Below are 72,089 nucleotides of genomic sequence, written 5' to 3' on the forward strand. Positions count from 1 at the left end.
ATCAGCCTTTATATCACGGGGTCTCAATGTGGGGTCCTGGGACCCTCAGGGGGTCCTACAGACTCAATGATTGATAGTTATCAACCAAATGACCCTATCTCTGAGAGTCTATTGACCCAAATGGACCGATACCGGTCTGTAACTCTGAGAGTGTACAAATGGAACCAATTGAGTGGAAGGGTCTGTAACTCTGAGAGTGTACAAATGGAACCAATTGAGTGGAAGGGTCTGTAACTCTGAGAGTGTACAAATGGAACCAATTGAGTGGAAGGGTCTGTAACTCTGAGAGTGTACAAATGGAACCAATTGAGTGGAAGGGTCTGTAACTCTGAGAGTGTACAAATGGAACAAAGTGGACCCTTAAAAGTCTGTAGCTCTGAGAGTGTACAAATGGAACCAAGTGGAAGGGTCTGTAACTCTGAGAGTGTACAAATGGACCCTTACGGGGTACTGTACTTAAGGACAATTTTGAAGTATTTAAACTGAATTTCATACTTTACTCTTCCTTCTGGCTGAGCTGAAGGAATTGGGCCCAGGAGGTGGGCTGTGTGGACCCTGTTGGCCAGACTGTTAAAGGCACCAGGGTAGAACATTCCTATTATAAAATGGTGGACAATCTCGAGGGCTTATTCTGTGTAAAGTGGGCATGAAGGGGAGTATTGTGTACAGTGGAGGATCAAATCCATAAGTTAGGCATGTAGTCGAGCTCATGTAATGGTCTGTACAACCCGGCAGTGCTCAATAAAGGACCCTTTAAAATCAAATCTCTCTCTCTCTCTCTCTCTCTCTTTCTCCCCCCGCCAGACGTATGCCGATCGTCCGAGCTGGCCTTCCTGCTGGAGCCCAGCGACGTCATCGCCGTGAGGGACCGGCCCCTGATGCTGGACTGTCGAGTGGAGGGCGGCGAGGGGCCCATCATGGTGACGTGGCGGCGCAACGGCGTCCCGGTGCCCACCAACCCCCGGGTGCGTGTGCTGGCCAACGGAACGCTGCACATCCAGAGCTTCCAGAAGCGGCGGGACGGCGGCGACCCCGACGCCGGCGAGTATGACTGTGCCGCGCAGAACCGCTACGGCATGCTGGTCAGCCGCAAGGCCAAGGTCCAGGTGGCATGTGAGTCTCACACACACGTCTGTATATTATGGGCCATATATATCAGGGATCCACGTACTGTATGGGCATAAAAGGGACGCAGGCATAGGCAAGAGCATTGCCGATCCAACCGATAGACCCATATTACTCTAGCCCATTCTGACCTGAGATCAGATTCATACGAGGTTTCCACTGGACACACACTGGTCTGATTAAACCCATTCTGACCTGAGATCAGATTAAAAAAATGTCAGTCGTTCTTAAAAAAAAATAGCAGACCTACAAGCTCGTATCGCGCCACTCGGTGGCGCGATATGAGCTTGTAGATCTGCTATTTTTCAATAGATAAAGCATAACATGATGCTGACACCAAAATGGGTGCCCGGTCAGAATGGGCTAGTAAAAGCATGGATATCACAATGTGTAAATGCAAGTAAAATGCCTGTATTTGAAACTTTACTTGTAAAAGTAGGCCTACAAAAGTGTATTGGAATCAAAAGTAAAAGTTTTCATTATGAAGAATATGTCCCATATCACAAGTTTTCACAAATTTTAGGTTGAGATACTAATTTGACGAAATCAGGTACTGAAACTGGAGCAAAAGTTGAAATTATCAATCCACCTGAAAATGTATTCTGTGTTTAAGAGCTGAAGAGACAGGGGGGCCCCTGTTACTGCACAAACAAGCTATATGGTAGCAATGATTACTATGACAATATAGAGCTCAAAGTTATTAACAATGATGTTTTTTTGCTTTAACCAAAATATCACTTACAGTTACAACTGCTTTAATTTAACTCAGAGAGTGTAACCAAATGTAACCGCCAGTGTCCAATAGCACTTCACCCATTTTCAACCGATATCTTTATATAATTGGTCCTCTAATGCTCATTATAGTATGGCACCATGTCTACTCACACTCTCATTGGTGGACAGTTCAGAAACATGCCTACTACATCATCGGTGGGGATTCCAAGCTAATAGAAACTACAGTCTTTCTCGTCCAGTTCCTGGAAAGTTATCATGCTGAAATAGAAGCTGTATTGTTCTTGCATTAAAGTAAAATCATAATAATGATAATACCGTTTGAAAAGGTGGCATCTTACAATGAGCATTAGGCAAGGAGTTGAGGTTGAAAATGGTCAAAGTGGTGCTGTATAAGTGTGAGATATACATTTTGCCAGCGATGGCCGGTTTACTGAAGAAGAGAAGAGAGAGCTGCAGTGAAAAGCCCTGAAGTAGCCATGAGCATTGTGATTGAGTGCACTTTGAAGCGGTATAGGGATTACACAATAAGGTGCAGTCATCAAACTGATTTAAACCAGGGATAACTCTCTCCCCTGTGTCACTCCAGGACAGATCGAGCTGTACGGCCATTCCCCCCCCAGGCCTATAGACTTTATTTATAGTGACCTATACCGGCTTCATCCGAACACAAAGTCATGAAAAAGAAAACGGCAAAGCGGGAGGCCTAGAGAACTGCTTTTTTTTGTTCTTCGTGTTGCTGTACAACCTTTTGGGTTGTAAAAACCCTTGTGGATGTTGTATCATTCATATTTTTATGCCTTTATCTTATTTTTCCCATTTGTAGCTCCGAGAGTGGACAACTTTAACCATCCCTTTCCATTTGCACACTCTCAGGGCTAAATTACAAGTTAAATTACAAGTGATGGTTTTTCCGGTTTAAACAAAACGCGTATAGTTAAATAAGTCGACTGTTTGTTCAGTAACAGAAAATACATTTTGGGTTACAAAACTTCCTCCAATCAGTGAGAGAGAATAATAATAATAATAAAATAATAATAAAAATAATTGTGGCATGAGTTCCATTGGTATCCCGACCTGACAATGTATTTGTTTGTTAAAGAGCTGGAGAGACGGGTTGGGGAGGTAGTCATAAAAACGGCAAGCTGGAGGCTGAGGAATGGCTTTGTTGTTGTGCCAGGTCCAAAGCCTCTCGGCAGGTTTAACCTCCCCTCCCTGTCAAAACAAGCCATATGGGGGTTATAAATGGCGCTTATTCACATGGCGAACACCTTCGTCCCATACCTGGCAACCCAAGACCCCCTCTGACATGCTCATCCTCTGAAGCGGGGGTCTTCAAGGACCCCCTCAGCTGATAGAGATAAAGCAGGGACCCCCCCCCCCCCCCCCGCCCCCTGCCCCACTACATATTGCATAGAATTGTGTTGCAGATTAAACGTTTTAATAGATTTCATAAATAGATTCATAGACTCGTTTGACAGCACTATATCGTCGAAATGATTAGTCTGTTCACATCATCTTTTCTATTATTATGTTGAATTAATTAAAAAAAAGTTAAAAAGTTCCTATCACACTCAGATTTGGAGACCACCTGTAGTAATTAAGCCTGAGGACCCCCTAGTGGGCCTGAACCCCTTATTGAACTGCACTTAAAGGGACACTTCACCCTTTTTGCTAAAAAATATATGTTAATGACATTTAGGAGCTTTAGAACACTTTCCTGGGGGTCTTTATGTGTGTAATATGTGGTTTTAGATATTTTAGATTGTATCAGTGAGCCCAGTGTCTCTGGTGTCATGGACACTGGGATCACTTACTTCCTGGACTACATGTGGTCTCAGTAAGACAGACCTCCCCTATCCACAAGGAGGAGCAGTGCACCAGTAGTATTATGGGAATTGTAGTCCAGGAAGGAAGTGAGACCAACTGCGCTGCTCCCGTGCTCTCGTTATGTTTTGGTTAGGGTAGAGATAGGTTGTCGATGTCGGACTAATGACTGTCTAACCAATGACTGGTCTAAACTAAGTAGCCTACTGCACCTGTGGGTTGCCTGTGGACAGAAATAAGATGCCAAACAAATGTTTTTTTTTTTTTGTAATGGAATGTGAAAGAAAACAGGCTTTTCCGTTATATAAAACAGCAGATCTACAAGCTCACATCATTTGATGTGTTGACCGTTTATTAGACAGAAATATAAAATACAGCAACAGCATATATAGTACCCGGTAAATTAAACAGATTCCTTCTAAATTCTGACCTAGGTTTTCTGAATAACTTAAAATATTTATAAAAAAGGATGTTGCTATAGATAAATAAATCCATGGAACGGTGCCCTGTAGGCCAGGTGTAGGGAATCAATATACTGAGGTGTCAAGCTGCTCATTATTGGTATATATACACCTCAGCTATGGCTGCAACTATGGATTCGTCTACTGTACAACTACAACAATACTACTGTAAAAGGGCGGATTGAGAATAATGTATACATACTGTTATCCCATTCTGAACGGGCACCCATTTTGGTGTTGGCATCATGTTATGCTTTAGCTATTTAAAAATAGCAGATCTACAAGCTCATATCGCGCCACCGAGTGGCGCGATACGAGCTTGTAGGTCTGCTATTTTTGAAAAATCGAAGAACGACTGACATTTTTAGAATCTGATCTCAGGTCAGAATGGGTTCGTCAGACCAGTGTGTGTCCAGTGGAAACCTCGTATGAATCTGATCTCAGGTCAGAATGGGTTATACTGTTCCAGGTCTAAATAAAACAGCACACACGCACGCACGCACGCGCGCGCGCACGCACACACACACACACACACACACACACACACACACACACACACACACACACACACACACACACACACACACACACACACACACACACACACACACAGCTCTATAAAAGCAGTGGTTTATGGTTAATCCAGTGAATATAAATAATGTGGGACCCTGGGTGGTGTTTGGGTCAGTGTAGAGTCAGTGTTACCATGGTGATGCGCAGTCATTTGCACATGCCAACCCTCTGTGTGTGTGTGTGTGTGTGGGGGGGGGGGGTTATTGATTATGGCAATGACCAGGTTATTAAGAATACACACACACACACACACACACACACACACACACACACACACACACACAGAGAGAGAGAGAGACAGATACAGACAGAGAGAGAGAGATAATGGACCACGGGACGGATATACGTATATTAACAAATGTGCGTTTGTGCATGTGTTACGGTGTGTGTGTGTGTGGGAATGTGCACATGTACACACACACACACACACACACACACACACACACACACACACACACAATATCGATGAGTTCTAGTTTGTAATGAATGTCTTGTGTGTGCACGCGTGTGCGCGCGCGCGCTTGTGTTTTCTTTCCCCTCAGCTCTGCCTAAGTTTCACCGCCACCCAGAGTCCATGTTGGTGGACGAGGGGGGAGTGGCTCGCTTCCAGTGTCTGGTCAACGGGGTCCCCGAGGCCCACATCACCTGGGAGAGAGACCATGTGCCTCTGAGCAACACTGATAACAGGTAGAGAGTTTTGTGTGGACTCTGTCTGGAGCCAGCCTCTCACTGCAACACAAGCACATTAGCTCCCTTATACACAGCAGCTGTCCTTCATTTAATTGACACAATGTGCTGCAGGTGTGCCTGTGAACTGGCAGAGACAGACCTCATTGATCACTCCCCCTGCCACACAGATTCAATTCAATTCAAATGGCTTTATTGGCATGAGAAAACATACGTTTACATTGGCAAAGCAAAAGGTGGAACAATACAATACATCAAAACAACATTTATGTACATTTTAAGGTCAGAATCTCCAATGAATCCATTTCTATGTACCAAGATCACTTATGCAGAATACAGTGCAGGAATACACACAAACACAATGATTAGTCTTTGTACTTTGCATCACGTTGTGGCACGTTTGATAGGGATGACATGGGGTTCAAGTGGTTAAATATCAAGTATGAAGATGTCTAATTTGTCTGTCGTAATGGAATGTGACTCTACATACTGTGTATCTTAGGGGCAAAGATTTAAGCAATAAGCCACGAGAGGTCTCAGGTTACCGGGTATTTTACACTGCCTGGGAGCGTAGGCAGACCCGACGCGGAGCGGAGGGTCTTCTACCTCCCAGCCAGTGTAAAATACCCGGTAAGCTGGGGCCTCGAGTGGCTTATTGCTTTTCTAAAACGGTTACAAACATATAGCAATATTAAAACTATTAAATTCACAAAAGTATCTACGCTTTGTGCCACCAGAGCGAGCGACCCAGAGCCAAAACACTTCCTTGTTTTGCTCCGCAAGTAGCCTATGTGACGGGAGAATAGCGCTTGATGTATTTACGGGGCTGCCTGGAGCCACACATTCACAGTCATATGAGCCGGGCGGTGCTTAGACGCCCGCACGGCATGTGTTTGTAAAGCAATCAAGCGCTCCCCTTCCCCAGTTCAGCTACAAGGCTGCAGTTTGATACAAAGTGATTGAAGGAGTGGGTTATCGGTGAAATTTACACCGGTCACGTGGCGGTAACCAGCCAATCAGAATGAAGTATTGGGACTACCCGTTTTAGAATTACATATTTGTGTGCCGTAATATGCCGTAAATGTTATTTACACAGGGGTGACCTGAGACAAAACAGGTTTGAGAAGACGCTCAGTAACGTGTCCATTATGTTGTCAGGTTCACTCTGCTGCCAATGGGGATCCTCCAGGTGACGGGCGTGAAGCCACTGGACGCCGGCGTTTACCGCTGCAGCGCCACCAACATGGCCAACACACGCTACAGCCACGAAGCTACGCTCAACGTCACGGGTAAAAACAACCTCCTCCAACTCCACCTGTGACACGGTTAGCGGAATAGCGGCTATGCGCATGCTTAACCCATTCTGACCTGAGATCAGATTCATACGAGGTTTTCCACTGGACACACAATGGTCTGATGAACCCATTCTGACCCGAGATCAGATTCTAAAAAATGTCAGTCGCTCTTCGGTTTTTCAAAAATAGCAGACCTACAAGCTCGTATCGCACCACTCGGTGGCGCGATATGAGCTTGTAGATCTGCTATTTTTAAATAGCTAAAGCATAACATGATGCTGACACCAAAATGGGTGCCCGGTCAGAATGGGTAAAGTGAGTGGCAAGTCGAGTGGCAAAGTGAGATATAACGTATGTTTAACGTCGGTTAATGCAATAGGACTTTTCTGTTTGGATGTATGGGCTGTCAAGGCCAGAAAGTAGGGTTTTTTGCCACTCAGTAGGTGTTCCCACATAACTTCCAGGTCTGATGATGATGATGATGATGCCCCTCTCATACTTTACCACTGGAACACCAAATAACTACAGTAGAGTGAAAAATAATATCCATTTTCACCAGAGGACGGTTTTTGGATCTTCTCTTTTTTACTTTTTCATCTCTACTCTGCAGGAATGTTTGCAAAAAACAGTAGATCTACAAGCTCACAAGCTACTGAATTTGCAGCTCGACAAAGGCTATATTTCATCCTAATGTATGACGGAGGACAATTTCACGATACAGTTTCATCTCTGAGATACAAATTATTGTGAACGTATTTTATCACAATAAACGTTAATAACAATTATCATCCCATCCCTAAACCCCCAGTCTAGGCAGGGTGCTGCGGAAATACTTTGGTAACATTTACAATTTATCAATATCACTTCAGTTTAACCAATGAGTAAAATGGACCCGAGTTGCACTGTACTTAGTAGTGCGTTCTTTTTCGATCTACACCAAATGTCTTATGCCAAAAAATAGCTGATCTGCAAGCTCACAGCGCATTGCGATGCCTTGACATTTTGGTAGAAACCCTGCCCTGTCAACTATCAATTTATTTTCAATCTGTCCCATATGGAAACGGACGTTCTCTTAGATGTTCCTCTGTGACATACTGTATCTTGGGGGGAAAGACTTACATATTTGCCTAGCGTACCATGACATAAATGTAGGTGTAATAAGATAACAATGCAGTTGTTCTCCATAAGGAGAAGAGATTCAGTAGAACTAAAAGATAAGTAATTTCATGCTTGGTTGCACTCGGGTGTTGCGCTCTGAAAATAGCAGATCTACAAGCTCATAAGGCGTCGTGCTGCTGTTGGGAGCTTGAGACCGGCTATTGTCAGCATACATACAACCACGTGTGAAATGATGCATTATGCCGCCATCAAGGGCCACCAAAATGTCGACTGAATCAACTGTAGATTTACTCGACTATACATGATATTTAGTTGACTAAAACTAGACTAAAAGGTAAAACATTTCAGATGACTAAAATATGACAAAAACTAAATCAAACTTTGCTGCCAAAATCAACACTGATTTACAGGGGTGCCTTGAGCTTTAGTTTAACCCATTCTGACCTGAGATCAGATTCATACGAGGTTTCCACCGGACACACACTGGTCTGATGAACCCATTCTGACCTGAGATCAGATTCTAGAAATGTCAGTCGCTTATCGATTTTTCAAAAATAGCAGACCTACAAGCTCGTATCGCGCCACTCAGTGGCGCGATATGAGCTTGTAGATCTGCTATTTTTAAATAGCTAAAGCATAACATGATGCTGACACCAAAATGGGTGCCCGGTCAGAATGGGTTAAAGATGGAGTTCTGTGATACCCCCCCCCCCCCCCCATTCTAAAACATGACCCTGACCAAGTGTACAGAAAATGTTAAAATAAGTTTTTATGTGGCCACACCCACCAGTTCATTAAGTTTACCTGGTTTTCACCTTAGCACCGCCCACCTGAACTTAAGCCCCGCCCACAGCTGTGTGCTGTATGATAATGGGGGAGGGGTTAGTGTTATGATGTCACTAAAAGTGGCCTTTTGACTCAAAGGCTTTCAGCTTTCAGGAAGAAACCAAAAATATCCAGGGAAGACATATTTGAATATTATATCCACACCTGGGGGTCTGTTAGAGTAATGTTAACTCCATAGACGCATACAAAATAAAATAAAAGAATTGCGGCACTCCATCTTAAACCCTAGCATTCCAGAGACTTAACAGGCTGTTCTTCTCCTTGCTGTGCCCATCCATCCATCCATCCATCCATCCATCCATCCATCCATCCAGGCGGAGTTCCCAAGACGTACAGGGAGCCGGTCATCCTGTCCGGACCCCAGAACATCACCATCACTGTCCACCAGACCGCCATCTTGGAGTGCATCGCCACAGGCAACCCCCGACCCATCGTCTCCTGGAGCAGGCTGGGTAGGATGTTTTTTTGTTGTTTGTTTGTTTGTTTGGTTACAAACTACATCTTATTAACCCATTAAGACCTGAGGCCGATTCTAAAATCAGTAGATCTCAAACTTTATCGTGCCAAGGACCCCCAAAATCATATGCATTTGTCGTCGTCGTCCCCTTCTCCCATTCTGAAAATGTTTGCTATTTTTGAGAGCCACTATTCTAAATAAGAGTTTTCTGAAATGTGTATGTTGCTATAACTGTAGCTAAAATCTAAAATGATTTTGAATGGGTTAAAAACATGGTAAGCAACACAGTCGCACCAATTAAAACACATTAATAATGAGTGTGTTAGATTTAATCCCAGTGTGTCCAGAGCCAAGGGCATGCCAAAGCGAAGCGTCCTATAGTATTGACACACATAAAATCCAACACATATTATTCATTTGATTAGCTACAGCTCTGTTGCTTACATGACTGTGTACCACAAGGTCAGTGTTAAAGGAGAATTCCATGCTAGAATGCTTTCTTATCTTTCTTACCTTTCTTTGTAGTTGTTACGTCCCCATCAAAGAGGTCCAGGTGTTTTTTTGTGCAAAAACTCCTTATTGGCTATTTTCCCTACCATAAGCCCTCAATGAACAATTGTTCAACACAACACATCTAAAACTACAACATGACACGATGCGGTGGTCACCGTTCAACACAACACATCTAAAACTACAACATGACACGATGCGGTGGTCACCGTTCAACACAACACATCTAAAACTACAACATGACACGATGCGGTGGTCACCGTTCACACAACACATCTAAAACTACAACATGACACGATGCGGTGGTCACCGTTCAACACAACACATCTAAAACTACAACATGACACGATGCGGTGGTCACCGTTCACACAACACATCTAAAACTACAACATGACACGATGCGGTGGTCACCGTTCAACACAACACATCTAAAACTACAACATGACACGATGCGGTGGTCACCGTTCAACACAACACATCTAAAACTACAACATGACACGATGCGGTGGTCACCGTTCACACAACACATCTAAAACTACAACATGACACGATGCGGTGGTCACCGTTCAACACAACACATCTAAAACTACAACATGACACGATGCGGTGGTCACCGTTCAACACAACACATCTAAAACTACAACATGACACCATGCGGTGTCACCGTTCAACACAACACATCTAAAACTACAACATGACACGATGCGGTGGTCACCGTTCACACAACACATCTAAAACTACAACATGACACGATGCGGTGGTCACCGTTCACACAGCACATCTAAAACTACAACATGACACGATGCGGTGGTCACCGTTCACACAACACATCTAAAACTACAACATGACACGATGCGGTGGTCACCGTTCACACAGCACATCTAAAACTACAACATGACACGATGCGGTGGTCACCGTTCACACAACACATCTAAAACTACAACATGACACGATGCGGTGGTCACCGTTCACACAACACATCTAAAACTACAACATGACACGATGCGGTGGTCACCGTTCACACAACACATCTAAAACTACAACATGACACGATGCGGTGGTCACCGTTCACACAACACATCTAAAACTACAACATGACACGATGCGGTGGTCACCGTTCAACACAACACATCTAAAACTACAACATGACACGATGCGGTGGTCACCGTTCAACACAACACATCTAAAACTACAACATGACACGATGCGGTGGTCACCGTTCAACACAACACATCTAAAACTACAACATGACACCATGCGGTGGTCACCGTTCACACAACACATCTAAAACTACAACATGACACGATGCGGTGGTCACCGTTCAACACAACACATCTAAAACTACAACATGACACGATGCGGTGGTCACCGTTCACACAACACATCTAAAACTACAACATGACACGATGCGGTGGTCACCGTTCAACACAACACATCTAAAACTACAACATGACACCATGCGGTGGTCACCGTTCACACAACACATCTAAAACTACAACATGACACGATGCGGTGGTCACCGTTCACACAACACATCTAAAACTACAACAGGACACCATGCGGTGGTCACCGTTCACCGTTCACACAACACAAATCTCTCCGTTTTTACTAACCACCGTTTCGGTGGTCACCTCTTCACCGAAAACTAGACTATATGAATAATAGGGCCTTTATGCAGCCATGAATGTTTTTACCAGCTGCTTTAGCAAGCTGGTTAGACAACGATCATGAATTGTAGACGACCATTTCGCAACTATTCACCACCTAGTTGATGCCATATGTTGCCTCACAATTCTTTAGGGTCACTCATTTGAGCATAACAGTGAAGCGCAGCTAAACAGTGGCCTACCGGGTCCGTCAGTAGCAGACCAGCTGATTTAATGGGTAACAGACAGTAACACATTTGACACTATTTTTAACCTTATCTTGTGTGTGTGTGTGTGTGTGTGTGTGTGTGTGTGTGTGTGTGTGTGTGTGTGTGTGTGTGTGTGTGTGTGTGTGTGTGTGTGTGTGTGTGTGTGTGTGTGTGTGTGTGTGTGTGTGTGTGTGTGTACAGACGGGCGCTCCATCGGCGTGGAGGGCATCCAGGTGTTGGGGACAGGGAACCTGATGATCTCCGACGTGAGCCTGCAGCACTCTGGCGTGTACGTGTGCGCCGCCAACCGTCCCGGCACCAGGATGAGACGCACAGCGCTGGGACGCCTGGTGGTTCAATGTGAGTCCCACACGCACACACACACACATGCACGCACGCACGCATGCACACACACACACACACACACACACACACACACATTTATTTGTGCAAAGGCTTGGGCTATACATCCATTGGCTTTCCATTGAAAGTGCCAATGGCAGGCTATCTTTGTGACTTTGGAATGTCTTGGAATGTCGTCCTCTTTTCCTTTGGGCTTTTCCCTCCATCTCGCCCTGTCCTCTGCCTCCTCTTCTCTCACATCAACTAACTACATGTCCTCTTCCTCTATCCACCTGTTTCCTAGGCTGTGTGTGTTCCACTTCCTGTCGATTTGATCCAATGAAATCCAATGAAACTGGTCAGATGACCAATGATATCCAATGAAATCGACAGGAAGTGGAACACATACAGCCTAGGAAAAATGTGAATAGGCCTCCTGCCTGGCAGTTCCAACCTCAACGTCCATCTACTCGCTATCCCTTCCTCTGTACATGTCCAAACCATCTCACTATCCCTTCCTCTGTACATGTCCAAACCATCTCACTATCCCTTCCTCTGTACATGTCCAAACCATCTCACTGTCCCTCCTCTGTACATGTCCAAACCATCTCACTATCCCTTCCTCTGTACATGTCCAAACCATCTCACTATCCCTTCCTCTGTACATGTCCAAACCATCTCACTATCCCTCCTCTGTACATGTCCAAACCATCTCACTGTCCTCTGTACATGTCCAAACCATCTCACTATCCCTTCCTCTGTACATGTCCAAACCATCTCACTATCCTCTGTACATGTCCAAACCATCTCACTATCCCTTCCTCTGTACATGTCCAAACCATCTCACTATCCCTTCCTCTGTACATGTCCAAACCATCTCACTGTCCCTTCCTCTGTACATGTCCAAACCATCTCACTGTCCCTTCCTCTGTACATGTCCAAACCATCTCACTGTCCCTCCTCTGTACATGTCCAAACCATCTCACTATCCTCTGTACATGTCCAAACCATCTCACTATCCCTTCCTCTGTACATGTCCAAACCATCTCACTATCCCTTCCTCTGTACATGTCCAAACCATCTCACTATCCCTTCCTCTGTACATGTCCAAACCATCTCACTATCCCCTCCTCTGTACATGTCCAAACCATCTCACTGTCCCTCCTCTGTACATGTCCAAACCATCTCACTATCCCTTCCTCTGTACATGTCCAAACCATCTCACTGTCCCTCCTCTGTACATGTCCAAACCATCTCACTATCCCTTCCTCTGTACATGTCCAAACCATCTCACTATCCCTCCTCTGTACATGTCCAAACCATCTCACTGTCCTCTGTACATGTCCAAACCATCTCACTATCCCTTCCTCTGTACATGTCCAAACCATCTCACTATCCTCTGTACATGTCCAAACCATCTCACTATCCCTTCCTCTGTACATGTCCAAACCATCTCACTATCCCTTCCTCTGTACATGTCCAAACCATCTCACTGTCCCTTCCTCTGTACATGTCCAAACCATCTCACTGTCCCTTCCTCTGTACATGTCCAAACCATCTCACTGTCCCTTCCTCTGTACATGTCCAAACCATCTCACTATCCCTTCCTCTGTACATGTCCAAACCATCTCACTATCCCTCCTCTGTACATGTCCAAACCATCTCACTATCCTCTGTACATGTCCAAACCATCTCACTATCCCTCCTCTGTACATGTCCAAACCATCTCACTATCCCTTCCTCTGTACATGTCCAAACCATCTCACTATCCCTTCCTCTGTACATGTCCAAACCATCTCACTATCCTCTGTACATGTCCAAACCATCTCACTATCCCATCCTCTGTACATGTCCAAAACCATCTCACTATCCCATCCTCTGTACATGTCCAAACCATCTCACTGTCCCTCCTCTGTACATGTCCAAAACCATCTCACTATCCCATCCTCTGTACATGTCCAAACCATCTCACTGTCCCTCCTCTGTACATGTCCAAACCATCTCACTATCCTCTGTACATGTCCAAACCATCTCACTGTCCCTCCTCTGTACATGTCCAAACCATCTCACTATCCCTCCTCTGTACATGTCCAAACCATCTCACTATCCCTCCTCTGTACATGTCCAAACCATCTCACTGTCCCTCCTCTGTACATGTCCAAACCATCTCACTGTCCCTCCTCTGTACATGTCCAAACCATCTCACTATCCCTCCTCTGTACATGTCCAAACCATCTCACTATCCCTCCTCTGTACATGTCCAAACCATCTCACTATCCCTCCTCTGTACATGTCCAAACCATCTCACTGTCCCTCCTTTGTACATGTCCAAACCATCTCACTATCCCTTCCTCTGTACATGTCCAAACCATCTCACTGTCCCTCCTCTGTACATGTACAAACCATCTCACTATCCCTCCTCTGTACATGTCCAAACCATCTCACTATCCCTTCCTCTGTACATGTCCAAACCATCTCACTATCCCTCCTCTGTACATGTCCAAACCATCTCACTATCCCTTCCTCTGTACATGTCCAAACCATCTCACTGTCCCTTCCTCTGTACATGTCCAAACCATCTCACTATCCCTCCTCTGTACATGTCCAAACCATCTCACTGTCCCTTCGTTTGTACATGTCCAAACCATCTCACTGTCCCTCCTCTGTACATGTCCAAACCATCTCACTATCCCTTCCTCTGTACATGTCCAAACCATCTCACTATCCCTTCCTCTGTACATGTCCAAACCATCTCACTATCCCTCCTCTGTACATGTCCAAACCATCTCAGTTTTGGCCTCTCTGGCTTTAGGAATGGCTAGTCTGTACTCACAAGAAATAAACACTGTACATGATACATTTTACTAGAGGCTTAGTGGGCGTGCGCGCCCACAACCAATGCTAGGTAAGAGTTAACATCAATGTTTGATACGATAAATCCATAAGCACACTTTACATAGTATAGGCACTATATGGGTCAATATAGTAACGCTTGTGCTCACACTCAAATAATGCATATCATTATCTTTCCTAAAAGAGCTGAGTAGACAGGTTTGGGAAGATGTCAATATAGGCCTACAGCATTCCTTACATTATCCCATTCTGACCGGGCACCCATTTTGGTGTCAGCATCATGTTATGCTTTAGCTATTGAAAAATAGCAGATCTACAAGCTCATATCGCGCCACCGAGTGGCGCGATACGAGCTTGTAGGTCTGCTATTTTTGAAAAATCGAAGAGCGACTGACATTTTAAAATCTGATCTCAGGTCAGAATGGGTTCATCAGACCAGTGTGTGTCCGGCGGAAACCTCGTATGAATCTGATCTCAGGTCAGAATGGGTTATTGTTGCTGTTGGGCAGAAACCTTTCATCTTCATATTCTATAACTTTATATGTTTATGTTTTCTTTCTCTCTTGATCATACCACAGCGTCACACAAAAGCATCAAAAGGGGCCGATCCGCAAGCTCGAAATGGCATGTTTTGAGCCTTTCGCTGTTTCTGTGTGACGCTGTAGTAGACGCTGTAAATCGGCTACTTTTTGTTGTTTTTGAACCCATTCTGACCTGAGATCAGATTCATACGAGGTTTACGCCGGACACACACTGGTCTGATGAACCCATTCTGACCTGAGATCAGATTAAAAAAATGTCAGTCGCTCTTTGATTTTTCAAAAATAGCAGACCTACAAGCTCGTATCGCGCCACTCGGTGGCGCGATATGAGCTTGTAGATCTGCTATTTTTAAATAGCTAAAGCATAACATGATGCTGACACCAAAATGGGTGCCCGTTCAGAATGGGTTAATTTGACTCCTGAAGTGAAAAGTAACAGTTTTGTACATGTGAGGTTTCCACCCGACAGAGACGATAATATATGTTATATATATATATATATATATGTAAGACATTTTCTATTAATTTATTTACTTTTTATCCAGTCTTTGATCAGACCAGCCATAACAGTAGCTATAGGGCTAGACTATTTTGGAAATGATGGATGGATGGATAGATGGATGGATGGATGGATAGATATGGAGATACATGATTTCTGCCGTGTGTGTGTGTGTGTGTGTGTGTGTGTGTGTGTGTGTGTGTGTGTGTGTGTGTGTGTGTGTGTGCGTGTGCGTGTGTGTGTGTACGTGTGTGTGTGTACGTGTGTGCATACAACACAGTACTAAACAACATTGTAGCAGATTGGAATTGGTCTTGACCGGTGATGTCTATAAGTGGGGGAAGGACAAACAAGGAGGGGGCGGGGCCTTGATGTAGTCGATATCTAGGCTCCGCCCCTCATGCTTACCTTTGACCTGACGACACCCACCACCCCTTTTTTATAATTAACCATTGATGCTAGCTCTACCTCTGTGGTGTGTGTGTGTGTGTGTGTGTGTGTGTGTGTGTGTGTGTGTGTGTGTGTGTGTGTGTGTGTGTGTGTGTGTGTGTGTGTGTGTGTGTGTGTGCGTGCGCTCCCTGTGACACGGACCCATCCATCAGCCAGCAGCGTGTCCATAGACTGGGTCCGGCTCATATTTCAGACTGTCATTATGTGCCTCCGTTTTAATTGGCCGTCGGCAGGGTCCAGCTCATTAACCACGGACGGTGGCCATCGAGGTTCACATGTCACCCCTCATCGGCGTGAATGAGACGAGGCACATCTCCACCACAGCCGTACATAAACAAACACGTGCATGACGTTCGCTCTGAAAGAATATTCAAAGATTTGCAACACATTTTCACGATAAAAAAAAAAAAAGCAGATCTAACAGGCTCAAAGCGCGGCACTCGGTGCCGCGCTTTGAGCCTGTAGATCTGCTATTTTTCAATAGCTAAAGTATTATATAACATAATGCTTAAAACACCAAAAGGGGTTCCTGTCCAGAATGGGTTAAATAAACATGATTCCATTGTTACAGTGGTGGAACAGGTACGGCAATGTGGAAATACACGTCAAAGTAAATTTACTTAAGTAAAAAGTACAACATATTGCCATCAAAATATACTTAATGTACCAAGAGTAAAAGTATACTCATTATGCAGAATATCCCATTTCGCAAAGTTATCATAATGTCTTAAATTTAAAACAGCTGATCTAAAAGCACACAACACGTCGGATCACGCCGCGTTGTGAGCTTGTAGATCGTTTTTTATTTTCAAATAGAAATAGTTGAAATAGGGTTGAAGTGGTTAAAGTATGCTTTTGTAATAATACATCTACAAAGTAACTATAGTAACTATAACTTAACTCATCACACTTTTGGTCCTTTTGGTTTCATCTAATTCGTACACTCTCAGACTTATGAATGTCCTAGAAATGTAAAATGTTTGAGCACCACTGATATAGGCTGGTTAATTGGTTAGGGTCATCATACAGGGTGAACAGGCTCTTTGTTCCTCTCCGTTCCAGACAAAAAGAGAGGAGTAGTGGATCAATAACTGAATGAATATTATTAATGGTGTGTGTCCCCCTCCACTAATCAATCTGATAGCATTGACTGATCCTCTCCTCCTACTGCATGGATGGAAGGACAGTGCTGTCACAGTGACAACATTCAAGTTGACCATCGATTGTCATGCAAAATAATTGACTTTTATTTTTGCATCAAACATTGGGACATAATATAAACACACATGTCATTTCTGTATGGCCTTTTATAGGTTGCGTAATCAAGAGATATGACACGTAAAAACTGAAATATAGAAATTAATATTTAAACATTTGATACTTTCAAAAGAATGTAAAAAATAACGGATGGATGGATGGATGGATGGATGGATGGATGGATGGATGGATGGATAATGGAATTAATCACTTAGGTGTTTGGGATAAATATACTGTAGCCAACAACATTTTCACATGTTATTGCTGTGTCCTGCATATTTGAGAGTGTGTGCATCAGTGCATGTGTGTGTGTGTGTGTGTGTGTGTGTGTGTGTGTGTGTGTGTGTGTGTGTGTGTGTGTGTGTGTGTGTGTGTGTGTGTGTGTGTGTGTGTGTGTGTGTGTGTGTGTGTGTGTGTGTGTGTGTGTGTGTGTGTGTAATCATTGCTAGACTATAGAGTGTTTGAAGACAGCATGCAACAAGGTTGTGTCATGAAACCATGTGACTCCCATTGGAAAAGCATTGAGGCGGCCATGACACACAGAAGACACAGGACACAAGTGTCTTAGGTGTGAGTGAGGCCTAAAGATTTGGAGAGACATGGAGAACCTTGTTATTGAACAAACACTCAATGGTTATTACTATCACAATAGGCCTATAGTACCTACTATAGAGCTATTAACATGGTTACTGAACAACCACTAGCAATTATTACAGAGCTTTAACTTTATAACAAAAGCATGTGATGTCTTAAACGTTCTTGTATCATTGTCAACCAAATGAAGCATTGCAGTATAGGCTCTAGAGCAGACAGGCTCGGTAAGCAATGGCATAAGCCAGTGTATTGTTATAGTATTGATTTGTTGACACTTGACAGTATAATATGTCACGTTCAAAGTGGACACCATGCCAGAGCGCTGTGGGCTACAACCACTGGGTTCTCACATGGGGGGATGTGTACCCCTAGGGGTACAAGGAGGTACTGCACATGGAGTATGTGAGAGAAAGGGGAAAATCTAAGAATTTATTTGACTTTTATTAAAATAAACATTTTCATTTTCTATCCGACCACAACTGTTATAGAAAGCAATGCTTATTTGCCATTCATTGCTTTGATTCGTGGTATGGGAGCCTAGATAGTTAGAGACCCATCAATTAAAAGGCTTGCTTGTGAGTTTATGTGTGAACTTGTAATCTGTCCATGAACAAAGAACTACTGGGCAGATTTTCCTCAAAGTGGGGTCCCTGAGGGGGTTTCCAGGGGGTCCGCAATGAAATGATCGAGTGTAGCCTAGTACAAATGCAATGGAACAAATCTGTAACTCTGAGTGTAGAAATGGAACCAAATGGAACCTAGTTTACAGGTATTTTAAGTCTGTCTGTCTGTCTGTCTGTCTGTCTGTCTGTCTGTCTGTCTGTCTGTCTGTCTGTCTGTCTGTCTGTCTGTCTGTCTGTCTGTCTGTCTGTCTGTCTGTCTGTCTGTCTGTCTGTCTGTCTGTCTGTCTGTCTGTCTGTCTGTCTGTCTGTCTGTCTCTTGGTCCATGTTCATGGTCATTGCAGCTTGAAGGGACAAAAGAGGACAAGGGCAGTGTGTGGGTGTGTGTGTGTGTGTGTGTGTGTGTGTGTGTGTGTGTGTGTGTGTGTGTGTGTGTTTAAAGGGGGGAGGAGTGAGGGTCAAAGGATGCCCCATGACCTCTCACCCCTGACCTCCACCTTCAGGACCTGCAGGAGAGTAGAGGGACCAATAGGGGGGGGGGGGGGGGCGGAGCTCCGTGTGTGATTGATGGGCTCCCGGAGGAAGGAAGCGAACAGTGTGTGACCCCTCCCCCTAGGAGGGGGGGGGGCATGGCCTCCGCACAGCTGGTGGTCAGCGGTGTGTGTGTGTGTGTGTGTGTGTGTGTGTGTGTGTGTGTGTGTGTGTGTGTGTGTGTGTGTGTGTGTGTGTGTGTGTGTGTGTGTGTGTGTGTGTGTGTGAATACTGAAAGAGATCTTATGAATATCAGCTCACATGCCTCATATGGACTCGTTATCATATATGAATTAAACTATTTGGGGCAGAACAATCTTTTGAAAATAGCTGATCTATAAGCTCACAATAGACATTATTTTCCACAAATAGCCAACATAAAAAAAAATGTGGTCTTAATTGGTTAATGTGTATTTCTTTTTTGTAACATTAATCTGCAAACGAGTACAATATTTTACTCTGGGATGTAGTAGAACCACATACATACAGTAATTATAGGAAAAATGGTGAGTAATGTAAATGTATCTCAAAATGGTATACTTGAGTACAATACGTGAATTAATACACTTGGTTACTTTCCATCACGGATATAGTAAACATATACTAACATAGAAATATCAAATTGAAGGTGCTCTGTGCAAGCTGCCCATACTCCTGCCATGTATATATTTACAGTATGTAACAAGTCACATGATAACATGAGACATATATCGTTGCTGTCGGGGCAAAAACCTTTCATATTTCAACTTTCTATTTCTATGTTTTCCGTAAATTGTGTCGCACAGAAGTATACAATTTACAATTTAGGCATTTAGCAGACGCTCTTAATCCAGAGCGACTTACATTTAAGCAAGAACAAAAAGCATGGGAATACATCACATAAAAGCATTTATCATGAAACATGCGTAAGCTAAGAAAGTAACAGTGGAATATCTATATAATGAAACTATACATACACTATACATATATACTATACATATTTACTACTATGCTATACATATGTACTATGGCGTGCTATGACTATATACAATACAATTATAGTGCTGTCTACATAACATGCTATAAGTCTGTGTCAAATGCTATCTAAGTATAGCGACAATGGCCGATCTACAAGCTCGCAGATCTGCTATTTTCAATATTTTAAAAAGTTAAAAAAAAATATATATATAATGAACACTTCTGGACACCGACAACAACGACATACTTTAGGTTTTTGCTTTATTTGAACGCCAAGGCAGATGGCCCAGCTAGAGAGACAGGAACCACCGGCCTATTATATACAAAACAAAGCCCAGTGATCTAATGAACAAATGACCTCTGGTGAAATTCAAGGTCAAGCCTCGTTGGGCTATAGCAGAGAGAATAGCTGATCAATACGTGGTATGGATCGGCGGACAAATGGACGGGCGGGGGTGCTTGACAGCTTAAATCTTAACGCCGTGAGGACAGATGAAGGGGTGGACGGACAATCTCACGCAAGCACACACACACACACACACACACACACACACACACACACACACACACACACACACACACACACACACACACACACACAGGGCGTGATTTAATTATCCATCTGGCTGTCTCCCAGTGTGTCAGTGACAGATAAAGAAACCTTGAACTCTCGTTGTTCTGGATCGAGCCGCGCGGTTGGCTTTTGCTGTCTAGTCAGTCACCTAAGAAACTGTATAATAATACAAGTTACATTTGGTTTCATATTACGCTCTCTCTCAGGGGTTAAATTATTGTTAAATATCTGCATTACTTCATGTACAAGAAGTCTACACAATTAGAGAATGTAGAAGAATTGTTATTTGGATCAACGACAACAATATATTCTTTAGTTTTGGGTCTGAGAGGCTTTTGATGTCATCAAATGACGAATAAATAATGGGCCTTGAAATGAAAAGGGTTGAAAACCACTGGTCTAAACAACATGTTATCTAAATAACATACTGTATAGGCCTATACAATACATTATCAACTATAGGATAGCAGGTAACAGTGAACCTAGCATCTGTCTAAAGTCTTAACCCATTCTGACCTGAGATCAGATTCTAAAAATGTCAGTCGCTCTTCGATTTTTCAAAAATAGCAGACCTACAAGCTCGTATCGCGCCACTCGGTGGCGCGATATGAGCTTGTAGATCTGCTATTTTTAAATAGCTAAAGCATAACATGATGCTGACACCAAAATGGGTGCCCGGTCAGAATGGGTTAAACGATATGCTATCTAAATAACATTCTGTATTTGAAACTATAGCATACCGGGGTAAACAATGAATCTTTCTAAAACAACATCTAAATAAAAAAAAATTGCACATTATGTGCTCAAAAGTATCCAACATCTATAGTAAACAGTAATTTAGCAAGCTAGCATCTATCTAGCATTTGGAAAAGCCATGCATAATGCGGTTACATTTGAAAAGAATGAAATAAACCCCTAACAATATAATAATAATAATAACTAGTCATTTTGATAAAAAATAATCAAACAAACAGATATTTCCTCCAAATCAGCATGTAGTCATTATGGTCAAGTCCAAGTGAATCACAGATGATTTATGACCCCCCCCCCCCCCCCCCCCCCTATCAGCACTGCTGTTCAGCCAGGCTGTGACTCTGAATGACCTCTGACCCGCTGTGTTCTGCCTTAACCACTTAAAGCAGTGGTCTTCAACCCTTTTTATATCAAGGTCCATTATGCATTCTCCATTTGAGCCACGGAGGACCACCGTTTGATGACATTTAGCCTCGCAGGCTCTCAAAACGTAGAATGTGTTGTTCTACGTTGTTGTTTGATTCGGTCCACAATTCCATGTTGCATGTATTTGAGTACAAAACTACCATATTGGTACCATATAACTAAAAGAGATAAATAACACAGGTAGGCATAGTAGCCTGATACTGTATATAGGCTAAACATTGATCAAAAAATTGCAATTCTTCTACATTCTCTAATTGTCTAGACTTCTTGTAAATGAAGAAATGCAGATGTTTAACAATATGTTCACTCTTGTGAGAGTACAATTAAACCAAATGGACCCTCTTTACGTTCTCAAGATTTAAAGATCTAATGAGGGTCCATTTGGTTACAAACTGTCCATCTGGGGACCACCTGGAACCCCCTCAAGGACCACTGGTGGTCCCCAGACCACTGGTTGAAAACCGCCGACTTAAACTCCAGCATCCTTCCTTAATATTCTGGTGGGAACATTTTGCCCCAAAAGAAATGGCATATCTACAGGCTCACTTTAGCACCCTCTAGTGGACAGACAGCATTACTGTAAACACACAGATAGACCAGTGTGTCATTGCCAATAGCTTCGCATGGCTTTGTGGTCTCTAGTCCAGCTATCAAGGCCATCACAGAGTGAGCACTGGACGTTTTCTCGTTCCACTTTATCAAACTACCATGAATGCCTTTTAAGCGGTAAGGTTAAACCTATTTCATGTTTGACACTATGTGGTCCTATGAATAAGGTCCTTCACTCACAGTTCACAACATGCCTCAAAACTTATAACAGGGAAAGAAAGAACAACAAAAACTGGTCACTCAGTAGGGCTATCACGATTACAAACTATTTAATTTAAAGCACAGCTAGGGCAGATGATCTACGAGCTCACATCGCTTCACAAAGTGACGCTCCGTAAACTTGTATAGATCAGCTTATGGTCAGCTATTAAAATATTCCTGATATGATTATACAAGCCGGTATTCAGAACAATATTTGTATTATTATTGTATTTTTTAAGTCAACGGTACGAGGCAGTGAAAACAGTAAAGGTCATGCAGGAATAGATGGGTGGGATGGATCTATATCCTATACGGGAGGCTTTAGAGGACTCAGGGCTCCGCTCGTATATGAGAGCACAGCAGTTTGGGGAATATCGAAAGAAATCCATGAACACATTGATTTATGTCTCCCTATTGAAACAGGCCTTCTCATTGACACTTTCACCCCTCTGGCTTAACCCAACCCCCTCTCCTCTCCTCTCCTCTCCTCTCCTCTCCTCTCCTCTCCTCTCCTCTCCTCTCCTCTCCTCTCCTCTCCTCTCCTCTCCTCTCCTCTCCTCTCCTCTCCTCTCCTCTCTTCCTCTCCTCTCCTCTCTCCTCTCCTCTCCTCTCCTCTATATATAATTTGTTTTTATATATAATTTGTTGTTTCTCTTCTCTTCTTCATTCTACTTCTCTTCTCTTCTCTTCTCTTCTCTTCTCTTATCTTCTCTTCTCTTCTCTTCTCTTCTCTTCTCTTCTCTTCTCTTCTCTTCTCTTCTCTTCTCTTCTCTCTCCTCTCCTCTCCTCTCCTCTCCTCTCCTCTCCTCTCCTCTCCTCTCCTCTCCTCTCCTCTCCTCTCCTCTCCTCTCCTCTCCTCTTCTCTCTCCATTCTACTCTCCAAAAGTAGCAAAAGTATAGCAGACCTACAAAGCTCTCAACGTGTCGTGTCCATGACATATTGTGAGCTTGTAGGTCTGCTATTTCTGGCGCTTGACACCCTTGCTCTACCAAGTATGGGGGCTTAACACAACCTCTCCTGGGGGGGGGGGGGGGGGGGGGGTGAAGGGTCGACTTCAGGGTCAAATAGATCAATGAGATGCATGGGGGGGGGGGTTGGGGATAGGGATTACGGCAGTGCTACGTATATATATATACGGCATATATATGCCCCCCCGCGATGGACGAACGGACGGCTGGCTGCCGTGTGAATGAATGAATGAATGAAAATTTTATTTTCGTGTCATGCCACTTTGGCCCATCCCATATGGGATTATATGACACATTTCACAGAATACATTGAATACAACTGACACTTCCTGTTCATACATATTTGTAAATTATTAGAACAAACAAACAAAAAATAAAATAAAACGAAAACAATCATAACAAGGCCATTTTACGTGTAAATGGCCTTCCTCCTCATTGACCAGGCCTTCTCAAGGAATGAGGCAAATGAAAAAGTGTACTTTTGAAACAGGCACTTCAGTCTCTCGAAGTCCTCCAGCCATACAAATCTTATTAAAAAGTCTCTCCCTAATGGAGTTGTAGAATGGACGTGTGAGTGTGTGTGTGTGTGTGTGTGTGTGTGTGTGTGTGTGTGTGTGTGTGTGTGTGTGTGTGTGTGTGTGTGTGTGTGTGTGTGTGTGTGTGTGTGTGTGTGTGTGTCTGTGTCTGTGTCTGTGTGTGTGTGTGTGTGTGTGTGTGTGTGTGTGTGTCTATGTGTCTGTGTGTGTGTGTGTGTGTGTGTTGTTGTTTTAACCTCACAGAAACTATGCCTAAACCTAACCATTTTAACCCCCTTTTTTATTTTTTGCACAGTGTATAACACAACCCGATGTCTCTCTGTCTCTCTCTCTCCTCAGCGCCGCCCGAGTTCGTCCAGTGGCCGCAGTCCGTCTCCAAGCCAGCGGGGGGCAGTGCAGTATTCACCTGTGTGGCCCAGGGCACCCCCGAGCCCCACCTCATCTGGCTGAAGAACGGCAAGGTGCTGACGCCCGGAGACAACGTCAAGCTGACCAACAATAACAAGTACGACGACCGCACTTAACCCTGAGGCCCATTCTGCAGACGCCAAATGTCACTGGTTCTGACACTTTCTAGATTTTTAAGAATTGTTGCAAATGTATAGCTGATGTGCAAGCCTGCAGCACGGCACAGAGGGATGTGCTGTGAGCTTGTATATCTGCTATTTCTTCTCATTTTAATATTAATGCATTGTTGCATTAAAATGTAGATTTTCCCAGAAATGTCCCAACAAATAGTAATAATAATGAAAGTAGCAGGATCTACAAGCTCACAATGTGTCACATCGCAATGTGTTGGGACCTTGTAGATCTACTATTTTCACAACAGTATTTGAACTATGGATTATAAGTGCTTAATTCACAATGTTATCTTTGTTTCGTCTTTGTCTTGGAAGTGGAGTGGAGTGAAAGTCATAGTATCCCAAAAATACAAATAGTATAAGTGCAGTACGTAAAGTAAAGTGCAGATACTAAAATGAACTCAAGGACAGTAGGATTACAATCAAACACCACAAGCATAATGGACACACTGCACAGAAAATCAAATTTGTGCACTTCATGCTTTATGCCACAGGGTGGCAGTGCTGTGTCACCATAGATATATGTTAGTGCAGGTGATCAGATGTAAAGCTCTGGTCTATACTTAGTAAAAGGACCCAAGTTAAACTGTACTTGTGGATTATTTTTCAGATTACAGTACACCAAGTCGTTGAATAGGAATTAGTATAAAGTATAAAGTTATGTTCAGTCTGTCCTAATGGAAACAACAAATATTTTCCTCCTGACATACCAGGTCTGCATCTTTGGGGGAAAGATTTACATATTTATGTACCGTTACAGTAAAATGACAAAAGGTGCTATTTATTATATAAGTAACAATGTAATTCAGTTGGTACCATGGATGAATGTTTGAGAGCCACTGGTGCCTACTGTCAATTCTGTAAATGTATAACCCACTCAGGGCGGAAACCCCTTTTGGTGTTTTAAGCATTATGTTATACTTTAGCTATTGAAAAATAGCACATCTACAAGCTCGTAGCTTAATAATTGTAGATCTGCTATTTTTGAAAAATCTGGAAAATGTGGCGCAAATCTTTAAATACGGTATATATTCTTTCAGAGCAAATGTTTTTAACTCTTTGCTTCTGGGGGGTCCCTGGAACTACATATTTTCAGATGGGGGGGAAAAGGTTGAGCACCACTGACATAGAAACATAGGTTTATCAGATATATAGATTTTTTATAGAATGGGCCTCAGTCAGGTCTAAACAATTTGTCTGTGCGCAGCACGCTGGCGGTGACGCGCATCACCTCCACGGACGAGGCCATCTACCAGTGCATCGCCGAGAACAGCGCCGGCACCAACCAGGCCAGCGCGCGGCTGGCCGTGGCACAGGCCACCGACCTGCCCGGCACCCCTCAGGGCCTGGCCGCCGGCCCCCTGTCCCCCAGCGCCCTCCAGGTCACCTGGTCGCAACCCCCGCCGGAGGTGACCGACAGCATCATCGGATACGTCCTGCACTTCCGCAAGATCGGAGGTGGGTGTGGGCGGCGGCTTAACCCATTTCGGGTGTTACCATTACGTTATGCTTTAGCTATTGAAAAATAGCAGATCTACAAGCTCATAGCGCGCCACCGAGTGGCGCGCTAAGAGCTTGTAGGTCTGCTATTTTTGAAAAATCGAAGAACCACTGACATAGAAACATAGCTTTTTCAGAGAACTGTCATTTTCAAACAGACATTTTTTGAATCTGATCTCAGGTCAGAATGGGTTAAGGGAAATGTGCATCCACTATAAAAAAATATAAATATAATTAAGCCCAATTATTATTTTTTACTATTTGATATTTAACAAAACAAATGGTTGGTTTGTTATTATTATATGAGTACATAGCAGTTAAATGTTATAATGTTCTACGAGCTTGTAGATGGGCTACTTTCAGCATGCATCCAAGTGTAAAATCTGCCATCATCAAAGCCCGCCGAAATGCATTTCTGACGACAAAATCAACAGTAGATTTAGTGACTAGAATCTTATATTTTGTCGACTACAACTAGACTTAACACTAAAACATTTCAAATGACTAAAATATGACAAAAAAAAATTGGCGGTCGAAATCAACACTGGTGTGTGTGTATACATGCGTGCATGCGTGTGTGTGTGTGTGTGTGTGTGTGTGTGCGCGTGTGCGTGTGCATGCGTGTGTGTGTGTGTGTGTGTGTTTCAGAGCCGGACAGTCGCGAGCTCCAGGAGGCGGTCAGTAAGAGCACGTTTCAGCATGACTTCGGCAGCCTGGACGCTGCCACCACCTACTGCATCTACCTGAAGGCCTACAGCCCTGTGGGGGCCAGCCTGCAGAGCCGCACCGTGGTGGTCACCACACTAGGGGGAGGTATGGAGTCACAACAGATACTAGCCTGGGAGGTTCATGCAGATGATATCTTACCACTGTGTTGCGTCATGTTGTAGTCCCTGGGTTTGTTTGTAGTCATCAGACAGGAACCCCCAAACCAGACATTTCCCAGTGATCGTATAATTTCAGGGCCTACACCCAATAAAAGCCTTGATGCGGGGCGTGTGAATCTGAGTTTTCTTGGTTTTCTTAAAGGTATATTCAGTGATTTCACTCAAAAAACCTTAGGTTTAGTTTTTGGCTGTGGGACCCAGCCTTTCGTCCAATCAGGATAGAGAGTCAAAAACCCCCAGGGGTTAACTGGGGGCAGGGAGGAACTCCTTATATGGCCAGCACACTCTATAGTAGGGAGGATTATCACAACAAAACAAAAAAATAAGTGATATTTGAATTAAGTGAAATCACTGAATATACCTTTAATTACTTTTTAAGGCATTCATAAAATCACTGTCTTAAATTGTTGATGTCCCCGCGTGTACAGTAACTCAAGTGTGTGTGTGTGTGTGTGTGTGTGTGTGTGTGTGTGTGTAGTCCCCAGCGCCCCCACCTTCTTCACCAAGGTGCTGAACAGCAGCAGTGTCCAGGTGCTGTGGGAGCTCCCTGCCAGAGTAGGCCACACCCAGGGCTTCAGGCTGTCCTACCGCAGGGTCCCCCACGCTGACTACCAGGGGCCCGTCCTGCTGGCACGCCACACCAACGCGCACACCCTCTCTCAGCTCGGTGAGCGTGTGTGTGTGTATGCGTGCGTGCGTGTATGTGCGTGTGTTAGTACCAGTGTTGCCATATTAAATCACACTCATTGTGAAGTGAGGGGAGCCTGGTAATGTTTGCAGATTCACTGCCACTATATACTGTACGTTACGAGACATGAATGTAGCGTGTTATTATCGTATTAAACGCAATCAGTCACAAGACGTATCATGGCCACATGGCGTCTCACGTTGTCAATGTTTGCCATTTACAAATATTAAAAGTCCATAGACTTAGCTGCCACATGACGTAATTTCAAAAGCCAGGAATTGGCTATAGCGCCCCTCAAAAAAATTAAATAATGGAGAACTATAGACTAGACTAGACCGGATCAGTAAACTGTGGATTAAGTTGATCCCAGTCAGTCTAGTTGAGTTGTAATCGCGTGGTGTGCGTGTTAATACACAGCGTGAGGCGTAGTGGGCTTGTAGATCTAGTTTTTGGGTTCTGTTCCTAGTGTAGGGATGCTATAGGGTTCAAGTGATTAGCCCTCTAACACCCGCATTAATTTCTACTTGCAAAAAATAGATTTCAACCTTACTACTACTTTGTACTACTAGGACTAAGACTAAAAAATATGTTAAAAAAAAAAAAAAAAAAAAAGTTTGATGAAAAATGTATAATAATTATATCATAATTATATAATAATATAATAAATTAATAATTTACATTTTGGGGATATCTTTCACAATAATGAATAAAACATGTTCTAGACATTCTAATGATCACAAAAAACATATATTACAATTATTTTACCTACTTTTATTAGGGTAAAGGTCAAAAGTCTTAGGTTAAAAAAAATTCAAAATTCCAGTCCAGACATTTTTAATTTGTGTGAATTTCAGCCTCTGTGGGGGGTATGTATATGCAAATATCATGACCAATTTCATTGAAATGGCATTGAAATGAACATCACTGATGACGTTTAGGTGAAAAAAGAACAGAAAAAAAATAAAATAAAATGTAATTAAATTAAATAAAATTGTTGCTAAAAAGCAACGCTGGGTCTTAGAGGGTTAGAGTAAAAAATGTAATAAAAAAGTCCCAATCACTGTTGCAACTCTCAGGACCCCCTAGGGACCCCCAGGCTGCCTGTCGAAGACCCACGCTCTAATCAGCATCACCCACGCTGCTGGGTCAATAGACAACATCACCCTTCCAATCCCTGATCATTGATTTTCCTCTTGAAAACACCTGCCAGTGTGGTGACAACATGATTGTCAGTCTGATTGGATGATGGTCACGTTATGATGACCACATGATGTAATTTGCTTGACCCCCACCCAGCATGCCCCCCCTCGTGGCCTAAAATGCATGACTTGTGAATCAATACAGACAATAACATCAATAGAGAATCAAGGGGGATTTGTACTGGAAGTTGTGCGTTGCTATTACACACAGAAAGTAGCAGATCAAAACGTGCCATAGATCTGTGACATAGCTAATCTACTTGATATCCAGACCGCTATTGAATAACTGTAATGAAACAGGTGGTTATACAATGAATATGAGGCGGGCAGGTGGGTACCAGCTTTCAACCTGAAACTGTGTTGTGCATTTCAGATAAATGCGGCATAATCCATAACTGATTTAACCCATTCTGACCGGGCACCCATTTTGGTGTCAGCATCATGTTATGCTTTAGCTATTGAAAAATAGCAGATCTACAAGCTCATATCAGACCACCGAGTGGCGCGATACGAGCTTGTAGGTCTGCTATTTTTGAAAAATCGAAGAGCGACTGACATTTTTTTAGAATCTGATCTCAGGTCAGAATTTGGTTCATCAGACCAGTGTGTGTCCGGCGGAAACCTCGTATGAATCTGATCTCAGGTCAGAATGTGTTAAACTGTACATATTGAGGGATTGATTGAACAACAGCGTTCAAATCATCTGATCGATGGACGATGCAGGCGCACGATTCCAGCAGAGGTTTTTTTTCCTTTGATGAGCAGGATTGTGACAAAGGCTGGGTGGAGGATGTCTGTAATCCGGACAAGCTGTGAGCCTCCTGTCAATCCAATAGGATCAATATAAAGACTAATGCCGTTTTCACTCCCTCAACAACAAGCATAGAATTACCTTCACCAAACCATTAACCCCCCCCCCCCAGCTGTCTTTGTGAAGCAATGGAACATGGCTTTACCGTTAAAGTTGTTCCAATACCTGTAGGAAAAGCTGGAAACTCTCATGTATAAAAAATAAATAAAATCATGTCATGTCATGTTCAAAATAGAAAATGATCAGCACCTGAAGGGCGTTCAGTGTTTATTCTTCTTCCAGAGCTGCACACATTGTGTATCATTGTATCAAAGTATTAGTTTAAACAGTGTAATTATTTTTTTATTTGCAATATACCACTTAAACCCCACGCTGGGCAAGACCTACTCTGTAGAGTGGATTGCTAAAATTTGGCGGCCGTAGCGGGATTTTGTCGGAAGTACCGCTCAAGGAAATTACATTGACGTTTTACAAATCTGTTTACATTCTGTGTGTGTGTGTGTGTGTGTGTGTGTGTGTGTGTGTGTGTGTGTGTGTGTGTGTGTGTGTGTGTGTGTGTGTGTGTGTGTGTGTTTTACAGAACCCGGGGCGGTGTATGAGGTGTGTCTGGTGGCTTATAACGGCAATGGTGAGAGTGAGTGTTCTAAGAGGCTAGTGTCACTGGCAGAAGATGGAACCAGCGCCCAGAACACTGGTGAGTTTAACCTTCCCCGGCCTTGTACCTTCCCAACCCCCCCATCCCCGCCAACAAAGCAATTTAAAGCCTAAATCTTTGGCAATGGCTGACAATTACTTCCATTTGTTATTCTTTATAAGCAAAGACATTTCAAATGAATCCTTGTCTGTTTGCCGTCGGTATACAGTCCAGAAATCCTCCTAACATAACCTAACCTAATCCTCCTAACCTCACAATTTACAATTTACAATTTAGGCATTTAGCAGACGCTCTTAATCCAGAGCGACTTACATTTAAGCAAGAACAAAAGCATGGGAATACATCACATAAAAGCATTTATCATGAAACATGCGTAAGCTAAGAAAGTAACAGTGGAATATCTATATGATGAAACTATACATACATTATACATAATAAACTATACATATTCACTACTATGCTATACATATGTACTAACCTCCTAACTACTCTTTCTCCGCCACGCAGCTGCCAAGGCACCGTGCCAGTGCCGGGACGGAGAGGGCTCCCTGGGCGGCATCGTGGTTGGCATTCACATCGGCGTGGCCTGCATCATCTTCTGTGCTCTGTTCCTGATGCTGGGTTACCGACGCAGGTAAGAGACTACACCACACACACACACCTGTTCACTTTGACAGCACCTTTTGAAGTAGTTTTGGTCCTAGTCTTTTAAATAAAATTCTATTTAGTTTTGCATGTAGTTTTCGGCAATTCTGCGATTTAGTATTTTTAGTCCGCGGCTAAATATAGGCATATATCAATTTGGGGGTCATTGGAGAAAAGAAGAAGAAACCTTTGAGAACCACTGATCTATAGTAAACTTGTGGATATATAGCTGTGTGCGGATGTTTTGCAGTAAGGTTTGTCCTTGTGTGTCCCTCAGTGTGTTCTGTAGCAAGGGGACACAGGACAGCTGGTCTGTGCCGAGGGACAACGGGGGACATCAGGGACACAACGGAGTGCCCAAGGACACAGCGCTCAGCTCCAGAGTGGATCTGGTCCCCCAGGTAGCCTTTCAGTCCAGCTCAATCACATATAGCACTCTATAATGTATACTGATAGCTTTCACTGTACAGATAATCTACTGTTAGACAGACATTACGTTCTTAGCTTGTTTATGACTATTTCTATGATGTATTACCTTGTGTTGTTCTTGCTTACTGGATTAATTTAATGCCTATACATTGTAAATTGTAACCATGAAAATCCATAAAATGACTTGTCTACTAGTTCTACTGAATTTTGTTCTACACTAGTCCCTCCCTAACATTTTATTCTATAGTTTTCTAGACGACAAACATTTTCCGCCATAGTAGACGAAAGTAACACCGATCTTCCCTCATCTCTCTCTCCTCCCTCTGTCCGCCCACCCAGGACGGGGGTCCGGCATGCCCACCCACCCAATGCCAGGTCCTCATCGAGCAACACGCCTCACCAGGTGGTCTACCTGGCACAGGCACTGGCTAGCACTATCCGCATGATATCACCCCCCCAACTCCCAGCCCCCAAACCCCACCCCAAGTGGTCTGCATGGTTCCTCCTCCTCACCCTACCCACACAGAGACCCCCTACCCCTTACCTTACCCCCACACCACCCTCTGTCGCTCTCCGGGAGAAACAAGAGTTATTCTGAACCTCAACCGGGTAAAGAATAAACTCAAGTAACTCTGAACTTTATCAACGTTATTGAGCCTAATTAAGTAACCGGAGCAAAGTAGACACAAAGTAGACATTGCTAATTGAATGTTGTATCAATGGCGTTGTGGACTGGAAATAGTTCGTATTTTGCGTGACAACATTTAAATTGGCTCTTAATTCGCTTTGTTTAGCACTCCCCTCCTTCCCTCATCCCCTTAACCCACCTCAAAACCAAAGCTTATTGCCTTTATTGCCTGTACATCATGTGTGTATGCAGAAAACACCCACGCCTTGGGAAAAGTATTGTCCCTCAAGAACAAATCCTGTCATGTTGGAATTTCGACAAAAAAATACAACATAATCATGTTATGTCACCATGGGAGTGTTCCTCCCGTAACCAAAATGTTCTCCTTTGGGTGTGGCCACCTCCTGGTGACAATTACATGATACCTTGAAGCCCCAAATGATGCCAAATATTTTAAACTAATGGGGCCTTCTAGACACAGAACCAACATTTAACAGCACTGCCCGTGTGGTAGCAAAGATATCCGTGTACAAGTTTCAACTCACTGCTTGAGTCATGACTAGAGTTTGCCTTCAGTTTAACAAACAGAGCGGCCTTTGTGATATAGCCTTATTGGAGGTGAAATGATTGTCTTTATCACCGTGCTAGCCTTGAGGAGGGTCGATCTGGAGGAACCGCTAAAGCAACCAATCCCTTTACACACCACCCTGCCCCCCCACCCCCCTAACCACTACAACCAAAAGCTGCATACCTCCAAAGATAGCTACCTCAGAATGTGTGAGCCATAGGCGAGGCTAACGTTAGCCCGTTGATGCTGCTTGTGCTAGCTTACCTCAGCCAAAAAAGAAACAAAAAAAATACAAGATGATAAAATATATGAAACCCTTACCCTTAAAATGATAACACCAACTTCCCGGACTCGTGCCAATGCCAGTGTCCCTGTGCCAGAGCCACCAACGATGGCCATCGTCCCGAGTGTCCACCTGGATGACCGCCCATGGAGAGTGGAACCTCGGCGAAAACCACAACAGTCATGCTCGCCCTGAGCCCTGATCCTGCTCCGTTACGCCATACGTCCGCGACCCCGTGTCCCGCTTAGCTCTGCCAAAGCTTCGGCTCTTCATGAATAGACTGTCTATTTCTTTTTTGAAGGAGGAGCTTCAAATATTCCTTTTCGGTGCACGAGAAAATACAGGACGATGATCTGGAATGACGTTTTCGTGGTCGTTCTGAAGCCGTCATTTGTCAAACGTAGCACAGCTCTTGGTGGTGAGCGAAAACTGCTTTGAGTTTGAATTAAGCATGACCTCTTCACTTACAGTCGTATTGTTCATGTTGCGTTGGTACCTCAAGGAAAATATGGACCTTAAGGAACGCCTCTCCCATCCAATGACCTGTTCCGTGGGATGAGGTAGATTCTGGCTTTTTCTACGCGGTCCAACAAACAAAACAAGCTGACATCTTGTTTACTCCCCACAAACATTTCAAAGTCCAAATAGGTGGCTTGTCTTAGGCCACGCTGTCACGTGAAACTCTCCAGATGCCAAATCGGTCACCATGGGAGACTTGCCGATGCCGAGTTGGTGGCTATACAGATTTCCCTTGAAAGATTGAAGGTGATTCTTTTGTGGTGGAATTGACCTGGCATTAGTTTCCAATGTAAAAAGCCTTGTCAGCCTATCCAAAAAAAGAAGAAAAGAAAATACGTTTTATATGAAAACCAAGCTTGATGGTACCCAAAGATGTAAGAGTTTTGACGGTTTTCCTTGTTTTTCCTTCATGCCATTGTTTTAAGAGAAACTATGTTTGCTTCTCAGTTTATGTTCTTCCTGTTTTAAGGGGCGGTCACTATGAAAAAGTGCTTTAACTGAACCTAATAAGCCAAAAAAATTCCTTATAATTTCATTTCTAAAGATATTTACAAGTCCTTTTTGCTTGTAAACCGTGGTCTGCCCCTTCGACAAGGAACGTTCAAATTTGAGTTGGTTATAAACGTTTTACTTTTAAAGAGTATCCAAATGAAAATGGTATATATTTTCAAGATTTTCTATACAAAAAAAAAGGAATACTTGCTTACTCTTTTTTTTTTAAATAGCTGAAACTTTGCCAAATAACTAGCTATCTTTTTGATGAAAGAATTTTGTGACCAAATACCTCTTACAAGTTTTAACATTCGTTGTCTTTAGCGTCTAACGACACTTTCTCATAACCAAAAGCACAGCAACATGTGTATGTGAATGTATTAACGTGTGTGCGTGTGACAGAATGACGACCTTGAGGATGATAGTGGTATGAGGAACACCACACCATAGCTTTAAAGTTATTATTCACTATTCGTTTATTTTATTTTATATATAGTTGGCTACCCAATAGAGACCTTTCACATTATATAAAATAATATACTCTCTGTACTGCACTGTCTTTCAATTATCATGGCTGCTGTAACCAAAGGAATTCATTCCTTAACACCTCATTTCTGTGCAGTGTTAGTGTATTAGGAGAATGCTCTTGACTTATTTACAATAAGGTTCGACATCTGCAGTATATCTCATATATCTAAGGGTTGGTTTGTAAAAAAAAAAAGAAGAAGAAAAAAAAAGGGGGATTTCCATAATAAATGTAAATGTAGTTAAATTGCTATATTATTCGAACATGAATACGAAGCATATCAGACAAAATAAATTAATGTATTAAGATGAAACCAGACATAAAAATAAATAAATATATATATATATATATTTAAAAGGCATGCAAAGTGAAAGGCCTCTATTGACCATAGCTACTGTGCCAAGGTGTGTTATCCCACTGCCTACGATGCTGAATTTTATTGGCAGACGAAACATGTTGGGATATATTTTTTTATCTGTTTTATTTCACAAACCAAAAGAGTGGGTTGTCTTTCGAAGCCATATTTTCCTCAAGGTTGAGCCTAAGCCATTAATGAGTGTTGAAAGGTTTATTCAAAAGCTTTGCAGTACCAAAAGCCTGACCAGGGCTTTGACCAGTGGTGGACAGGACAGTAACTAGGACTACATTTACTTGAGTATCTCTACTTTACCTGGGTATTTGTATTTTCGGATACTTATGACTTTCACTCCGGTACTCTTCAAAGACACATATTGTACTTTCGACTCCACCACGTTTCCAGGAAGGGAGACAAAAATGAACCACTTAAGCCATATAGTTCCAACATAGTGAAAATAGATCTTCTGTTATTATTTAAAGGGATTGTGACATAAAAAAAAAGGTTTTGGAATTGTTCTTGTTTTTTTTAGTTTCTAATATCAATTGCACCCAAAAAACATGAACTTTTAACATTCAGTAGATTTTCTGTGATCTGGGATTTTCTGGCTCAAACAGGTGCTCTGATTTGCCGGCAGTAAGTGACATCACTTACTGCAAATCCCATATATGTCAATGGGATTTGCCAGCAGATGTCACTGTTTCACTGTGTTGCCTGTTTTCATTGTAGCTCAAAAGGCCCAAAAAACCCCAAAGAAAACTTCAGACCACAGAAAATCCACTGAATGTTCAAAGTTCAGGTTCTTTGGGTGTAATAGAGGTCATAAAACCTAAAAGAAAAAAGAAATGAAAATGAATGTCATAAAACCTTTAATTATTATGTGTACTATTCATTTATGTGTACTCTTGGATACTTGAGTGTTTTTTATAAAGCAAGTACTCTTGCTTTTTAAACTCAAGTACTCAAGTACAAATTTGACAAAGGCAGCTTTCACTTGGAGTTGAGTAGGCTCTATCTGTACTTTTGAGTATTGGCGTGGAGTTCTTTGTCCACCACTGGTTTTAACTCCCAACTTCGTTTCTCACAGGAATGAAATATGATAGCAATTGAGGGAAAGATTATATACAGTATTATGTGGGAGACTTATTTCTTGGTAGTGTGAGTTGTGTAGAGGTTTGTCTAGATTTGTCTATTTCTGCTGTGCACAGGAGACATTGCCAAAACAAATGCTAATGTTCATTTTTTGTTGCTGTTTTTGATATATTATTGTTATTAATTTTGAATTCCTGACCCATGTTTTATTATTTTTCAGTAGAATGTGTAAGGATGTGTGTTAGAATTGATGATGTTTTGAAGGCGTTTAGGCACAGCGGCTTTCACTGACATTCAAAAGGGCACTGAGTTCAGGTGACCACTTTCATCTTACGGCGCTGTCGAATGGCGGAAATGGATGATATGAAAGCTCACAAAGTGTCCCATTGCAAGACGTTGTGAGCTTATAAATCAGCTCTGTTCACTATTTGTGAAAATTCATGTAAAAAATATATTATGATTATGATTAATTACGCCTACAGTATAATGATGTGCCCAAAGTAGGACACCAGGGTGAAAGTGGTTAAAGGGGTATTTCACTTTAAAACACTTCCGTTGCTCTCCCCTTGTCCCCCATATATGGGGACTAGGTTGGTGGAGGGTGTGTAGAGCCCAGGATCACATTAGATGATTGACACAGGGGTGAAAAATGGGTTACAAAATCGTGGGATAAAAAATATATACAAAAAGAAAAAAAAGCAAGTTTAACGTCTACTCTGGCTTCTGTGTGCATCGGCTGCATCCCAGATCATTTTTGCTTGATTAATATTTAGATATTTGCCATTAATTATATCTGACATACAACCCCATTGGACATTCATGCCCCATTTGAACTATATCAAAAACATGTGTGCCTGGTTCTGGTGACTGATACTGTACTGAGGGTGCACACAAATGTCTGAGTTAGATGTTACCCCAGAAGTGTTTTGAAGTGAAATACCCCTTTAAGTTGAGCTGCCAAGCGATTACAAAGCTATAGGGCATAGCACTGGCAGACATTTTGTTCTGCCACAGATAAACCCCATTCATCCCCCCCCCCCCCCCCCATATATATTTATATAAATATTTATATAAATGATGTTACGCCTTGAACCAAGCCATCCAGGCTCCTGGTGAATTATGACCAGCAGAAGCCTGGATGGCTTGGTTCCAGGCTTAGACAATATTAATATTAAACATTTTCAGACATCTCTATGGGATATATGAATGGGTTTTCTATCTGTGGAACCACAAAATGGCCTACCACAGCTATGCCCTATTGTAATGCTGTTACTTGTAGGGTACAGTGCGAAAGCAGCTCAACTAAGCGTACCTCTAGGTTTGCCTGGTTTTGACGTGAAACTCACTGGCTGTGCTGATTAAGGCCTGCTAAAGCAGTATAGAAAGAACAAAAAATTAATAATTGTGTGTAGGGATGCTAGAAACCAACCCGCTATAGAACCAAGTCCATGACATGTTAAACGATGCTTTAATGATGCATTCCACTGCTGTGTAATAGTCAGCCTGAAAACCGAAAGCTTTAAAACCGTTGAGAGATGAAAGAAAGGCTTCCCGAGTTCCCGTTCTTCATCTCAGACCAAAATGTTTAGGAGGCAGAGGAACCTGGCAGATACCAGACGCAGAGCAACCTGACCTGTTTATGTTCACAACGCTATTCATCTTATCCGTTTATTTTGTATTTATTTATTTATTTAACCCCTTGTACCAATTAACACAGTGTTTGTTTGTTTTTTACACCAGAATCTATGCACGGGTGATTTAAGCCAATAATAGCCAAAACCAGCAGCGCTGGTTTTTTTCAACTTTGGTTGTGGTTTGGATTGTGCAGTTGTTGTCATGACGTGACTCTAAATATTGGAGACAAACAAGTCTTGCTCCGCTGCTCCACTGATTAGAGAGCAGTCTTGTATTGCAAACATATATAGCAAATTGTGCCAATGCGTAACATCCACAAATTACTTTTGGATTATCGGTTTCTAATCAACAAAGCAACCATATTGAAGACATCTAGCCAATATTAGGCGTTTTTACACCATGTACCATGTAGGCTAACAACCCAAACTTCTACCAAAGTGTCATTCTGGTTTAAGTCCTAGGAAACCATTTTTGTTTGTGTATATTATATTATGCATGTTGATATTCACACACATCATATAAATCTCTTTGTTAAATGGGATTAAATGGGTTTAAGCATACTAACATGTTTAGCCGGGCTATACGTTTCTCAGGTCTGCTCACATGCTGTCTGCCATCTGCCATGGTTCCGTTTGCTTCTTTTGTCTACATTCTCCATGCGCCTAAAACCAAATAAAGACATTTGAATAGGATTATGTGCTGATTCTGTTGCATTTTCATGTCCCTGTCCGGCCACCACCACAGAGGTTATTGTGGGTTCCAAATCCACCGTGGTGCATCCACGTCCATGCGAACACAAGGTCCATGTTCAGGGGGAGGGAATGGGCCGGGGCGAGATGGTGATATTTGTCACTGCATGCATTCCTATGGGCTGGGCCTGGGGGTGGCACCTGTCAGCAGGGAGTATTTGGCGGGAGGAGTAGGACGAAGGTAACCTGACGCTGCCAGATGAGGGCGGTATTGGGTAACCATGTTCCCCAACACAGCACTCATCTGGGATCTCTCAGGGAGTTGAGCTGACAAAAATCCGTTCCGTACCGAACCAATCGGCGTGAGCTAAGGGCGGGATATGTGCGAAACCGGATGTGAAGCTATATAGACACGTCAATATGATTGGTTGTGTTTGCACGCCCACACGGTGATAGACAGACGGTCCCATCCAATCATCTACCAAGTATCTTGAAAAAAAGGAACAGCCCCGTCATCGAATTTTCTTCCGCGATCCCAGATCCCAATAAGCTGTGAAACTAATTTGTGTAGCAAGCTTCTTGGATCTGGCAGCGTCAGGTTAGGACGAAGGCCCTACAACTATATGTCGTCCCAGTGGGGGCTCCTCACTGGCAGGTGAGCCAGTACGATACCACAGCAGTGACAACACAGATAGAAATGTGTGTGGGATGTGGGGGAGGAGGACTTAATTGACATAAATTGGGGAGAAAAAATAGGGTAAAAGATAAAAATAAATAAACACATCATCCGCACGATTGTATCAGGTATGTGATATGTCATTTATGATATTGAGTTATATGTCGTGTTTGGAGAATATTTGGAGTTTATTTTCTTACTTTTTCACCATCAGTTGATGCTTCATATCCATGAGTAAAGATTATTCTATTCTATTCTATTCTATTCTATTCTGAGGTTTTACAGTTATTTCAATGATTTAAGTAGAATTCAAGGCTTCATGGGATAGGAAACAAGTAGTTTTTAGGGTGAACTGGGTCGGGGTTAACCTCGCCTCACCAGGCTTTCCACCACCTCGGAGGAAAGCCTGGTCTCTGTTTCAAAAGTCCGTATGATCCGGGCTTGAGCGGATGATATGGTTACGTCATGTTGTAGTATTGTTTTGTAGTCGCCAGACAGGAACAACAGGCGGCGACAACTTCCTTTTCCCTCTCAATAAAAGCTCTCGTAGCCTGTAAGCTTTTATTGAGAGGGAAAAGGAAGTTGCCGCCGCCTGTTGTTCCTGTCTGGCGACTACAAAACAATACTACAACATGACGTAACCATATCATCCGCTCCCTCCCGGATCATGTACCGAAATGAAATGGTGCCCAGGCTAGGTCGGGGTTGAGAGCCTTCGAAATCTTGGTCTGCAGTCGGTTTCATTATGCAGTGATTGCAGTGTTACACTTACGCGTTTGGTTGCAGATAGCTGTACAACTGTGTACAAAGTGCTAATGGTTTGATATTTTAGACTCAGCACTACATTGTCATTACAACATTTTTTTTCCTGCAGTGGGGTAGCGTGCATGTGTGTGTGTGTGTGTGTGTGTGTGTGTGTGCGTGCATGCATGTGTGCGCGTGTGTGCTGTGGCAAACCAGGGGAAACAGCCAGGCCTATTCCCCACAGAAGGAGGCTGGGGGAGGTGATAGAGGGAGTATCACCCTGTACAGGTATTGGAGCCAATGGGAGCTTGGACATGGACGCACCTGCAGCCAGTAAGGCAATCAACAGAAGCTTTTAAATAGCCGACGCCCAAGCTGCCTGGTGAGTCAATTTGGACTAATGGAGGAGTGAGGAAGCAGGAATCACTCTGTTCATGAGGAGGCTGGTATGAGGGAGATCTCACAAGTGAGTACAAGATTTAACTCAAACCTTTGGACCCACTTGGATGTGCTGTGCGTGTATTGTGGCTCACCTGGTCTCGTTCTCTCTCCCTCCCTCATAGGCCGACTGAACTCCACAAGGGAGAGCATACAGCACTCTTCCCCACCTGAATACATTAGCTCTCTCTGCTCTGCCCACAGGACTGTGCATTTCTATGCACAGTCCTAACCTAAGTTGATGTTTTGCCCCGTTTTCCCCTTTCCCTAACAAGTTAATAAAAGACAATTTATGTTGAATCTGACTCTGATCCTCTTATTTTATTGTGAATCTTGCCTATTCTCCCCTGGGTTGCCACAGTGCATGTACAGTAGCCTATACGTGCTCTAGGCACAGTGCCAGCAGAGAGTGTAGTGACATTAAGGAACAGAGCTAGGTAATGTGATGATTTAAATGCATGCCACCTCCAGTCTGCAAGTCAGCACTAGGTAGCAGTAGCCTAACTATGTGCATATATCAATTACTGTACTTGTACAGTGTAGAGGTAGCCTATTTGTACTTTACTATCATGAGCATTTCCCATTTCAGATACTTTTACTTATACTCCACTACATCTATTTTAAATTTTAGTTATAGGCTATGATAGTTACTTTATAGATTTGGATTATTATTACAAAACATTTCAGCCATTTGAAAATAGCCAAGCTCACAATACGTCTTGTGAGCTTGTAGATCTGCTATTTTTCAAAAGATTATACATTCTGTACAATGAGTACCTTTAAAGATGGCAGCCACCTTAACCCCTTCTGACCGGGCACCCATTTTGGTGTCAGCATCATGTTATGCTTTAGCTATTGAAAAATAGCAGATCTACAAGCTCATATCGCGCCACCGAGTGGCGCGATACGAGCTTGTAGGTCTGCTAATTTTTAAATCGAAGGACGACTGACATTTCTAGAATCTGATCTCAGGTCAGAATGGGTTCATCAGACCAGTGTGTGTCCAGTGGAAACCTCGTATGAATCTGATCTCAGGTCAGAATGGTTTAAAAGGAGTAGTTGACCCCACCCAAAAGGACTTATTTTCCATCAATTACACACCACACAAAGCCTTGAATTCATGGTGATTTTGTCACATTCCAGAGCTAATAATTTGACTGTCCGTCTCGTACTGACCGATGACCCAGCCAGTATGAGACTGCTTTAGGAATGCAAAAAGGAAAAAAAATAATTCAAGGCTTCATAGGGTATGCAATTGATAGAAAATAAGTAATTTGGGTGAACTACTTAATTTCCACAGCTTGTTTCACCTTCAAATACATTTCTATATGTCCAGCTGGCGAGACATAGAACGTTATTATAAGATTGTTAGCTAAGCTTAAACCCACAGGTCACCAAAAAAGAAAAACAAAGAAAAAAAAAAAAGTAAACCACTGGTCACCAGTATGACCAGTACAAACAACAGCTTACACCAGTACAGTCTGCTTGTATGGGAGGTGGAGCTGGGGCGTTCATCCACATACACGCAGGGGCTCTGGATCCAATAAGTCCTCGTGGAGGACTTTCACGAGGCACTGAAGTGTTTCTGGACTGGCATTCAACAACATTCAAGAGGGGGTATTTTTTAAATGTCAATTAAAGCTGTATATTTTAGAGAGGGCAGTCTGTAGTGTTTTGCGGTGTTGTCGGTGGAACTGCCCAGCCACAAATGCAGCAAGTGCCTCAATGCCCCCCCCCCTGTGCAAAGCAAAATGTGCAGATTATTGATTTCTAAACTGTGATAACATGGTGATCATCAACCGTATAATATCACAGAGAAGTTGCACTTATTGCGACCTATTACATTTATTTTAGTTAATTTTGTGGGGGCTTGTTTGCCTTCATCTGTCACTGTCCGAGAGCCTATAGGCTAACATGGAGAGAGGGAAGAGGATACATGCAGCAAATGGTCCAGTCAGCCAGGGACCAAACCGTGTGCTATCGGCTATCGGCCTGAACATATATATATAGGCTGGAAGAGTCCGCTTTAACTGAATCATCGTTATTATGAGGATTGTGTTATATCACTCCCATGCATACACTGTATGCACATACGATTGATTAGGCTGCACAGCTTTTGGATTTCACCAGTGTAAAAAAAAAAAGAAGGTAAAACATCACACCCATGTGAAGTGAGGGGCGCTTTTATCATCGTAAATCATCTCATTCCGGGCAATCACAATTTGCGTCCTCCCTTCGTCTTCAATGTTTGTGTTAGGACACAGTTTGTGTTAGCACACACACACACACACACACACACACACACACACACACACACCAAAAGCTGGACATATTGGCACAGATGTTTGAAAAATCACACTTGTGTGAAGTGAGGGGCACTCTTATCATCATACATCAGCATATACATCACATTTCGTGCTCAGCCAATCAAATCATCTCAAATTTGGTACACACAAAGCATGGGCATAGGAGGGGCCAGCACCCCTCAAAAATAAACCATGCATGGCTTAGCCGCCATATTGCAGTATTGCTGCTATAGTTCATGTACAGTTCAGTCCACAGGCCTTCACATGGGATTTCACTCGGGTACAGTAACTAGTTACAGCAGCCTAGGCAGTGGTGCTCACCCTTTTTTATTTTATTTCAAGGACCTTCGTTTTGTTTTACCTACATTAGGGCCAAAGACCCCCATATAATTGTATATTAATTTATTGTTTAATCTCTGGGACCACGATCTACACTGCACAGTCCTCAGAGTTCATTTAACTTGGAATAACATGAGGATGTTACCAAGAAGCATCTGTTTGAGGGGTGGATGTACCAATGGTGGGTAAAATAGCAACTACAGGATAATGAGGCTGGCCGGTCACTGCCATCGACACCAGGAGCTAAACGTGTGCTGTGGTAACCAACAAACATCGATCACAAGGGCATCCCACACCTATCAACATCGACATACCGATCAGTCCTGGTTCCTCAGCTTGCGTAGCTCCTCGGTGGCCCAGGTTGCTAGCTTCTTTGTGGTGGAGGTCTTGGATTTCCGTCCCTCAGTCAGAAGGTCGTTGATGACCGGACGACCCTCCACAAGCTTCAGTACATCCGTACCGAACGTGCTGCACAGGTCACCTATGAGGCCTGCGGCTTTGGCCACAACTCCGTCTGAGTGGTCCACGTCATCGGCTATGTGGTGGACGAAGGACAGGATGAACTCCACCCACGGCTGCACCAGCATCACGTCGGGGTGCACCACGCGCTTCTGGTCTCCCTTGAGGCCCTGGACGATGCCCGTGTAGGCCTCCAGACAGCCCTCCCTCAGGTCATTCAGGTAGTCCACCATGTCATAGTCCGTCTTGTCCACCTGGGTGTGGGACGCCTGCTGCAGGATGTCCAGGACAATCTTCAGATACTTCTTGAACTCCCCGCCGATGGCCAGAGCGATGTCGCCAAACGCAGACAAGATCCGGGGCTTCACCGAGCGGTCGACGTTCTCGTTGCCCAGGTTCTCCAGCAGCAGCTGCATGATCTCGTCGCAGTACGGCAGCATGCCGGTACTGAGAGCTCTGCTCAGGTCACACACCAGAACCACTGCCTGAAGACACACCTGGTACTCTGCATAGTTCTTAAGCGCGACACACAAGAAGGGCTTTAAGGCATCCATGTACTTCTGGAAGTCACTGTTCAGCACTTCCACCAGGGTGGACATGGCCATGAGAGCATCTTCCTTGACCTCTCCCGAACCGGCAGTGCTCTGGAACATCCTCAGCAGGGAGTCCATCACCTCGTCGGAGATGTTCAGGGCGTCCTGGCGCCGCAGCTTACGGATCACGGTCTGCAGAGTGGCGCACAGCAACAGCTGGAGGTCATTGTACTGGATCCTGTCTGAGGTGCTTAGAATGTGTGACTCCATGAGCAGGACCTGCTGCAGTCTCTGCATGATGATCTGAGCCGTCTTGTGGGTGGTGGCGTAGCAGTCCCTGGCGCTGTTCTCCACAATCTTCATCAGGGCGTCGTAGGCCGCCGAGCGCAGGTTGTTCTGGTGGCCGTCCGTCCGGTCCGCCGTCTCCAGCAGCTTCTGCACGATGACCTCAAAGGAGGAGGACAGGCAGTACGTGTCGGGCTCCTCCTCGTCCAACGCCGCGGCCTCGTAGGCGGCCTCCGCCAGGCTGGAGAACGCCGAGCAGATGTTGGAGGCCACGCGGGGCTCGTCCCGGAGCCCTTCCGTCAGACACTGCAGCAGCGGGGGCAGGTGGTCATCGGTCACGGCCGCCTCGGGCAGCAGGTCACAGATCTTGCCTACCGTCCAGGCAGAGGTGTCCCTCACCACCACGCTGGGGTCCTTCATCAGCTCGATCAGCGTGGGCATGGCCTGCACCACCTGGGGCTTCAGCTTGTTCAGGTCAGGCCCTTCCAGGATGGAGCCGAACGCCATAACGCAGGCGTCGCGGAAGCGCCAGTTGGGGTGCTTGATGTGCTCCTTGATGAAGGGCAGGACGTGGGGAACTACGTCGTCCTCGCAGCACGAGGAGAGGAACATAAGACACACGCTGGCCGCCTTGTACGGGTTCCAGTCATCGTCGTCGTCATTCTCGTCCTGCTTGGTGAGGGTCTGGGTCAGGATGGGAACGACGTACTGCAAGGCCCCCTTGGCGTAGAATCTACTGGTGTTCTCTGGAGGACGGCCCTGCTCCTCTGCCTCAGTTAGGGATTCAGCCAAGTCGATCTCCTCCTCGCAGACGGTGGACCAGAACTCGATGCCCTGCAGGGCCACCTCGTCTATGTCACTCTTCATGGCCTCTATGGTGATAGAGAAGAGAGCCTTGCACATGTAGTTCTCCATGTGCCGGTAATACAGAGACATGATCTTCACCAGGTTCTGCAAGGCCGCCACTTTCACCCGGGTGTCCTGACACTGCGTGGCTTCGCACAGCACCTGCATGATGAAGTGTCTCTCCGCCTCCTTGTCGAAGTTTGCTTTGGTGAACTCCAGGGAGTTGATGAGGGCGTTGGTTGCTGCCAGTTTGACGTTGTTGCTGGGCTCCTCCTTCCCCATCCCCTGGATGATGGCTGTTAGGATGAGGTCGGCGTGGTTCTGCAGGTGTTCCGCGTTCATGTCCTGGCAAATGTATCCAATGGCGTCCAATGTTGACTCCTTCATGTGTTCTATGCTGGAGGGGTCTCTCACATTGGCCACCAGCTGGGGTATGAGCTCGGGCCACTGGTTGATCGGGATCTCGGCACAGGCGATCCCTGCCACGCACTGGGACGCAGAGCTGGGCCGGAAGTTCTCTGTGCCCAGTGTCTGAAGAACAAAGGCCTTGATCTGGTGCCGTGTGTTGCCGTCGATGGCTAGCCATCTCTGCTGGTGGTGCTTCTTGACGCCTTCGTCCTTGGAAGTCAGAGAGTTCTTCACCTGCAGGCCGGCGGCCTGGCGAGCCACCTGGCTGTTCCTCGGGTTGGCCAGGACCTTGGACAGCTCCACCAGGAAGGTCGGCAGGTTCTTGACAGCTGCCTGCTCCAAATACTTCTGCGCCATCTCCAGCTCATTACGAACTGGAGAGACCGTTTTCTCAAGGATTCTGATGAGCTCCATTTCGTTCCACCAGGCGGCTGCTGCTTCTACCTTTTGCTGGAGTTGCGTCTAAAGCTTAATGGTTTGCTTGCTCCCTCAGGAAGTCCAACCGATTATATGGTTGGTCCAGAGCTATTGCGTGACATCACACACAACACAAGCAGTTGCCATGCCTGCCTATCCTGAATCTCTACTAGTTCCCCCTAACATTTACATCTATTAGACATGGACTCTGACACTACTCACAGCACAACAGCACAGGGCCGTGGATGGAGTCTACACAAGAATGTTGTGAATGGCACTAGGTGTGAAATGGACAGACGACATCAGAAATGTGGTCCTCCATAGGGACCTACCTAACCTGACTTTGCCAGATGGGGGCGGTATTGGGTAACCATGTTCCCCAACACCACAACCATCTGGGACCTCTCAGGGAATTCAGCTAACACCGAACCGCTCCCGGTTCGAGCCAATCAGCGTGAGCTAAGGGCGGGATATGTGCGAAACCGGATGTGAAGCTATATAGACACGTCAATATGATTGGTTGTGTTTGCACGCCCACACGGTGATAGACAGACGGTCCCATCCAATCATCTACCAAGTATCTTGAAAAAAAGGAACAGCCCCGTCATCGAATTTGCTTCCGCGATCCCAGATCCCAATAAGCTGTGAAACAAATTTGTGTAGCAAGCTTCTTGGATCTGGCAGCGTCAGGTTAGGACCTACCATGGGGCCCAGACAAAGTCAGAGAGAGAAGGATGAGGCTGGCAGGGCACTGCGTCAGGCACCCGGAACTAGAGGCCCAGGGCACTGCGTCAGGCACCCGGAACTAGAGGCCCAGGGCACTGCGTCACGCACCCGGAACTAGAGGCCCAGGGCACTGCGTCAGGCACCCGGAACTAGAGGCCCAGGGCACTGCGTCAGGCACCCGGAACTAGAGGCCCAGGGCACTGCGTCAGGCACCCGGAACTAGAGGCCCAGGGCACTGCGTCAGGCACCCGGAACTAGAGGCCCAGGGCACTGCGTCAGGCACCCGGAACTAGAGGCCCAGGGCACTGCGTCAGGCACCCGGAACTAGAGGCCCAGGGCACTGCGTCAGGCACCCGGAACTAGAGGCCCAGGGCACTGCGTCAGGCACCCGGAACTAGAGGCAAGCAGACTGACACGATGGGAATCAACCCAAGGAGGGAAAAGCCAGGAGAGGCATGGAGCGCTCAACCTAATAGATGCACTGCAGCGCGACACCTTAGCTAACAACACTGTAGAGCTCAAGACCTCCAGGGCATGTAGGATCAATTTGAAAACAGCTGTGCGATCAGGCTCTAGTGCTGTGATCATAGGAGCGCTGCCTCTGCAACTAGAGCTGGAGTTTGGGGGACGACTGCTTTGAGAATCGTCATAATTGGTTGCACACAACATAAAACAAGGTATATACTGTATTTCAAGAGCGAGAGATCACAGTAAACATCCATCCTAAAAATTCTTCCTTCACACTGGGAGGAAAACAGCATCTGAAAGTTTGATGGGATGCAATTTTACATGCGAGTGCTGTGGGGGTGCATATCTTTTTGTCCGACGTACTAATCACACGCAATAGTCCGACCCCCTAGCCTAACCCTAAGCCATGGGTGAATCTTAACCGGCTACACATGTCTTCATCGGCAACACATGTCGGAGCCACAAGTGAGACTTAACCAGCCATATGTGTCTTAACCGGCAATTCATGTCGGAGCCATGCAAGGATAAGGCTTAACGGGCCACACTTGTCAGACCATCGTATGCCCCCGGCCCTGAGTGCTGTGCCCACTTTTACATTGCATCTAATGAGCATTTGGTTATTTTGGCCCCGGCCTGCACGCGCATTACTGCTTCATGTCAGTGTAACGTTGTCTGGAAAGTGGATATCTATGGGAAAAATGAATGGGTTTGTTGCACTACTATATTTCTCTATCTGTCTCTCTCGGCCCATTAATTCCATACGTAGGCAGCTTCCCTGACACAACCTGGACATTTGTTGGCCTTCAACTTGATGTTTTTCAGTGCTCATTCTCCTTCCCTCCGTTTTTCAGTGCTCATTCTCCTTCCCTCCATTCCCAATGTAATCCCCTATTTTTTATAATAAATGAACATAAGTGAAAACCTTGCAGAGTCTTCATTCAACCCCGACAGATGACAAGCCGACCAACCAGAGAAATACACCACAATGGGAATGTGAGTCACAGGGAATGATGCTGTAGTCACTCATGGGTTCTGCTACAACACTGAACACACTGTTATATCATCACTGTTATATCAGCCTGGTGGAGTAGGCTACATTTACTCAAGTATTGTATAGGATACTTAAACCTAGAACACTATACCCTTTTGTCAAACCATCACTAAACCCATGCAGGTGTAGTACACATGGCAACTCATTAATATTTCAACATGAAAAAAAAATCTATTCATTCATTCGTTCATTCGTCCGTTCGTTCGTTCGTTCGTTCGTTCATTTGTTCATTTGTTCATTCGTTCGTTCATTCATTCGTTCGTTCATTCATTCATTCGTTCATGAATGAATCAACGAATGTTCACAATGAATGACCACGAGTCTCTGCAGTGGCGTGCACAGACATTTAGAGGGGCAGGTGCTCAAGTGAAAAAAAAGGGCACCTTGTGCTGCCCATTTTGGGGCGGGAACCCATTTTGGTGCTTTATAGCTATTGAAAAATAGCAGATCTACAAGCTCGTAGCGCGCCACCGAGTGGCGCGCTACGAGCTTGTAGGTCTGCTATTTATTTTTTATCGAAGAACCACTGACATAGAAACATAGCTTTAGATTGTGGGGGCCTAAAATAATATAGTAGAAGCGTTTTTTATCAAGATAAAAAGTAAGAAAAAAAAGAAAAGGTTTTCTTTTCTTTCTTTTTTAGCACATTGCCAAAAGGGCAGGGGGTGCTCTAGCACCCCCTAGTGTCTATCTGTGCACGCCACTGTTGAAATGTACCTGAACAAGGCAGCATTAATAGCGTACACACATCTCACATGACAAGACATCCGGAATACAGATGGTCCTTCATTGACTCACACAGCCAAACACTTGAAGATAAACGTCCTATCGTGCCTGCATGGTCTGCCCTGCATTGTGATGTGTTACTTAGTAAGTGTTTGCTTGACGTGACGTCACACGTCTATTGATAAGTTCATCTGACACCTATACGTTCGTCTTATCTGTAGCTTAAAATGGAGTCTGCAGTGAACCGTGACCGACCCGCACACAAAACCCCGGGACCGCGAAAACCGCTGGATTAATGACTCCGATTCCATTACATGTATTCCCGTGATATCGCCCCCCCCCCCCCCTCTGTCAGAAATAAATCTGTTAAAGGACTTGGCTCGTCATTGGTGGATAGAGACTTCAAAGTCTAATGTCAGAACCTTGGACAGCGCTCGGTCTTGATCAGCACGCGGGACAGCTCTCTATGGCACTGTCACTACTGAACGCGTTATTTTGTCCCCCTTTCTCTCTTTCACACGGATCTAGATTTTAACATTTTGTGGATTATTCTGTGAAACTCTAAACTGTAATATAGGCTACACCTGCATAGATTGAGGTAAGTGTGAGATCGCTCCGGCCAACTCTCTCTCTCTCTCTCTTTTTCTTCCCCCAATCTCCCCTGCAGATGCTGCTGTTGCGTTGCGTAACACATGAGTGTTTATAGGCTATTTGCGTGGTGTTTATTTTCTTGGGAACACTTTCAACTTTCACAGCAGGAGGATAGAGAGATAGACCACCAACAGTCATCACCGTTTTCGGACCGTTTATGCACTCGCTATGAAACTATTGTAGTCTTTATAATATTAGTATAGCCTACAGAATGTGTATAGGCTATTGATGAAGAGGGCAGCGCTCTACGTGTGAATTGGAAACGCAGCATGTAATCTTTTCTGTTCTCATCTGATCAGCTTTGTCCATCGATTTTCCTTCTTCGGTCTTTAATGTGCGTGTCGTGTGGGGACGTGGAGGTGGAGGTGGGGGACATACTTGCTGATGGCACTGATCGTCGCCACGCCTTTCCCAAAGATCAATCAACGGCGGTCGTCGCTTGCCGACAAGAACACACGTCGTCAGCTTGAAGATCTGTCCTTGTGGGCAAGCGACAACATCACACTATGATAGGCTACGGGGAATAAAACAAAGCTTTTTTGGGGGGGGGGGGGGGGGGGGGGGCAATCACCACAATCACCATATGTGTTGCGAATTCCATAATGGACATAAGCAGATAATTATTCACATATATTTTAGGCACGTGCCTATAGCATAGCTACTGCATAATAACTTAATGTTTAATGAGATAAAAAAAAAAAAGAAAGAAAGAAAGATCTCCTGGCTTTAGATAATATGCCTACAGTTATCCTCAATAAAATAAAACATAAATAATAATAAATAAATTGATAATTTTACATATTATTACCCGCATGCCATAAAGACATTTTATTCTCACGGTAACTCATGCAAGGTGTTTTACACCAGAGGTCTTCGGTGTTTTTCAGGCCAAGGACCCCTTAGAGATGAAAGCAGGGGCCCTATTGTATAAATGTGTATTTGCAGACAAAAACTTTTAAAATGTTATATAGTTTCCTTTCCTATAAGTAAACTATAGAAAGGCACAATTCTGGGAAATTACAAATGTGGTTGCATTGACAATTTCAAGCTTTGAGTCTTAATAATAATAATAATACACTTTATTTGTATAGCACCTTTCATACATAAATGCAGCTCAAAGTGCTTCACAGGGCAGGACACAAAAATATAATACAATAAAACACAAGTAGTTAAAATGATAGAACAATGGCAAAGAACAAAATTGAATATAAGAACATAAAATAAATAAAAACAAATAAAAACACCACATGCAGCAAATCAGTCAGGGCAGGGTAGGAACGTGCATAGTAAAACTCAACTAAAAGCAAGAGTGAAGAGGTGAGTCTTGAGTTGAGATTAAAAAATGTCTACAGAGGGTGCGTGTCTGAGCTCGAATGGAAGTTTATTCCAGGCTGTTGGGCCGTAGAAGCAAAAAGCTTCCTCACCATATTTTTTTGTGCACATTCTTTTAGGCACTTCAAGTAGGCCAGCATTGGAGGACCTGAGGGGGCGGTTAGGGACATATCTAGGTAGGCAGTCACGGAGGTACGGAGGTGCGAGACCATTGAGAGCTTTATAGACAAGTAAAATAATTTTAAAAACAACCGGAAGCCAGTGCAGTGATGCCAAAACTGGAGTAATATGTTCTCTCATCTTAGTTCTAGTTAAAACTCTAGCTGCTGCATTTTGGACAAATTGTAATCTGTCAGTAGTTTTCTTAGGCAGTCCTGAAAAGAGCATAAGTTCTTCTGAGACGGCTCGCCCCGGAATTTCGAAAAGTAAAGACGGCTCGCCCCAAGCCGTGGATAGCTCGCCCCCAAAGCACGGATATCTCGCCCCATGTTTAATTCATGTTTATTTGTTACCTTATTTCTCATGGTAGAATCAATGTTGTTTGTCAAAGGAGAACATTTGTTTGTTTGTTGTTTGTTGTTGTTGTTGGTCAAATGAAAATTATGCATGGAGAATGAATGGCTCACCCCCCTCCATTGTTCTGGAAATTACATTCTGGAAAGGTGTTCCATTCCTCCATTACTTTTTCTTTTTTTTCCTAAATTTTTATCCCACGATTTTGTAACCCGGTTTTCTTTTCACCCAGTGCCAATTAACTAATGTAATCCTGGGCGCTACACTTCCTCTGCCAACCTGGGGGGGCAGCGGACTGACCTCATGCCTCCTTCTATGCATGAGGAGTCCAAGCTGCTTCTTTTCACCTGACAGAGGGGAATTTCCCCGGCCGGACGTAGCGCGTGGAAGGGACACGTTATTCAGTTCCTTTCCCCTCCATCAGGTGCCCCGGCTGGCCAGGGGGAGGTAGTTTTAGAGACCAGGATTACGGCATGTTTTTGTGAGGGTATCTCTACCCTAGGGGACACGGGGAGAACATGCAAACTCCACACAGAAAGGCCCTATCGGGCCCTATGGGCACTGATAACGCGGAGGAGGGAACACGCCGCCAGTGCCCACAGCGTCCCCAGCGGGAATCGAACCCAGGACCTTCTAGCTGTGAGGCGACAGCACTACCGACTGTGCCACCGTGCCCCCTTTTTCCTCCATTACTGAAATTAGTTGTTGTACTATTGTTGTACTATTCTATGTCTGCCTAAAAGTACAGTAGCCTACTTAGAGTTAAAGATGGATTTTTGAAAATGACTCAAATCATGAAGGCAGCATGCAATTTACGTGGAATCTTTCACAGACTTTCATACTAGGCTGAGGAATATATCCCACCCTTTTCACATTGGCCAGTTACAGCGCCACCAACAGGTGGATTTTTCAAATCATGAAGATTTTAGGCTGAGGCATATATATATATATATATATATATATATACACACACACAGAGCCTAGTTCTTCCACGCGCCAGACCTCCCAGTCCCGGCAGAGTAGTTAGGGAGCGGCGGACTGTATGACCCTGTCTTTCCCTAATGGGACTGATCGTGGGTAGCTACTGGGACGTAAGTCGGGACTTGATCACCCCGGCTGGGTCACCTGAGTGAGGGTTATGATATTGCCAGACCGGAAACCTCGATGACCTTGGGATACATCACTGAGGATACGTCCCAGGTGATGACCTTGGGATACATCACTGAGGATACGTCCCAGGTGATGACCTTGGGATACATCACTGAGGATACGTCCCAGGTGCATCCATGCCATGTTTTTTAGCTCTCATAATAGAGCTATAGCACTGTTACTGAACAAACACGCTATAATAGCTATGACTACTATCACAATAGAGCTATTAAGCATTGATTAATTTGATTTAATGACATGACATATCACTATACAATATCAATATTACACTCCCTTGAAGTGTGTCATAAAGTTATTTAATAACATGACATATATCAATATTACACTGGCTGGACCAAACATATGGGCTGTAAACTAAAGACCTGGAGGCGTGATCAATGCTCTTTGGCCACTGAGAATAGCCAAATGGCATTGATCACGCCTCCAGGTCTTTAGTTTACTCAAGTTAGGGAATAAAACCTGGTACTTAAGACACGCAAAATACAGCCCCTAGTGTTATATAGATCCCACAACACTGTGGCTGGACCAAACATATAGTGTTATATAGATCCCACAACACTGTGGCTGGAGTCTTTGATATATAGTTAATAGTTACCTTGTGTAACCCCGAAGGTTTGCAATAAATAAAAAATCACACCTAAGTGAGGGGAGCTCTTATCATCGTACATCATCATAATATCATCTCATTCCGGCCAATCACAATTTGCGTCCTCACTTTTGTTTTCAATGTTTGAGTCTGTTTTTACACAAACATTCAAAAATGGCCATTATTTTTCAATGGCAATTAATGTTTGTGTTAGGACAATGTTTGTGTTTAAACGCACCCTAAGAGCTGCATGGACATAGGAGCGGCTAGCGCCCTCAAAAATAATTGCTCCATTGATTACAAATTGATCATTTGTGTTCATTCACATCTATTGTACAGTGAAGAGGCTCAGGAGTCAGGAGGAGCTCTTTTAGCCCGTAAACAAACACAAAGCTGCTTGCAGCAATAACAGAACAAAACATCACCAAACCCTGTACTATTTTTGAGGGGCACTAGCCCCTCCTATACACAGGTTTAATGTTTGTCTTTAGTTCAATGTTTGTTTTGTAAACGCCATTGACAATGAAGGGAAACTGTAATGTGCCTCATTACGTCATATTGTCTCTTTATTGTTAATGGCGTTTAATGTTTGTGTTGGCATCGTTTGTTTTACATCACCTAATCAACATGAGCTAGAGTCTATCTCATGTTGATTAGGTGATGTAATGGTGATGTAAAGTCTAGCTGCTATCCCCTCCTACAATGTACAGCTTTTGTCCCCACACGTCTCAATATACGCCATTGACAATGAAAGGAGAAATTAGGTCAAATGTCTGCCAAATATGACATAAATGTAACCAACCAATCACATAGTTGTTCATGAGATGATATATGATGTATAACCCATTCTGACCGGGCACCCATTTTGGTGTTGGCATCATGTTATGCTTTAGCTATTGAAAAATAGCAGATCTACAAGCTCATATCGCGCCACCGAGTGGCGCGATACGAGCTTGTAGGTCTGCTATTTTTGAATAATCGAAGAACGACTGACATTTTTAGAATCTGATCTCAGGTCAGAATGGGTTAATCAGACCAGTGTGTGTCCAGTGGAAACCTCGTATGAATCTGATCTCAGGTCAGAATGGGATAATGTCTCAGGGGTATTTATAAGTGGTTAAATATGTCTCCTCCTCGTTACAGAATGGCTGCAAACGAGTCCTTCTGGGACCCCGTGGAGCTTCTTCCAGGGAACAGTTCTGACACCTCCTCGTGGACGAACGGCTCATTGGACTGGGAGCGGCCGGCCTTCACGGTGGCGGCTCAGTGTCGCGTAGCCGCCACCCTGTTGCTGTTTGTGTTCGCCGCCGTCAGCAACCTGTCCGTGCTGCTCAGCGTGCTGTGGGGACGAGGACGGCGGCTGGCCAAGCACCTCCGCCCACTCATCGCGGGGCTGGCCTCCGCCGACCTAGTGAGTGATTCATTTCATTGGGGGGGGGCATGCACTGCACGTGTATGTGTAGCATAGTAACAGCCTGCTACACATTGACCTAGTGAGTGATTCATTTCATTGGGGGGCATGCACTGCATGTGTATGTGTAGCATAGTAACAGCCTGCTACACACTGCGTGGTGCAGGCACCCTCTTTTCTCTCTGTTTTCTTCTGTTTTCTTCCGCCGCACTATCTACTAGCTCAATGGCCTTGTGGTAGACTCTACCTGCACTCTACCGCACCTTGACCTCCCATTCTCAGGGTAGAGTGTAGAGTGTCCGGACTGGGAGGTAAGGGTGTGATCCCCGGCCGGTCCCACCGTCCCACACTATAGCATCATGTCGAGGGGGCGTACTTGTACATAAAGCTGCCTCATGCTACAGAAACAGGAGATACTGCATAGGCTCCTGCCCTATATGGGCCTCATGGCTCGGGCCGCTCAGCAAGGCTTACTATCTATGCAGTTTAACAAAAAAGTTACATTTTTAGGTACCGTATTTCCAATAGCCTACTTTTACTTCTACTCCACTACATGTATTTGAAATCTTTAGTGACTTTTTTCAAAATATACATTAACCACTTCATTTCGGCATTTTGAAAATAGCCGATCTACAAAATCACAACCCATTGTGAGCTTGTAGATCTGCTAATTCCAAAAATATTTTTATACATTCGAAAATATATTACGGGACATTCTGCATGATGAGATTTTGACACCACTTTGAATTCCGGACTTTTATTGCAGTATTGATACTTTTACATAAGTAACAAAAATGTGAGTTCCTTTTCCCCACCACCGTATTCAATTGATAGGTGATGACGTTCGTGGTGATGCCGCTGGACGCCATCTGGAACGTCACAGTGCAGTGGTACGCGGGCGACGCCATGTGCAAGCTGCTGTGCTTCCTCAAGCTGTCGGCCATGCACTCGGCGGCCTTCATCCTGGTGGTGGTCAGCCTGGACAGACACCAGGCCATCCTGCACCCTCTGGACTCGCTGGACGCCGGGCGCAGGAACAAGCGCATGCTGCTGCTGGCCTGGGTCCTCAGCCTGCTGCTGGCAGCGCCGCAGGTGGGTCCCGTTTCCAACGCCACCAATGCACTGAAAGGGACAAAATCATGTTTAACCCATTCTGACCTGAGATCAGATTCATACGAGGTTTTTCCGCCGGACACACACTGGTCTGATTAACCCATTCTGACCTGAGATCAGATTCTAAAAAATGTCAGTCGTTCTTCGATTTTTCAAAAAATAGCAGACCTACAAGCTCGTATCGCGCCACTCGGTGGCGCGATATGAGCTTGTAGATCTGCTATTTTTCAATAGCTAAAGCATGACATGATGCCGACACCAAAATGGGTGCCCGGTCAGAATGGGTTAATGGTCTCAGTAACCATCTACAGACCTACCAAGATCTCAGTAGACTGCATTCTGTGTGGTTGATCACGAGTCACGACTACCAGTAACGACTTGCCTTGTCAACTGACTAGTGGGCGGTTGGTTAGGGGGAATTATGTTGGCCGGTTAAGATTAAGGTTAGGGTTAGAGTTAGGGTTAGATTTAGGGCTCCATTTTCGTCACCGCTAAACCCCTGATATCCTTTTTATTATTTCAGTTCAGGGTCAGCAACTCTCATGCACCTCTAGCCGTTCCTGTTTACACTGAGCATGTGCAAACCTCCCACACGAGACCGTGCACCTTCCTCTTTATTTTTCCTAGGACTACATGTTGTCTCGGTAAGACAGCCCTCCCCCTATCCACAAGGAGGAGCAGTGCACCAAAGCATTATGGGAATTGTAGTCCAGGAAGGAAGTGAGCTCAGTGTCACTTTGAAATACTGAAATATCTAAAAACACAAATTACCCACATAAAAACTCCAGGAAAGTGTGTCTCCCAAACATCATTAAAATAAGATCTTGTTGCAAAAAGGGTGAAGTGGCCCTTTAAGAGAGAGAGAGAGAGAGAGAGAGAGAGAGAGAGAGAGAGAGAGAGAGAGAGAGAGAGAGAGAGAGAGAGAGAGAGAGAGAGAGAGAGAGAGAGAGAGAGAGAGAGAGAGAGAGAGAGAGAGAGAGAGAGAGAGAGAGAGAGAGAGAGAGAGAGAGATAGAGATAGAGATAGAGATAGAGATAGAGATAGAGATAGAGATAGAGAGACAGAGAGAGAGACAGAGAGAGTAAGGCAGCGGGGGCTCCTATAAATCGTGTCCATTCTAATAAATAACATGAACGGGGAAAAAGCATATAGCAGGTAAGTAAGTACATTTTATTTATAGAGCACTTTTCGAAACAATGTTACAAAGTGCTGTACAACAAGGTAAAACAATCATGTTAAAACAAAGGCATGAAACAAACAATAGAAGGTAAAACATTGAGATGCAAAGTAAAAATACATCATGAAATAAAGTGCTGACGAAATAAATATACGTTATTAACAAGTTCTTCAAACCGTATGGTATGCTGCCCTGCAACAATTTACAATTTACAATTTAGGCATTTAGCAGACGCTCTTAATCCAGAGCGACTTACAATTAAGCAAGAACAAAAGCATGGGAATACATCACATAAAAGCATTTATCATGAAACATGCGTAAGCTAAGAAAGTAACAGTGGAATATCTATATAATGAAACTATACATACACTATACATATAAACTATACATATTTACTACTATGCTATACATATGTACTATGGCGTGCTATGACTATATACAATACAATTATAGTGCTGTCTACATAACATGCTATAAGTCTGTATCAAATGCTATCTAAGCCAACAGAAATGCTATCTAAGGGGTTAGGGTAAGTGCTATGGGCCATGATGGAGTCTGAAAAGGTGGGTTTTCAGGCTACGGCGGAAGATTGGGAGTGATGCTGCAGTTCTGACTGCAATGGGAAGTGCATTCCACAGTTTTGGAGCCAGAAGGGAGAAGAGTTTGGGACGTGTGGAGCGTTGTCCCGGCGTTTTTAGTGAGGGTACTTCCAGTTTCCCTGCAACAGCAGACAGCACTATCCTTTATGACTTACGGTAAACAAGCCAGGAGCCTGCATGGTGGTTTGGCAGTCGGCCCTTCATACGCATTAGAATGAATGAGAGTGAGACTGCAGCTCAGACAGGGAGGCAAGTCACCATCTAAACTAAAGCACGTTAATTATGTTTGCATAGGACCAGACTGGGAACACTAATTGTCATACCTCAAAAAATAGGAATTAAAAATTCCAAAAAGGTAGCACATCCAAAAATTAAACAAGCGGGGGACAAGGTACTCACATTTCCATTTCTTTATTGGCAAACACCAAATAAGTTACGCTGACGCGTTTCGGCTATGCAGCCTTCATCAGAGCATGACTAATTGTCATAGTTTGTGGAGGCGTCATACCATAGATTCACATCTGTAACTATATGATCCATGATTCACATGGTAATAGTCGACAGCAGCAAGTAGGCCTACTGCTTGAGTATTGTACCGTCAAGTAAACATTTTTTGAGTAGGCATATGTACTTGATCGAGTTTCACTCCACTACATGTATGACAGATATTGTAGGTTACTATAGCCCTGTGCTTTTCTGGGCATAGAGGGGCGGAATAAACTAGCGCTGGAACCGGACGCCGGCTCCCTATTGGTTCACCAACCCATGTGCCACACTAGGACATGCAATTGTAAGCAGAAGTCTTGACTACATTATGCGAGCTGATTACACCTTTACTTTACTTACGCCTGACACCCCTACTGGGGTATAGGCCGTCGACAAGGGTCCTCCAGAGTTCTCGGTCACTGGCATTCTTCTCTGTCTGCGACCAGGTGCATCCCAGCTGATTACAAGCATTGTTTTAAGTAGTGAAAATAGCAGATGTACATGCTCACATTTTTTTGTTTTTTGAAAAATGTCCACAGCTGTTGATCTTCAGGGCCATCAAGCCGGAGGGCAGGGACTTCACTCAGTGCGTGACGCATGGCAGCTTCACGCAGCAATGGCAGGAGACCGCCTACAACATGTTCCACTTTGTCACCCTGTACGTGGTCCCCCTGCTGGTCATCACCTGCTGCTACACCAGGATCCTCCTGGAGGTCAGCAGGCAGATGACCAAGAGCAAAGGTATACGGGACTCACTGGAAACCCCCTGGTGCTCCATGAACTCTTCATCGTCTCCACCAGTCGTGCGATTTCCACGGAATTATGCATGAAAATTCCCATTTAATAGGCCGAGGAAAACGAATACCGGAAGACTCGACCCGGTGCTTGCCCGTTTTTCCTCCCGGAATTGTCACCAGTGAGGGGGATAACTTTGTTGCGAACGCAGTGATATATAAAAAGATACTCCTGTAGAAAGGCTATATTATTTTACTTATTGACCCTATAAACAATTTAGTATTATTTAGTATATGTAAGGTTTTGCCCACTCAAATGGTACCTCGTCAGATAATCCCCACATATCCTACAACAACTTCTGTGAACAGACTTCAATGTAGTAGATTTTCATAAATTATATTTGTACTTAGGCTGTCTGCTGTCATGAAAGTTTATAGTTAGAGAAATTCAAAGTCCAGCCGTCTGCTGTCCAGCCTCTCCCACCCCTCACATTGGGGAAAATTCTGGGAGGAAAACAGAAACGGGGCGAGTCTTCTTGTTACCAGGAAAACAGGCCACTTAAATGTGGCCTCATGGTGGTGCTATAACTGTGGGGTTTCTTTTCTTTCTTTTTTTCCCAGGCGGTGAGTCCTGTCTGAGACGCAGCGGAGCGGACATGATCCCCAAGGCGCGCATGAAGACCCTGAAGATGACCATCGTGATCGTGGCCTCCTTCGTGGTGTGCTGGACACCCTACTACCTGCTGGGCATCTGGTACTGGTTCCAGCCGGACATGCTGCACCGCACGCCCGAATACGTGCACCACATCCTGTTCGTGTTCGGCAACCTGCACACCTGCTGTGACCCGGTCATCTATGGTTTCTACACGACCTCCTTCCGGGCCGACCTGGCCGACGCGATGGCGTGCTGCTGCGGCGGCAGACGGCGGCGCTCCGACGCCCAGGCTTCGCCCGGGTCCCTGTATCGCTTCTCCGGAAGGAGAGCCGGAGCTGCCAGAGATGTGGAGTCTGACCCCAGCGCTGACCAGTCCAGTGTCAATCTTGGTTAGGCGTTGGAGGATTCAGGAGTGTGTTTGTGACTGCGAAGGGTAACCCTGGATCTTCCATAACCTGGAACTTTACGCAACCCATGCATTTCTGTGACTTATTTTGGTTTACATTATAGCCACAACCCTTGAAGAGGAAGGTACATCATGAGAAAATATCATAATTTCTTTTTTTTTAATAGCTGATTAGCTCGGATATTTCAACTATTTTATATATTTAAAGAACTAAATGCTTTCCTAAAGTAACTTAAAAGTCAATTCCGTGCCCCAAAAAAAGAAGTTTGAGGGCATTTAAGAGAGTTCGAAATACAGCGCGGTGATAGCAATGGCCGCCGCTCGGCTTCACTTCTCCTGCAGTGCAGAACACTATATGCATGGTTATGTCTGAGTCATGGTTATGTCTGAGTCATAGTTAACTCTATGGTTATGTCTGTCTGAGTCATAGTGAACACATAATGGTTATGTCTGAGTCATAGTGAACTCTGGTTATGTCTGAGTCATCCGCCCCACCCATTAGACCATTTTAATATAGGAATTTAGAAAGTTAAGATCTGATCAGAGTAGAGCAGGGCCCAAATTAGGTCCTGGGAACCGGATATGAAACCCAGTCCAGGTGAATTATGTGGAAACAAACCTGTGAAATATGTTTTCATGGCACGGTTCACTTTGTTATTGTAGTCAAAAAGAGACGACGAGAGGGATACAATATTGGGATTCAGAGATTTCCAATGAGAAGAATCGTTGTGCAACTGGTGCAAGAGCTTTTTTCCCCTGGCTTTGATGCATATGTGTGAGATATAAGCAGGGCCGGACTTCTAAACCTTTTTTTGGACCATACTGTGAATGAGAACCTAACACCCAGAAAGTACATGTGTGCCATAAGTCAATATCCTCTCAAACAGATTGGGCCGACAGTTGGTTGGCTTTTCACAACAACCCAATGTATGAATGTAACTTCTCTCTACAAAACCTCACTGCCTTAAACCAGCAGGACACTTGGCTGCTGATATGCAGAGAGTTGTCGTTCAAAGCATTCAGGTCTTCTGATGTTAAGATGTCACAGCCTCTGTGCAATATGTTGTGTGCAGTATATTGCAATACATACTCACACAATTCACGACACCTGACCTGAGCTCTTTAAACAGTGGCCTCTTTTTGAAAGACAAAACAATGTATTTTTGTCTGAGATCTACACCAAATATTTGTTTAAAAAAGTCCACCACAAGCCAGCATGGCGATGAGTGCTGTGGATTATGGACATGTCCACAGTAGGGCATTAACGAGTTGACTGTCAGACAGTAAAGTATAGTTTGGGGATAAAGTTTGCGCGCTTCTATCTGTTACTTCTCTGACAAGTAGTTCAAATTCAGCCAGTCAATAGTAGGACACCGCTGAGAGCCACACACACAGCAGTTAGGTTCTTAATTAAGGGCGCATTCAGAATGCAATGCAAACTAATAGGCGAGTGCGCTCTGGTGCGGTATGCAAAGAGAAAGAATGACTTATGTCCGTGACAATAATCAATCCTACAGTTTGAATTCTGTACAAACGCACAAAATATGATAGGCCTATGGGGAAAACAATTGAAAATATATATATTTTTAATTTTCTTTTTGTTTTTACTTTCAACTTCTCCTAATCTGAATCGACTTGTTAATGAAATTGATGCATCGATGCATATTTCTTTTTAATGAATGCCCTAGTCCACAGAAATAATGCTATCCTGGCACAGGTTTGAATCTGAGACTCTTTGCTGCATGTCAATCCCTCTGTCCTGCCTCTCCTGTCTGTCTCCCTCTCACAGTTAGTCTCGCGTGGCCAAACTGTTGCCTCTCGCAATTGTCGGCTGGATCAATGACATGCAGGTCTGCTCCAGGTCTTCATGAGAGGTGCGAAAACGCAAGCATAAAAAAAAGCTCAACACAATATCCGTCAATCCAGGTCTAGTCAGTTGCGGGCGTGTGTGCACAAAACAAGCACGCGCGCCTCATTTTCATGGTACTGCGCGCTCACGTAAATCTGTGCGTACAAAAGAAATCACACCAGTGTGAACCAAGTGGTGCAACTCCCATCTATTGGTTCTCTGTATCGTTCCAATTTGTATCGTTCCAATTTCTTCTCTGTATCGTTCCAATTTCTTCTCTGTATCGTTTGCGTCCAGCAGGTGGCAGCCATGTCACATACTTCTCTCGTTCCAATTTCACGCATGCGCACACCACTCGTGCTCATGATACATGATACATGCGGACATTGCTGGATGTAGAAGTGGTTGCACCACTTAAAAATGCAGGCCTCTCATTGAAAATTAATTACTAGGCACGTTAATCGCTGCCCATCTGAAAGCACCTTTAAGGGCCTTTCAAATGGGAAGCGAGGAACGCAGGCGTTGCCTGGATCAACGACAGGTCTCCTCCAGGTCTGCTGAAGAGGGGCGCGAGCACGCACGCAACAAATTCACGGGACCACGCTCATGTAAATACGCTTGCGTTGTCGCACCGCGACTGCTCCCCAGTGCTCCGCGCATAAACGCAAGTCTCATTGAAAATGAACTATAGGTGAGTTATATCGCTTCACGTTTGAAAGGCCCTTTATGCTGCGTTCACACTGGCAGACGCAAAAGATTCAAGGATGCAAAGCTACTTGTACTTGTAGCTTTGTATCTTTGTAGCTGAAGTTGAAACTAGCTCAACTTTGTTGTCGCTTTGTAGCATGTTTGTAGCATGTTTGTAGCTTTTGCAGCAGCTACAAACATTGGATGTATCTTTTGTATATCAATGAATGGTAGACTGTATCTTTGTATATTCCTCCGTGAATGCAGCATTAGACATGTATTTACATTTGTTCTAGAACAGGTTTATTTGAATTTCATCAGGCCATCCTACACAATGTGATGTGTTTTGCTCACAGGCCAATAATAGATGATGTAATGACCACCCTATTGTAATCTATTGCATTTGGCAGCCATCACAGATTTGTATTGACAGACACATAGAGGACAGTCTCCTACAGCAGGGTGCCAAACCTTTTATTACCACGGACCGGCTGACATAAAATGTTCGCGGACCGGCATGGCTGGGGGTGGGTGGGGGTGGGGGTGGTGTTAGTCGCAGTCGCGCATTATCATGCCAATTACCAAAACCAAAACACGGAGGACAGTTGATTGGCCTCAAGTAGCCTACCCGCTGCTATATTATTATATCACAAGTAAGACCGCAAACGCGGGAAGCGAACGCAGCTCTGTGTGTGTGTGTGTGGTTGTGTGTGTGTGTGTGTGTGTGTGTGTGTGTGTGTGTGTGTGTGTGTGTGTGTGTGTGTGCTACAGCTGCGCCCTCTGGTGGCGGGCGGGTGGTGTCACAGCGGGACAGACACACAGACAGACACACACACACAGACAGACACGATCTGCAGGGTCTCATAGTTAGTGCTCATTGCGTTCGCAATCACAATGTTATATCATTGTCATTGACGATATCATTGATCCTGCTGACGTACGGTTATAGATTCACGGTCGAGAAAACTTGGGATTCCCTTCTCGCGTAGCAGTGGGACATGTCCCGCCTACCAGCACAGGTACATGTATGTGGTTGGGAACCTCTGTCCTACGGAGCCACACCCTAATCATACCAATGAATGTTGTTTTAGTTTTACTTTAGGAGCAAAATAAATAAAAAGTATAAAATGCAGGGATGGAGCTTTTTGTAGCCTGCTGTACAGTGGTGATGCAGTGCATGTTTCTATTGAAATGATACTGTGCAGTATTGTACACAGTACTGTTGTACCCAGAGTATTGTAGGCTTGTACAGTATTGTATGTATTTTTAAAGAGTCTATAGTTCACTGTTTCCCAAACATTGGGTCGGGGCCCAATTTGTGGGTCGCGGACACACTTTTATCGGTCGTGACTTTTCAAATGTATTATTATTTAAAAACATTATTGAGGAAACTAAAATAAAAGAGAAAATCTAAAGTTTACAGAGACATTTTTTTCAAGAAAGAAATACAATTTAGGGAATAGCCTAGCCCATTCTGAACGGGCACCCATTTTGGTGTCAGCATCATGTTATGCTTTAGCTATTGAAAAATAGCAGATCTACAAGCTCATATCGCGCCACCGAGTGGCGCGATACGAGCTTGTAGGTCTGCTATTTTTGAAAAATCGAAGAACGACTGACATTTCTAGAATCCGATCTCAGGTCAGAATGGGTTCATCGGACCAGTGGGTGTCCAGTGGAAACCTCGTATGAATCTGATCTCAGGTCAGAATGGGCTAGTGACTAAAGCAGATCTACAGGCTTACAGAGCTAGATCGAGTAGTTTGTGTCCCGCGGGGAATTCCTCCAGCTAAAAAGGTTTGGGAACCACTGGACTCAATCTAGACTCTACTTTGACTTGTTTTGCTTGATTGTACTCTACAGCCAGCCACCTGCCTGTCTTATAACAATTATACAACGTGACAGCCAATGAATGTATTTGAACAACATACAGTATAATAGTCATTAAAGGGACACTTCACCCTTTTTGCAAAAAAATATATGTTAATGACGTTTAGAAGCTTTAGATCACTTTCCTGGGGGTATTTATGTGTGTAATATGTGGTTTTAATTATTTTAGATTGTAGCAGTGAGCCTGTTGTCTCTGATGTCATGGACACTGGTCTCACTACCTTCATGGACTACAATTCCCATAATTCTTTGGTGCACTGCTCCTCCTTGCGGATAGGGGGGAGAGCTGTCTTACTGAGACAACATGTAGTCCAGGAAGGAAGTGAGCCCAGTGCAGAGCATCAGAGACAACAGGCTCACTGCTACAATCTAAAATATCTAAAACCACATATTACATACATAAAGCCCCCCAGGAAAGTGTTCTAAAGCTTCTAAACGTCATTAACATATATATTTTTTGCAAAAAGGGTGAAGTGTCCCTTTAATGACACATGGACCTCTGGGTCTCTATCAAATATATATTATATAGAAGTGTATTATTATTATTTTCTTGTATGTTTAACATTGTTGCACCTTGACCAATGCCACTTTGTATGTTTCACATACTGGCAATAAAGTGTTTGTGAGTTCTGTCATCAGTTTCATATATATGGGGTGCTGGTCAAAGTTTAACCACTAGAGGGAGCACTCATACCATGAGATCATGTTGTTGGGCCCTGTAGTCAGCCGGGTGTGGAGTGGGAAATTTGGCAGGCCTATATTTATTTTTTATTTTTGTTATATTGTCTCATGACTCCACTTGCTGACCAGTTGTCAGCATTGAGCAATTTGTTTTATAAGGGTTTATATGTGACCATACCATTATGTTACATCCTATATAAGGCAAATTTGTCAAAAATGACAACATTTCATCATGCTTTAAGTGTCAAACTAGGGGGGTTTTCATGATTCTGAATCCATTGCAAGCATTAGTTTTGCACAACACACTGTTTTCTATTATGGAGATATGAATTGAACCACAGAATTGCATTTTGAGAAAGGCCAATCTTTCAATCTAAAAGAAGATATATCGATCAACTAAATCTTGGTTAAATCAATAAATATGGCACCAGTGAGTTGACCTTTTTCTGCTGAGGAGTATAGGCCTATACATCATTACTAAGTTTAAGTAAGGCAGTTGTAGTTGAAATTCCAAAATAATGTTATTAGTGTGGTTGCCCCAAAAGGGGCAACCAGACTCTAGTAATTGTAACACTTTATTATTATTTTTCTTTTTATTATTTCACTGTAGTCTTTTTTTTGTCGCTTTATACCTCCCACACTGTACGCTGTACACACTTGAGCCATATGTCAAATTGACCGGAAAAATCGGGAATCGTGTGCTTGTATTTTGTTAAGAGAAATGTTGTATAGTTTAATTGATATGAATTTATTAGTGAATTAAATTTCCCCATTGACATGAATGGGAAAAGGCAAAAAATCACATTCAAGTATTTTTTCCTCGGAGACTGTAATCACTATAGTTACAAAACTTTTAGGGATATTTCTTAATTATCACTAAAATTAATTAAAATTATAATTTTATAGGTTGGCCTCATGGTGGCGCTATAACAGCCCACTTTACATTTTGGCTTATAACTCTTGAACCGTAGGTCGTAAAAGCCACGCCCATTTCCGCCATGATGGATTTTCCGCCATTTTGAATTTTGTCCAAAACAAACTTTTTGCTTTTCCTCCTACATATTTTGTCCAAATCTCACAGAAATCGGCACACATGATCTCTGGACATATCCGATTAAAACACCAAATGCAGAATTTTGGTAGTCCGTATCGTTCGGCCGTAATCGTCTTCCGAAGTTAGTAGGAGGGGCCTATATCACAAAAATGCCATAAATCACGAACGGAATGTCCAATCCATCCCAAATTTGAATCACATGTCCGGGGTGGTTCAATCAACCAAGTTCTAAAAGCAATTCCATTTTCATCCATAGGGGGCGCCGCAAATGCGAGAAATGTAACCGTTTGTCGCAAAAACATGAATTTCGGGGGTTAAATCCCCTCCGAATTACTTACGCATGATCTAAGGCGTGACTTCAAATTGTAATTGGCTGGCAATATTAGTGGGAGGGGCATATGTAAGCCACTGCGGCAACCACACTCTGCAATTTTTTTAAATTGCGAATTTTCTAGTTAGTATTGGTATAGTGCGAAAGTTGGTTATAGATCAATTTTTCAAAGACTTTGGCGGTGGAGCAAATAATTGATATAGGTCTATAATTATCAAAATTGAGTACACAAGTAAGACACACGAACGTGGGAAGCGAACGCAGCTCGTAAATTGCAATAACAACAATTCGAATAAATTACGTACTTTTTAAGGGTTTTTTAAGTTCTCCTTTTCTTTTATTTGTGTTTTTTTTAATATATATTTTTTAAGTTAAGGTTTTTTAAGTTACTTTTTGAAGTTATTTTTAGTGTGTATGTATGTGTGCGTGCATGTTTTTCTTTTTTTAAGTTTTTTTACATTTAAGTTTTTTCTTTGTGTGTGTGTGTGTGTGTGTGTGTGTGTGTGTGTGTGTGTGTGTGTGTGTGTGCGTGTGTGTGTGTGTGTGTGTGCGTGTGTGTGTGTGTGTGTGTGTGTGTGTGTGTGTGTGCGTGTGTTTTTTTTTGTGTGTGATACAGCTGCGCCCTCTGGTGGCTGGCGGGTGGTGACACAGACAGACATGAAAAGAACAAGCACACACACACACACACACACACACACACACACACACACACACACACACACACACACACACACACACACACACACAAAAACTTAAATTAAAAAAACCTTTAATTAATTGATGGCCGCCTGGACCTCGACAGGTGAAATTCTCCTAAAGTTAATCAGGCTAGGACAATGTGGACCATTATTGAAAGAACCAGGGGTAAGATATGTGTCATTTACTAGAGTGTAGCCGACAGGAAAAATGCTGATTGAAAGCCTGCATGGGCAATCGATAATGGGTCATTTTATATTGTGTCATTACATCTTATTTGATTGATATGACGTGATGTATTAATGTATTCATAACCGATTTGATTTTTTTCCAAAATTGCTTGAGATTCTTAAAACCATTTGTGAGACTTTCTTTATAATAATTTGCTTCTGCATCTCTAGTTTTTGTCTTGGTCTTATTTCTAAGCTGCCTATAAGCTTCCCAATCAGCACCACTCCTCGTCCACCAAAATGTTGCCCGCGCTTTGTCCCTCTGCCTGAAAAGCTGTATAAGTTAAAGGTCAACTTTAGTTTTTTTCAACCAAGGTTCATGTTTTAGGTTGTTATTAGAGAAAGTAAAAGGTGAGAGTTAATTTTCTTTCATTTGCTGCTTTCTTTCGTTTTTGGGATTTTAGCAGTTTCTGACAGGGGGGCGGGGGCATTCGAGCATGGGGCTAAATATGTATTTTTTTACAAAATATTATGGCGATTTCTTTTTTTATTATTTACTACAGTCCTAATAAACCCCAAGAAAATACATCTGGCCACAAAAGATTACAGGATCTATTGAATGTGTCAAACTGACATATTGAGCCTATACACACAGTATAAGCCTTCCTCCAGTAGGCTACCTTCACATTCAGTAGATCCTGTGATCTTCTGTAACCAGATGTAATTTCCTGGGGTTTATTAGGACTATAGTAAATAATACAAAAATAAATCACCATAAAATTTGGTAAGAAAATACATATTTAGCCCCATGCTCGAATGCCCCCGCCCCCCTGTCAAAAAGAGCTAAAATCCCTAAAACGAAAGAATGCAGCAAATGAAAATAAAATTACACTCACCTTTTACTTTCTCTAATAACAACCTAAAACATGAACCGTGGTTGAAAAAAACTAAAGTTGTCCTTTAAGGACTGACCTACAGGAAATGTTGGCCCTTCACTTTCACTGTTTTCCATGGTGCATGTTTGTCAACAACCTGGGTAAATTCTGAACAGAAAAAAATAACAGGCATCTTGAACATTAGGTATGAGTTGATATCTATCCCAATGAATCGCCAACTGCCCTAGCTAGCTCTTCCTCTCCTGAAGCCTTGATGAGCCTGAGTGTCATCACCTGTGAGGACCAGATGAACTAGGGAGCTCCAGACAGTATAAAAAACTGGTACATCTTTTCAGCTACGGATCTGTGGCCATATTGGGTAGGGCCTACTATACTTCTTTTTGCGGATGATTCAGCACTGGTAGTCTCTCATAAGGAGAAAACAGAGGTCTAAAGGCTACTTAGTGCTGAACTCCTTAAAGTCAGTGTCTGGCTATCAGACAACAAACTGTCTCTCCATCTTGGTAAAACTGAGTCCATTCTCTTTGGGTCAAATTACAAACTGAAGAAGTCTCCTGGGTTTAAAATAGTGGTGGGGGACTTTGAAGTGATAGGAATCCATTACTTACCTGGGGTGCATTTTGGACAACAAGCTTTCAGGAGAGAATATGGCACAAAAAGTAGTTTCAAAGGTAAGCCAAAGAACAATTTTTTTAGCTAGAATATCTAGCCTTTTAGATACAAACACCCTACAGATCCTGGATGGGGCTCTTATACAATGTCACTTTGACTATGCCTGTACATCTTGGTATACTGGCATTTCTATGACCCTCAAGAAGAAACTCCAGACCTCCCAAAATAAATTGGTTAGAGTGATCCTGAAGTTGCATCCTAGAACTCACCTTCTCCCTGCCCACTTCAACCGGTCTGGGATGGCTTAAAGTGGAGGAGAGAGTAACCCAATTTAAAATGTGTCTAGTTCACAGGATTATAAATAATGTAGCACCCAAATATTTCAGTGACTATTTTTCAAGGGTTAGTGATACTCACAGGCACTACACCAGAGGGAGCCCTACTGATTTTAAACCCTGCCTTTTTCACAACAATAATAGGGAAAAACATCCTTCATGTACTCGGCAGCAGTTCAGTGGAATGGCTTGCCTTCCAGCCTCAAGGTGATCAGTTCTCTTGAAAACTTTAAATCCACATTAAAAAGATGGTTGGCCGATAACATGTCCTAATTTTTATTTTAGTATACTGACTTTTATAGTGTAGAATAGATAAATGGCACAAATGAAAAAAAAAAAAAACATAAGGGAAAAAAAGAAAAGAAATCCAGTTTTATTGGTCAGTTTTTATGAATTTTGTCCTGTTTTTGTTTTCTGTTTGTTTTTTGCCTCCTGTTTGTGTCTGTATTGTACTGTTATTGTCTGTTGCTGCCCTTCCCCTTTCCCCAAGAGGACCACAATGGAAACAAGCATAACGGCTTTCTTGTGACTCTATCCTTTTGAGAATGTATTTCTCAATAAAGTATTCAATCAATCAATCAATCAATCAAAAAAAATGTTGTCTCACTTTTCTAGTGTCCATGTTTGATGTGTATTAGGCTAATAAGCTTAACCTGTACATTAAAGCATGTATCTGGAAAACATTTTGGGTTAGAAATAAGCACATACATATTGTGCCACGCCGCCCACCTGCTGCCTGCCCAGGGTGGGTGGACACACCTGGACACAATAATCTGCAATCAAGCCAGCCCTATTTAAGCCCCAGTTTGACTCCAGCTCAGAGTTGTTTCTCCACTCAGACAAAATAAATTGCAGACTGTTTTTTATCACCGATGAGAACTAAATAAAAACTAAGCTATGATGACTAAGACTAAAAATATATTGACAATTGCATAAACAAATAAAATCTGGACTAAAATGGGAGAGACTAGTCTCACTCTCGCGTGGGACAACTATTCCACAATCTCTGAGAACTATGGGTAAGGAATTGCTGTAATTTCCGTTCACGTAAATATCTTTGGAAATATCTTTACATTTTATTCTTTCATTTCCATTTCTGCTAAGCCACAAGCTATATATTCTTAGATGATTTCTATTGATCTTAGGATAAATGTGTGCAGCTGTAAAGACAAAACGGAAGTGAGGAGGAGTCCGCTTTATCGCTTACTCATGATAATAATAATAATAATAATAATAATAATAATAAAACTTTATTTGTATAGCACCTTCCATGACATGAAATGCAGCTCAAAGTGCTTTACAGAGCAATGGAGAAAAGGAAAAAAAGCAAGGCAACGACATTAAAAAACAAGCAGTAATGCAATACAGTGAGGACATGAATAACAAAAAAAAAAAAAGATCAATTAAAAGCAATGCTGTGCTTTAAAAATGTCTAAAAGGCTCAACTTATGTAATTTAGATGTAGACAATATAGCACTTTAGTGTATACTCAGTTTCATTGTACAGATATTCTGTACAATGCTTATACTTCTGCTAAATTGTCTAATTGTAAGGAACGTTCACACACAAGGTCATGTGGCCAGTTCTATGGTGCTCTAGTATCTATGACGTATGTATTTTTGATGTAGGCCTATGACTCTATTAGGCCGTGGTTGCAGCCTGATCCAACCATCGTTGACTGGAACAACTTACCAACCAATATTCAAACCATTTCATCTTTCAACATGTTCAAAAGTGCGCTGTCTTCTTTTTTTGTTATCAAATGTTTTTTATTTTAAGACAAAAATCACAAGACACGTTAACAACATGAAAGACTTAAAGCAAACAAAACACACATAAAACAACACACAACAGCAAAAGCAAAGAACACAAAAACAAAAACAAACAATCCCACCCACCCCTCCCCCCCGAGACCAAAGATGCCACAAAATGTCATCACTTCAACCACTGTGCAATGAAAACAAAAAACAAATAATGATAATAACAATAATGATCAAACCATGCCCCCAACCAAATCTGCAATACCAGTCCAAATCTCAACGTTTTCCTCTTTTGCACCATGCAATCTTGCTGTAGACATCTCTAGATAAATGATATCCAGAAAGGTCAAAGCCCATTGGCGAAATGACAATGTATGAGGCGGTTTCCAGTGCGAAGCAACCATCTTCTTTGCGGCCGTTACGCCAGCAAAGAAGACACGAATACGGGTGTTATTTAATGGCAACTGGGATACATCATTTAATAAGAATAGAGATGGGGAGGGTGTGATGTTAACTTGTAGAATAGTCGAAAGGTTAGTAGCAACCAAATTCCAAAATGTGAGGACACTCGGACACTCCCACACCATATGAAAGAATGTACCTATGGTGTTTGAAGTGCAGAAAGTGCAGTTGTGATTATTTAAAATCCGCATAGCACACAATCTACGGGGGGTTAAGTACGTCCTATGAACAAAATTTAGATGAATTTGTTGATGATCAGGATTCCTAGAAGACAAGATAACATTAGACCACACTGTATCCCAGCTCCAATCTGGATCTAGATTTGGTATGTCATTCCTCCATACAGTAAGTGCGCTGTCTTCTTACCTTACCTCCTGCACATGCCCATGAGGCCATGAGGCCATGATGACTATTGCTCAACTTATTTATTCAATGTATTTATACACTATTATATTACATACCTGACTTAGCGTATTTATAGTTACTCGCAATGAATATATAAACAGTGTATATGTGTTTCACGTGGATACGTATGCTCTGGATATGTACATATGTGTTTAATCAACTGTACTCTAATGCTGACCAACGGAAGTGACAGTCATATCTGACAGAACAAATGATCCATCTCTTTGCTATTATACTTATTACTTATTGTAATACCCTGTTTTTTGTGTTTTGTATTTTGTGTTTGTTTGTTTTGTTTTGTGTTTTAGTTGTTTTAGTTTTTATTTTTATTTTTTTCTCTTTTCTCCCTTTTGTGTATTGTATTGTATTGATTGTAGTTAGGACCCTCTCGAAAACGAGATACTGTATCTCAATGGGGTATTCCTAAATAAATAAATTTCAAACAACAAACATATAGCACAGCTTGGCTCTGAAAGAGGCTAGCTGATGGCATTCATGCCCAAATTTGGGCAATCAGAGCATATATAGAACCACTTCTAAAAATCACACTTGTGTGATTTATTATATATATTATATATTGTATTTATATCGACCACACATTGTTTAGTGCCCTAAACAAACAT

General features: G+C 43.4%; 3 protein-coding genes across 3 annotated transcripts; 2 read left to right on the plus strand and 1 right to left on the minus strand.

The window, feature by feature from the left end:
* Positions 1-812: 812 nt before the first annotated feature.
* Positions 813-32,028, plus strand: LOC310874493 (immunoglobulin superfamily DCC subclass member 3; the record flags this gene model as incomplete). Its single annotated transcript, XM_083787313.1, has 13 exons — positions 813-1,113; positions 5,261-5,405; positions 6,564-6,694; positions 8,980-9,117; positions 11,689-11,847; positions 24,541-24,706; positions 25,990-26,240; positions 26,931-27,095; positions 27,648-27,836; positions 30,448-30,561; positions 31,030-31,156; positions 31,445-31,568; positions 31,936-32,028. The coding sequence occupies exons 1-13, from the start codon at positions 879-881 to the stop codon at positions 32,026-32,028; spliced, it is 2,037 nt and encodes a 678-aa protein (XP_083643439.1). The 5' UTR covers positions 813-878.
* Positions 32,029-43,203: 11,175 nt separating this feature from the next.
* On the minus strand, positions 43,204-45,831 carry LOC310874503 (importin subunit beta-1-like; the record flags this gene model as incomplete). Its single annotated transcript, XM_083787323.1, has 1 exon — positions 43,204-45,831. One exon carries the CDS (start codon positions 45,829-45,831, stop codon positions 43,204-43,206), a length of 2,628 nt encoding a protein of 875 aa, XP_083643449.1.
* Positions 45,832-54,201: 8,370 nt separating this feature from the next.
* LOC310874508 (gonadotropin-releasing hormone II receptor-like) lies at positions 54,202-59,626 on the plus strand (the record flags this gene model as incomplete). Its single annotated transcript, XM_083787338.1, has 4 exons — positions 54,202-54,468; positions 55,303-55,560; positions 58,383-58,584; positions 59,199-59,626. The coding sequence occupies 4 exons, from the start codon at positions 54,202-54,204 to the stop codon at positions 59,624-59,626; spliced, it is 1,155 nt and encodes a 384-aa protein (XP_083643464.1).
* Positions 59,627-72,089: the final 12,463 nt, after the last annotated feature.

This window comes from Protomyctophum parallelum (genome assembly GCF_964188405.1).
Source record: "Protomyctophum parallelum genome assembly, chromosome: 1".
In the NCBI taxonomy this organism is placed as follows: Eukaryota; Metazoa; Chordata; class Actinopteri; order Myctophiformes; family Myctophidae; genus Protomyctophum; species Protomyctophum parallelum.